The sequence below is a fragment of the Dermochelys coriacea genome, chromosome 18, assembly GCF_009764565.3.
Source record: "Dermochelys coriacea isolate rDerCor1 chromosome 18, rDerCor1.pri.v4, whole genome shotgun sequence".
Lineage (NCBI taxonomy): Eukaryota > Metazoa > Chordata > Testudines > Dermochelyidae > Dermochelys > Dermochelys coriacea.
Genome location: NC_050085.1, coordinates 5,182,704 through 5,254,163, shown reverse-complemented (window position 1 = coordinate 5,254,163; position 71,460 = coordinate 5,182,704). Strand labels below are relative to the sequence as shown.

At 49.0% G+C, this 71,460-nt stretch overlaps 3 protein-coding genes across 3 annotated transcripts in view; 1 reads left to right on the top strand and 2 right to left on the bottom strand.

The window, feature by feature from the left end:
- Positions 1-17,324: 17,324 nt before the first annotated feature.
- Positions 17,325-32,402, bottom strand: LOC122457101 (kelch-like protein 3). Its single transcript, XM_043500197.1, is given in 6 exon segments — positions 17,325-18,347; positions 18,349-18,814; positions 29,462-29,669; positions 29,672-29,688; positions 31,549-31,627; positions 32,339-32,402. Coding segments are annotated over 6 exon segments (1,857 nt in total).
- A 14,435-nt stretch (positions 32,403-46,837) lies between these two features.
- On the bottom strand, positions 46,838-57,386 carry LOC122457100 (kelch repeat and BTB domain-containing protein 8-like). Its single transcript, XM_043500196.1, is given in 8 exon segments — positions 46,838-48,375; positions 48,377-48,938; positions 48,941-49,380; positions 49,510-49,708; positions 49,711-49,736; positions 51,303-51,381; positions 52,000-52,128; positions 57,377-57,386. Coding segments are annotated over 8 exon segments (1,869 nt in total). The 3' UTR covers positions 46,838-47,951.
- A 13,186-nt stretch (positions 57,387-70,572) lies between these two features.
- LOC119845205 (guanylin-like) overlaps positions 70,573-71,460 on the top strand; it is a 5,611-nt gene continuing 4,723 nt past the window's right edge. The window contains exon 1 of the mRNA XM_038377151.2: positions 70,573-70,825. Within this exon, the coding sequence (XP_038233079.1) occupies positions 70,751-70,825 (75 nt within the window). The 5' untranslated portion in view covers positions 70,573-70,750. The remainder of the gene's footprint in view (positions 70,826-71,460) is intronic.

Sequence of the window (71,460 nt, the reverse complement as noted above, 5' to 3'; positions counted from 1 at the left end):
CTATGCAATCTAAATAGGCATGGGTTTAACAGGCCATGAAGACATCCCTGTCATCCCCCAAAATATGATCTAAGTGAAGCAGAGGTTGTGGTGAGAGGAGTTTGTGTGGGGGCCAGCATGGGGTCTTTGCGTACTTGTGCTTTTGAGCTGCCATTCAGGAGCCTTTTGCCTGAAATAAATTCACTAGCTCAGTTACAATTGAATGGCCATAAAAACAAGGCTGCCACCCTAATGTTGGGGTGTCAAACTCAGGAGAAGGTTTTCTCATGTAGTTTGCTTGTAAATTGTGTCTTGTGGTCCCCTATGGTGGCTAGTCTACATAGAAGGTAATACCTATTACTAGTATTGTCAGCTAATATTGTCATGCTCAGGGTCTAACTGGTCACCATATTTGGGGATGGGAAGGAATTTCCACCCAAGTCAGATTGGCAGAGACCCTGGAGGTTTTTTGCCTTCCTCTGCAGCATGGGGCATGGGTCACTTGCAGGTTTAAACTAGTGTGAATGGTGAATTCTCTCTAACTTGAAGTCTTTAAACCATGATTTGAGGATGTCAGCAACTCAGCCAGAGGTTAGGGGACTATTACAGGAGAGGGTGGGTGAGGTTCTGTGGCCTGCAATGTGCAGGAGGTCAGACTAGATGATCATGATGGTCCTTCTGACCTTAAAGTCTATGAGTCTAAGAGCAAGGGTCACCAGGTGGTTCTTATCGCTCCAACCATTCCAGTTCCACATACGGCACAGGGCTGGATGCCACCATGGCAACACTGATGGTCTGTCATGAGCATACTGCCTGGCGTCCCAAGCTGCCCAACTCTATGGTGTTGAGCAGAGGCGGGGATATCTGACGGGACAAGGCCAGATAGCTATGGAAGAGTAGTCTTATTGGGATCCGGGAAGTGGGCGGGCGAAGCCTGTCCACTGCTAAAGGATCCCCCCGAGCCTAAAAGGAGGATCCACAGGACCTAGATACCCAAAAAATTCTGTGGGACAACTAATAAAATAACAGGGACAGGAGTGCGGTCAAAGGGGAAAATGAAGGGAACCGGACGGGGACACCGAGCAGAGAACCCCGGACAGCGCCCACTGCTTCTCAAAGGAGTCAAAGGACGCCGCCCAGAGGAACTCTGCCCGGATACGTGAACGTACCGAGGATCGGAAATAGGCCCCACAGTCACAGGAGACTCCATCGGCCAACCTCCTCACTCTGGTTTTGTAGATGGCCATTTTAGCTAGGGCCAGGAGAAGGTTGACCAGGAGATCCCATGACTTTGTGGGGCCACGGATAGGGAGTGCATAAATGAGAAGGTGAGGGGAGAAGTGCAACCAAAAATGTAATAAAATATTGGTGATGAGCCGGAATAGGGGCTGCAGCCTGGCACACTCCAGGTAGACATGTGCCAGGGTATCCTTCACGCCGCAAAAGGGGCAGGTGTCTGGGATTGTGGTGAACCACGCCAAGTACAGGCCCGTGCTCGCGGCTCCGTGAAGGAGCCGCCAACTGACATCCCCGGCGGGCCTTGGGACTAAGGTGGAATATAGGCTGGCCCACCGGGGCTCCTCACCCTCCAAAGGTGGCAGGAGGTCCCGCCATTTTGTATCGGGGCGGGACACGAGCGTGCGGGCATGAAGGGTGTAGAGCACGAGCGTGTAGAGATGTTTTCTTGGTGCGGTTTGAAAGCAGACCGGCTGCATCTCGTGCAGCAGGCTTCTAGTGAAGGGGTGAAGGGGTAGGATGGGTCCACGGGGCAGGGGTCCAATTAAAAGGTCTGGCGGGCCTGGGGTAACGTGTGGGCGGGGCATGCCCTCGTGCAGGACCCGGTCGAGATGAACCCGAGCAGCGGGCGGCAAAGCGGCCTTCACCTCCTGAAGTATGCGTCGGGGAGTACAAGGTCTGGAGAGCCCCATGCGCTGAGCGAGCGTCAGGGGATCCAGCCAGTCTCCCCGGTCATAGTCCAGGAGGTCTCCGACTCTTGTGACCTCTGCCAGGACCAAACTCTGGCGCACCGAGCGGGACTCCGCCACCTGCACACGGAGCTGGGGGTTGTGTAGCAGGGGCTCCGCGAGGAGATCTGCCCCCTTCGTGGCCGCCACGGACCTGGTCGTTGTAAAGAGTTTCCAGGTCCGGAGGAGGTCCTGGTAGAAGACCGGCAGCCCGGAGAGGTCTCGCGGAAGACCTCTCGGATGGAGATAAAGGAGCTGCCGGTCATATCGGAGCCCTCGGAAGCGGCACAGGAAGGCGTGCACCAGTATGCTCCACGCCGGACTACCTGAACCATAAAGGAGCCTCTGCAGGGCCTGGAGGCGGAAGACATGGACCTGAGTAAGCAGACATTTTAGGCCCTGCCCTCCCTCCTCCAGAAATAGATGAAGAACCCCTGCAGGGACCCAGTGCAGTCCTGACCAAAAGAACTCCAGAATCGATGTCCGGAGGTTGGCCAGGAAACCCGGGGCCGGGACCAGGGTGTTGAACCGGTACCAGAGCATGGACAGGACTAGTTGATTAAGCACCAGCATGTTGCGATGGTAAAGGGTGCCATGAGGAGGGCTGGGGGGGATCCTTGCCGGCAGGGATGCTCGTGGCTCCCGGCGGGCCGCGCAGCAGTCCGTGACCCACCCCGTAGGTGAGTAAGGAGTCACGGAAGTGGCGGACCCGCTGGTAGGCCGCGGCGCCCTGCCTCCCGGTCCTTTTCCCCTTCCCCATGAGGGCCCTTGCGGCCCGGAGGATTTGATTAAAGTCCCCCCATCGCTGGAGGGCAAGCTGGACTTTGTTGCGGGAGCCACGGACGTCTTCTAGGAACTCCCGCAACTCCTCTCGCAGCGCATGGGGGGCTGGGGTTATGGTCTGGTTGCTCCCTGATGGGGCCCTTGGTACAGCCCCCTGGCCCAGCGAGACGGGCAGACAGGGTGCGGACCCCCGACGGGGCTCCTGATGGGTTGACCTGAATGCTGGGGCGATAGGGGGCGGCGGAGGGAGGATAGCAGCCCCTGGTGGGTCGGGACGGGCAAACACAAAGGCCATTCCCAGGGAGTCATCTGTTGGAAAGGGGAAGGAGACAGTCCCAGGGGTGGCAATAATATCTCGGCAGGTGGGCGGGATAAGGGCAGGGGCAGGGGTAGAGGTGAGAGTCTGGGTCGAGAGAGGGCTCTCACTGATGCCGAGCGCAAGCTCTCTGGTGGATTTGGCAGCCACGGCATCAGGAGGTGGACTTTCTTCTGTAGGGTCCTCTCCCGGAAAGGAGGTCGAATGCTCCTCACCAGCGAGAGATGCCCCTGGTGGCTCAGGTTCCAGCCGCGTGGCACTGGCCGTCGCCTCAACTGGCTCGGCGGCTCTCAGCGGGGTGCCCTCTGCAGCCGGGTTGATGGAGGAGTCCAGGGGCTCCTCGGAGGTGGGAGCAGAAGCAACGGTTAGGGGGAGGGAGTATGGGGAAAGGGGGGCTGGAAAGAAGTCGCCCAGATCGAGGCCCGCTGGCATAGGATCGTCCTCCCCCTGGGTGACCGGGGTCAGACCCAGGGCCTCGATCTCCTCATATATAGAGGGGAAATTGTTTTCCGCTACCCCGGGATTCTCCCCGCCGGCACCTGATGCGACTATTACTTCGGGGCACACTGGGGTTTCAGATGGTGCCTCGGGGGTCTTGGAGGGGAGGGACTCTCGTGGAGGGGAGATACCGCCTTCCAGTGCTGCCACGTCTTCCCCAGCCGGCTCTGGTGGGTGGAACACACCCGTGGGTAGAGCGGAAGGCTCGGCATCGGTGCCCCCCTTCCTGGTCTTCCGGGGGGCCTCCGCGTCTGATGGGAGGAGCGGAGCTCGAGCCTTCCGCTTGCCCCGCTTCCCCTGGACTAGGGCCCAGCCCTCCATGGCATCATCCGGGGGCTGGCTAGCAGGGGTTGTGTCAGGGGGCAGAGGCGATGGCTCAGGGACTCGAGGGGGTAACGGTGGGGCAGCACAAGGGAGGGAAGATTCCCCTTGGGGCGGGCCCTCTCCCATGCTTGGTGGTGTCCCTGCCGCACCCTCCTCCACAGGCCCCACCAGATTGCAAACAGCGGGGGCGGGGGTCTCCCGCTCGTTTGGGCATAGTGGGGGAGGTACCCTTGGGCCCGAGCGGGAGCAATGGTGGACTGGGAAGGAGGAGGGGCGGTTTCAGGTGCCGGGCAGCCAGGGGCGTCGGCGATGACGGGGCCGGTGCCCTGCCGGGGCTCGGGGGTCCTGGGTGCCCCTTCTTCCCGGGCCAGGGGGCAGTCCCTCCGGACGTGCCCCATCGCCCGGCAGAGGTAGCACCGGGCCTCCCCCGGTGGAATAATGCACCCTGTAATGGGCCCCCTGGTAGGGGACTAGGAAGGACCCCTCCAGTGCCTCTCCGTCGCGCGCCGCCGGCGGCAGTTGAAGCTGCACTTGCCGGCGGAAGGAGAGGACGTGACGGAGGGCGGGGTCTTTGCAGCCCAACGGGAGAGGGCTGATGACAGAGATGGGCTTTCCCAAGGCAGAAAGGGCGGGTAACAGGGCGGCATTGGGCAGAAAGGGAGGGACGGAGGTCAGGACCAGGCGGACGCCCAGGTCCTCTAGCGGCTCTAAAGGGACGAACACGCCCCCCACCGCCAGGCCCTTCTCCACCGCCTCCTGGGCGGCGGCCTCCGATGCTAGGAAGAAGACGACCTTGCCATACATTTTGGAGGCCGCCACAATGGTCGTGGGCCCCACCACCCTCGCCAACGCCCGCACATAGGTCTCCACGTGGGGTGAGGCGGGCACCAGGAGGCAACGGACGCCGTGCTTCCTGGTCATGGTGGGAAAGGGGCCCCGGCCGCTATAGATGGTAGCGGAGGCGGTGGGCTGGAGAAATGACGTAGCGGCAGGCGGGGGGGCTGCCGCCACCTGGGCGTACGCTCTGGGGGCCGGGGGAGGGTCACCTGCAGAGCTGGTGGAGGGAACAGCGGGGAGGGGCGCCCCAGCTGGAGATGGGGCCGGGGCATTGGGGGCAGCCCCTGCCATGGAGAGCCTGGTCTTTTTAGCGGGGCCCTTCCCCTTCTTCTTCCCCTGGCCCTTTCCGCCGGCTGGGGGGACTCCCCCCAAATCTGAGGGGGTGATAGACGTGGCAGCAGTGGAGGTCACCCCGGTGCCTGTCGCTGCTGGTGTCCCAGCGGGGGCAATGGCAGATGGTTTGGCAGCGGAGGTAGAAGCTTGAGGGGGTGACGGAGGGGTAGGTGGGGGAGGGGGAGCTCGGGCTGCTGGAGAGGTCTCACCCGTCTCATCCCCCGCCATCATGAACACGGAGGAAAGGGGGACACCAAAAGGAGGAGCGGGGAGGGGAAGCAGGTCGACCACTCCTCCCCGCTAGGCTGCAGGCAGGGGAGGAGGGCGCCAAAAGGGGTGGGCTGGACGGGGGGCAATCAGGGGTTAGGGGTCAGTCACCGACACAAGGTGGAAATTCCGTCTCCTCTTGGTGCACTATGGGGGGGGGATTCAACAACATTGAAGGTGCAGTGAAGAGGGTTGCAACTAAAAAGGGGAATTGCACAAGCGCATGGGAGGGGCATGGGCACACGGAGCGAGGGGTTAAGCGGTCTGGGGTAGAACAGGGAAACCAAGGGGCTAGCTTCAGAGGCTGGGGCGGGGCAAACAAACAAAGGCTGCAGAAGGAAATGGGCGGGGCAGGCAAATAAACTGAAGCTAGTAAGGGGGGCTGGAGCAAAAGAGGAGGCAAAGCAAGTGGCAAATGGGGCAGGTGGTAAAGGGCAAAGCTGGGGGGTAGGCAGTCCAGGGGGGGCACATGTGCCCATGTGCACTTGCACAAGTCTTTTTTAGCTGGCTGCTGCTTCTGGCCCAAAGGGTGGAAATAGGGCGTGGCAAGCCAAGCAAGCAGCTGAGTCCAGAGGCAGGAGCTGAGGCAGATGGTATACAGCCAGTGGGGGTGGTGGAGGGGGCAGTGGTGGTGGTAGTAGTGGTGGGGGTTGGGGGGACACACAGATGGATGGGGGGGCAGCTCCACGCCACACTCTGTGTCCCTGTAAACACAGTCAAAACCCCCACCACAAGAGCACAGTTTGAAAATTACTCAGTCTTAGGGCCCCCTCCACGGTGGTCTGCAAAGTCTCTAGGTGCTGCCCCACTGGCAGATGATCCTCTTCTTCTCCTCCTCAGGCTTCAGCAGCTCCAGGCAGCGGCCTCTGCAGCAGCAGCAGCTCCAGGAACTCCAAGTGGTCGTCCAGGCAGGCAGAAAGGACCTCTCTCAGGTGCTGGTGCTGGTGGTGGTATCCACAACAGCAGTTGCTGGGGTCCCTCACTCCTCCTCTCTGGGGAGTGGGCTAGCAGCCCCCTCCCCACCCCAGGGTTGCAGTTGCAGCAGTAGCAGCACCCAAGAGTGGGGGGTCCAGCAGCCAAGTAGCAGAGAATGGGGGGTGTCTGGCCCAGCCAGGGGAGCAGCTGGAGCAGCAGGGAGAGCTTAGGGCCTAGTAGCAGCAGGAGTAGCAGCTTCCCACCTCCCTCCAAGCTAGAAGGCTATGGGAGAGCAGTCTTATTGGGATCCGGGAAGTGGGCGGGCGAAGCCCGTCCACTGCTAAAGGGTCCCCCCCAGCCTAAAAGGGGGATCCACAGGACCTAGATACCCAAAAAATTCCGGGGGACAACTAATAAAATAACAGGGACAGGAGTGCGGTCAAAGGGTCAAAAGAAGGGAACCGGACGGGGCACGGAGCAGAGAACCCCGGACAGCGCCCACTGCTCCTCAAAGGCGTCAAGGGAGTCAGAGGACGCCGCCCAGAGGAACTCTGCCCGGATACGTGAACGGACCGAGGATCGGAAATAGGCCCTACAGTCACAGGAGACTCCATCGGCCAACCTCCTCACTCTGGTTTTGTAGATGGCCATTTTAGCTAGGGCCAGGAGGAGGTTGACCAGGAGATCCCGCGACTTTGTGGGGCCACGGATAGGGAGTGCATAAATGAGAAGGTGAGGGGAGAAGTGCAACCAAAAACGTAATAAGATATTGGTGAGGAGCCGGAATAGGGGCTGCAGCCTGGCACACTCCAAGTAGACATGTGCCAGGGTATCCCTCACGCCGCAAAAGGGGCAGGTGTCTGGGATTGTGGTGAACCGCGCCAAGTACACGCCCGTGCTCACGGCTCCGTGAAGGAGCCGCCAACTGACATCCCTGGCGGGCTTTGGGACTAAGATGGAATATAGGCTGGCCCACCGGGGCTCTTCACCCTCCAAAGGTGGCAGGAGGTCCCGCCATTTTGTATCGGGGCGGGACACGAGGGTGCGGGCGTGAAGGGTGTGAAGCACGAGTGTGTAGAGATGTTTTCTTGGCGCGGTTTGAAAACAGACCGGCTGCATCTCGTGCAGCCGGCTTCTAGTGAAGGGGTGAAGGGATCGGTTGGGTCCACGGGGCAGGGGTCCAATTAAAAGGTCCGGCGGGCCTGGGGTAGTGGGTGGGCGGGGTGTGCCCTCGTGCAGGACCCGGTCGAGATAAACCCGAGCAGCGGGCGGCAAAGCGGCCTTCACCTCCTGAAGTATGCGTCGGGGAGTACAAGGTCTGGAAAGCCCCATGCGCTGAGCAAAGGTTAGGGGATCCAGCCAGTCTCCCCGGTCATAGTCCAGGGTTGAGCATTGGCCTGTTAAACCGAGGGTTGTAAGTTCAATCCTCAAGGGGGCCATTTAGGGATCTGGGCAAAAATTGGGGATTGGCCCTGCTTTGAGCAGGGGGTTGGACTAGATGATCTCCTGAGGTCCCTTCCAACCCTGATATTCTATGATTCTATGATTCTTGTGACCTCTGCCAGCACCAACCTCTGGCGCACCGAGCGGGACTCCGCCACCTGCAAACGGAGCTGGGGGTTGTGTAGCAGGGGCTCCGCGAGGAGATCTGCCCCCTCGGTGGCCGCCACGGACCTGCTCGTTGTAAAGAGTTTCCAGGTCCGGAGGAGGTCCTGGTAGAAGACCGGCAGCCCGGAGAGGTCTCGCGGAAGACCTCTCGGATGGAGATAAAGGAGCTGCCGGTCGTATCGGAGCCCTCGGAAGCGGCGCAGGAAGGCGTGCGCCAGTATGCTCCACGCCGGACTACCTGCACCATAAAGGAGCCTCTGCAGGGTCTGGAGGCGGAAGACATGGACCTGAGTAAGCAGACATTTGAGGCCCTGCCCTCCCTCCTCCACAGGTAGATGGAGAACCCCTGCAGGGACCCAGTGCAGTCCTGACCAAAAGAACTCCAGAATCGATGTCCGCAGGTTGGTCAGGAAAGCCGGGGCCGGGACCAGGGTGTTGAGCCGGTACCAAAGCATGGACAGGACTAGTTGATTAAGCACTAACGCTCTCCCTCGAAGGGAGAGGCACCGGAGTAGTCCTGTCCATTTCCGGAGCCGCTCTATCACCCCGCCCTCTAAATTCTGCCAGTTCTCCGGCGGAGAGGGATGCGTGGCAGAAAGGTAAACGCCCAGATAGAGCAGCGGACCCGTGCTCCAGCGGATGGCTTGAAGCGTGGGTGGGCGGGGGCTCGCCTGCCGCCAGTCCCCTACCACCAAGCCAGAGCTCTTGACCCAGTTGACCCGCGCAGAGGAGGCTGCTGAATAGATGGCCTGGCAAGCCTCCACTCGCACCAAGTCGCCCGGGTCCTGGACCATGAGGAGCACGTCATCAGCGTACGCCGACAGGACCAGCCGTAGCTCCGGCTCCCTCAGCACCAACCCTGTCAACCTCCTTCGGAGGAGACAGAGGAAGGGCTCGATCACCAGAGCGTACAGCTGGCCTGAGAGGGGGCACCCCTGCCGTACTCCTCGCCCGAAGTTGACCGGTTCGGTCAGGGTCCAGTTGAGCCTTACCAGACACTCTGCGGAAGCGTACAGCACCCGGAGAAAGTTCACAAACCTGGGTCCGAAGCCAAACGCCTGCAGAGTGCTCAGGAGATACCCGTGATCCATCCTGTCGAACGCCTTCTCCTGATCTAAGGACAGGAGGGCGAACGACAGACCATCCCTACATCCAAGTTCCAATAGGTCCCGGACCAGATATAGGTTGTCGAAGATGCTGCGGCCCGGGATGGTGTAGGTCTGGTCTGGGTGGACCACGTCCGCCAGCACGGACCCTAGCCTCAGGGAGATGGCTTTTGCCATGATTTTGTAGTCTGTGCTGAGGAGCGAGACGGGACGCCAATTTCGTAAATCGTGGAGGTCCCCCTTCTTCGGCAATAAGGCGAGCACGGCTCGCCTGCACGAAAGAGGGAGGACCCCGCTCTGCAAAGACTCGGCCCAGACGGTGACTAGGTCTGGGCCCAGGACGTCCCAGAACACGCGGTAGAACTCCACGGTCAGCCCGTCCATGCCCGGAGATTTATTGGTGGGCATGCGACGGAGGGCTTCCGAGAACTCGGCCAGAGTGAGAGGCAGCTCTAGCCGGTCTCGGTTGCGCACGCTGACCGTCGGGAGCTCCTCCCACAGCACTCTGCAAGCGTTAGGATCGGTCGGCTCCGGGGAGAAAAGGCTTGCGTAGAAGGCTCTCGCCCTCTCGCACATCTCCACCGGATCCGTGAGGGGGGTGCCATCTTCTGCCAGTAGGCAGATGATATGTTTCTTAGCCCCCCTCTTTTTTCCAGGGCGTAGAAGAAGCGGGAGCCGTAATCCATCTCCCGAAGGAGACGGATGCGGGATCGAACAAAGGCACCCCGGGCCCGATGGTCCTCGAGGCTCCGGAGCTCCTCCCGCTTCTCCCGGCACGCTCCGCAGAGGGGTGGATCCTCGGGGCTGGCGGCCAGACGCCTCTCCAGCTCTAAGACCTCCCGTTCCAACTGCTCTATCGCTGCATCCCTCCGTCGGCTGGTGCCCCGGGTGTAGTCACGGCAGAAGAGCCGGGCGCGCACCTTCCCTACGTCCCACCACCGCCGTGCCGAGGGAAAGGCACGCCGCTGCCCTTGCCAGGCCAGCCAGAACTCCCGGAAGGACGCCACGAAGCCCGCATCCTCCAGCAAGCTGTTGTTAAAATGCCAATAGGTCGGCCCCGGCCTCTCCGCGCAGAGGGAGGCTGTCACGGTGGCTATGTGATGGTCAGAAAATGGGGCCGGCCGGATGCTGGAGGAGTGGGCTCGTGTAAGATGAAAGCGTGATAAATAAATGCGGTCCAACCGGGAGTGGCGCGACCGATGGGCCTCCACCCGGACAAAGGTGAACGTGGAAGTGTCATCCGGGTGGTGGTCGCGCCAGACGTCCACCAGGGAGTGGTGTTCGACTATCTCCTGGAGGACGGCGACGGTGGCCGGGCTCTGCTCGGTTCCCGAGCGGTCCCGTTCCTCAAGGGTGGTATTAAAGTCCCCTCCCAGGACCAGGCACTCCTGAGGATCCAAGGTGCCGAGGAAGGCGGATGCCTGCTGATAGAATTGCAGCCGCTCCGGGCTCGCTGCTGGGGCATAGATGTTGACGAGGTTGACTACGAGCCCCTCCATGTGGACCCGGAGGGGCAGCAGGCGACCCGGCACAGCCTCGGCGACCCCCAGCACCTCGGGCCGTAGTTCGGGGGAGAACAGGGTCGCCACTCCACCCGTATGAACTGTGAGGTGGCTAAAGTAGACCCTGTCCCCCCCAATCCAGCCGCCAGCTGTCTTCGGCGGTCGGATCCGTATGGGTCTCCTGCAGGAAAACCACAGAGTACCTCCCCTCTTGAAGGAAGGAGAGCACCTGGGACCTGCGGAGACCCATCTTACAGCCACGGGTGTTCAATGTTGCGATGGTAAAGGGTGCCATGAGGAGGGCTGGGGGGGATCCTCGCCGGCAGGGATGCTCGTCGCTCCCGGCGGGCCGCATAGCAGTCCGTGACCCACCCCGTAGGTGAGTAAGGAGTCACGGAAGTGGCGGACCCGCTGGTAGGCCGCGGCGCCCTGTCTCCCGGTCCTTTTCCCCTCCCCCATGAGGGCCCTTGCGGCCCGGAGGATTTGATTAAAGTCCCCCCATCGCTGGAGGGCAAGCTGGACTTTGTTGCGGGAGCCACGGACGTCTTCTAGGAACTCCCGCAACTCCTCTCGCAGCGCATGGGGGGCTGGGGTTACGGTCTGGTTACTCCCTGACGGGGCCCTTGGTACAGCCCCGTGGGCCACCGAGACGGGCAGACAGGGTGCGGACCCCTGACGGGGCTCCTGATGGGTTGACCTGAATGCTGGGGCGATAGGGGGCGGCGGAGGGAGAATAGCAGCCCCTGGTGGGTCGGGACGGGCAAACACAAAGGCCATTCCCAGGGAGTCATCTGTTGGAAAGGGGAAGGAGACAGTCCCAGGGGTAGCAATGATATCTCAGGAGGTGGGCGGGATAAGGGCAGGGGCAGGGGTAGAGGTGAGAGTCTGGGTCGAGAGAGGGCTCTCACCGATGCCGGGCGCAAGCTCTCTGGTGGATTTGGCAGCCACGGCATCAGGAGGTGGACTTTCTTCTGTAGGGTCCTCTCCCGGAAAGGAGGTCGAATGCTCCTCACCAGCGAGGGATGCCCCTGGTGGCTCAGGTTCCAGCCGCGTGGCACTGGCCGTCGCCTCAACTGGCTCGGCGGCTCTCAGCGGGGTGCCCTCTGCAGCCGGGTTGATGGAGGAGTCCAGGGGCTCCTCAGAGGTGGGAGCAGAAGCAACGGTTAGGGGGAGGGAGTATGGGGAAAGGGGGGCTGGAATGAAGTCGCCCAGATCGAGGCCCGCTGGCATAGGATCGTCCTCCCCCTGGGTGACCGGGGTCAGACCCAGGGCCTCGATCTCCTCATATATAGAGGGGAAATTATTTTCCGCTACCCCAGGATTCTCCCCGCCGGCACCTGACGCGACGGTTACTTTGGGGCACACTGGGGTTTCAGATGGTGCCTCGGGGGTCTTGGAGGGGAGGGACTCCCGTGGAGGGGAGATACCGCCTTCCAGTGCTGCCACGTCTTCCCCAGCCGGCTCTGGTGTATGGAACACACCCGTGGGTAGAGCGGAAGGCTCGGCATCGGTGCCCCCCTTCCTGGTCTTCCGGGGGGCCTCCGCGTCACATGGGAGGAGCGGAGCTCGAGCCTTCCGCTTGCCCCGCTTCCCCTGGACTAGGGCCCAGCCCTCCATGGCATCATCCGGGGGCTGGCTATTAGGGGTTGTGTCAGGGGGCAGAGGCGATGGCTCAGGGACTCGAGGGGGTAACGGTGGGGCAGCACAAGGGAGGGAAGATTCCCCTTGGGGCGGGCCCTCTCCCATGCTTGGCGGTGTCCCTGCCGCACCCTCCTCCACAGGCCCCGCCAGATTGCAAACAGCGGGGGAGGGGTTCTCCCGCTCGTTTGGGCATAGTGGGGGAGGTGCCCCTTGGGCCCAAGCGGGAGCAATGGTGGACTGGGAAGGAGGAGGGGCGGTTTCGGGTGCCGGGCAGCCAGGGGCGTCGGCGATGACGGGGCCGGTGTCCTGCCGGGGCTCGGGTGTCCTGGATGCCCCTTCTTCCCGGGCCAGGGGGCAGTCCCTCCGGACGTGCCCCATCGCCCGGCAGAGGTAGCACCGGGCCTCCCCCGTGGAATAATGCACCCTGTAATGGGTCCCCTGGTAGGAGACTAGGAAGGACCCCTCCAGTGCCTCTCCGTCGCGCGCCGCCGGCGGCAGTTGAAGCTGCACTTGCCGGCGGAAGGAGAGGACGTGACGGAGGGCGGGGTCTTTGCAGCCCAACGGGAGAGGGCTGATGACAGAGATGGGCTTTCCCAAGGCAGAAAGGGCGGGTAACAGGGCGGCATTGGGCAGAAAGGGAGGGACGGAGGTCAGGACCAGGCGGACGCCCAGGTCCTCTAGCGGCTCTAAAGGGACGAACACGCCCCCACCGCCAGGCCCTTCTCCACCGCCTCCTGGGCGGCGGCCTCCGATGCTAGGAAGAAGACGACCTTGCCATACATTTTGGAGGCCGCCACAATGGCCGTGGGCCCCACCACCCTCGCCAATGCCCGCACATAGGTCTCCACGTGGGGCGAGGCGGGCACCAGGAGGCAACGGACGCCGTGCTTCCTGGTCATGGTGGGAAAGGGGCCCCAGCCTCTATAGATGGTAGCGGAGGTAGTGGGGTGGAGAAATGACGTAGCGGCAGGCGAAGGGGCTGCCGCCACCTGGGCATGTGCTCTGGGGGCCTGGGGAGGGACACCTGCAGAGCTGGTGGAGGGAACAGCGGGGACGGACGCCCCAGCTGGAGATGGGGCTGGGGCATTGGGGGCAGCCCCTGCCATGGAGGGCCTGGTCTTTTTAGCGGGGCCCTTCCCCTTCTTCTTCCCCTGGCCCTTCCCGCCGCCTGGGGGGACTCCCCCCAAATCTGAGGGGGTGAGAGACGTGGCAGCAGTGTGAGGGCTGCTGTGGGGGAAGTAGCCCAGGGAATTGTACATGTCATGTTTCTAAAAGGTCAGCTACCATAGCTGATACTATTAGGGTCCCTGGCTGGAGCCCGGAATAGAGGGTGGGCCCGGGCTCCCCCCCCCCCACCTTTGCCCCCTGATTAATCACTGAGACTGGGAGACAACGGAGACTGTGCAAGGAAGGATAACTTCTCCTCACCTCCCTCGCTGGCTTATGATGAAAATGGCTCAGTAGACTGTGACCCTTGTCTCTAGACCGAGAAGGATTACGTGCAGGGTCAGGCTAGCGAAATCCGCCGGGAAATGCCACGGAGGCAAGGATAGACCTTTGTCACACTACTTACTGAGATAAACACACATTTCTTGGTTTAAGATAGAATACTTGACCAGTTCTACCAAACTGGGGACTATGTGGGTTTGAACATGTGCCACCAACATCATTCAGAGGGAATTTATAATTTTGCTTATAATGTTGCTACCCACATTTTACCATGATATAATTGATCAGTGAGTTGTTAGTTTTCAAATGATATCTCTGTCATGGACCCACAGCTCAGGTGCCCTGAAACAGTCCGTGGGAGAACCCCGTCAGTATGCCAACGCCCATCTAGGGTCTCACTCTTTCCTGAGGGTAAGCCAATTGGCTTCATTGACTCCTTAGATCGAACCTCTGAGCCTTCAGCACCCCTGCTCTACAGTCCACCTGAGCTGGACACTTGAGGGAGACTTGTACACCCAAAGGGCGTGATGCATCCCAACCTTCAGCAACTGCAGTGACTGCAAGCCAGTGTGATACAAGCAGTCGGGTTTATTAGCTGTCTGGAACACAATGCAGGAAATCCTTGGTGAGCATAGAGAACAGAAATGTAACAGAACATAAGAATGGCCAGACTGGGTCAGACCAAAGGTCCATCTAGCCCACTATCATGTCTTCCAACAATGGCCAATGCCAGGTGGCCCAGAGGGAATAAACAGACCAGGTAATCATCAAGTGATCCATACCCCATCACCCCATTCCCAGCTTCAGGCACACAGAGGCTAGGGACACCATCCCTACCCATCCTGGCTAATAGCCATTGATGGACCTATCTGCCATGAATTTATCTAGTTCTTTGTTGAACCCTGTTATAGTCTTGGCTTTCACAACATCTGGCAAAGAGTTCCATAGGTTGACTGTATGTTGTGTGAAAAAATACTTTCTTTTGTTTGTTTTAAACCTGCTGCCTATTGATTTCATTTGATGACCCCTAGTTCTTGTGCTATGAGGAGCAACTAACACTTCCTTATTCACTTTCTCCACACCAGTCAAGATTTTATAGATCTCTATAATATCCCCCCTTAGTTACCTCTTTTCCAAGCAGAAAAGTCCCAGTCTTATTAATCTCTCCTCATATGGCAAGCGTTCCTTACCCCTAATCATTTTTGTTGCCCTTTTCTGAACCTTTTCCAATTCTGACATATCTTTTTTGAGATGTGGCAACCATAACTGCATGCAGTATTCAAGGTGTGGGCGTACCATGGATTTATATAGCGGCAATATGAAATTTTCTGTCTTATTATCTATCCCTTTATTAATGCTGCCCAACATTTTGTTGGCTTTTTTGTTTCTCATTACACTTTGTGTGGATGTTTTCAGAGAAAATTAAGCATGGTCCATCTTGGTCAGTCCCAGAGCCCTCTGATCCTTCTTTTTGTCTCAGGTCAGGAGAGTCTCCAGCTTCCAGTGGCCCACGCTTAACAACTCCTTACCTGGACTCTCCTCAGTCTTTTGTTCTTGTTCCTGGGCAAACACTGCTGGCTTCCTGTGGAGGGGTGAGCCATCCATGGTCGTTAGTTGCTAGGTACCAAACGTCCAGGCAACTGGAATGGCCACTGCCTTCTCAGACTCTCCATGGTCATGGAGGCCAGGCTATTTTCTCTCTTGAGCTTTAGGCCATAAGGCTTATACCATTAAACACAAAAACATTTGTTACAACTAAGTTTACCTTCACAAGGAAAAGCTGCCATGTCTCCCTTCCTGATCTATATGTATATCCTTGGTAGCTATCATGCCCGATATGCTACTCCATCCGTATCCCCATACATCCAGGTCAAAAATGCCCAAGTTTCTCTCCAATAAGGTGAGTTTGGACAGTAGGTGTTTCAGCCAGGCTGACCTGCTGTTGTCTGAGCATCTGGGCACCAATGGACTGCGCAGGAGGAGATCCCCACTGCTGAACTCGTATTTAGGGCTGACTAACAATTTTCCATCAAAACTGTTTTCTAATAGAAAATTGGATTTTTGATTAATTGCAAATTTTTGTGAAAAGTATGTTTTCTATGGAAAATTTAGCCTTTTCATCAAAACAAGCACACAAAACCCAAAAAGTTTTCAGTCAAATGCTGAAAAATTTAGTCTGAAAACTGAAAAATTTTGATTGAGAAATGTTGCCTCAGTGCCATAGTTCGGGGCCTCATGCCTTCTTTCTCCTCTATGGACTGCGTCTCCGATGATACATTGCAGCAGGGGCTCCTGTCAATCTCTGTGGCAGATTAGCAAAAGGAAAGTCCATGGTGCATCATGGGAGATGTAATCTGAACAGGTACCCTAGCCCATAGAGAAGAATGGTGTCACAAGACACCCAAACTACAACTGCCATGGGATATTTTAGAACTGATATTTTCAGTTTTTGATTTTTTTTGCTGAAGTTAAAATTTTCTATGGGAAAAGATGTATTCCAACCAGCTCTACTCCTGTCATGCCTGGGAGCACAGCATGGCCCTTCTCAGGGAGCCACAGCTAGTCCATTAGGCAGAGAAGGCACAGATATGCTAGTGCTGGCTTTTCTTTTTAACTCGTGTGATCAGCGCCAATGCTGCACATGGCTACCCATTGCCTCCTTATGCCCTCCATGTCCTCTGTTGTCTCTCAACTCCACAGCCCCTGCTACCCATGCAAACCTTATACCTTCCCTCCCAGTAAGTGACAGGATCATCTCCGTGAGGATTCTCGGGGTGGAAGAACCAGAGGGCTCCAACAGGGCACTGCAATGACTTCTACACCCCCTCTCTCCCAGTCCTCAGTGCAGCAACACATCAATTGCCACCCAGAATCAGGCCAGTGCTCCATCCAGGCCAGCATGTCGCTACTGAAAGCAGCCAGCGCAAGATGCAAGAAACCTGCAGCAGCAATTACGGGCTAACATGCCCCAAGGAAAGGTTCTTCCTGATCCTCAATAATTAGATGTTGGCTCATGCCCTGAAGCAGGAGGGTTTATCCCCCAACTCACACTTTTGATCATTCTTTTACTATTCATTGCTATAGTAACTGAATACGTACTTATTATCCATTCAAGTGTCTAACCCTTTCCTGAATGCTACTAATCTCTTACCTTCAATGGCAGGGGCCTAATTAGGAGAAAAGGGTTGCAGCCATGGCAGGTACCATTTCCAAAGCTCCTACATGACTTAAGTGCCTAATTCCCAGTGAAAGTCACTTGAAAATGGGACTTGGATTCCTAAGGACGTAGATGCTTTTGAAAATTGTCGCTGATATCTGGACAGCCCTGTCGTCCCCAGAAAGGCCTTAAGTCTTTGGCAGCTGAGGCAACGTAGAACGGCCCAGAAGCTATTGGGGGCAAGTCCCAGAGTTGGGAGTGGCCTAGCAATGGGTTACTGCCATCTCCTCCCCTCTCTCCCACATGGCTGCACTTTCTTGGATGCTACTATGGCCTTTCTTTCCTTTGAGAAACCAAACAGATATTAAAATGATTCTATGGGAGAGCTCTGACTTGGTAGGATTTTATATCCACTTTGCACAAGTGTAAAGGACAGCCCCAACACAAGGCAGTGGTGAATTGGTCCCTCTGTACCAGACCCTTATCTTTACCAACAATCTGCTGGTTTCCAGTGGAATGCCTTGGAGTTCCATATAAACACAGGTAAACACACAGTAAAGGTACAGGCAGGTGATCTTCACAAATGCAGCTTTAGGCACAGGATATACTGACCATGAGGCAATCTGGCAAGTGGATAAAAAGCAGCTAACTCTCTGCTAACTCAACAGCTGTCAGGGCTACAGATGTCTTTTGAAAAAGAGACAGAATAGTTTTTTTGGGTAACTTCAGGGTTGCACACCCAAATCCGCTGATTCCCCAGTTGCTAAAAGGGAGTCTTTCTGGACACTGAGTCCATCTGTGGTCTCCAGGTTCCCAATAGTAAATTGTATTATAATATTCCTCTTCATTTTCATCACTGTGGTTATTATATAAATATGTATTTTCACCACCCAGCACGTAGATCCTCTTCTTCCAGCGCACCACACCAGCACCAGCAATTTCAACTGGCAACTTTTGGATCATGACATCCTTGTCCACTTTTCCATCTTCACCCAGGAAGAAACACTTTCGAGTGTAATGCAGGTTTCCTGAATCAGGCCATTTCTCATTACGATGTCTCACTCTGCTCCTAAAATACCCACCAATAACATATATCCCGTTATTCATGGAGACAGCTCCCAACCAGTAGCACTCTGCATCCAGAAGCACCTGCGTCCACACATTGGAGCTAACCTTGTAGATCAAAACCTTCCTGGAAACATACCAAGAGCGCAGTTTGTCTGTCACACCACCTATCAGGTACAATTTATTTTTAAGCACTATGGTGGCAAAATGGCTCAGAGTATATGGCAGCCAAGAGATAGGAGTCCGGGTCTTCTCCATCAAGTCAAAGCACTCTGTAGAATTGAGATAATCTTCATACCTGCACCAGCCCCCCACAGCATACAGCTTCTGGTTGCAGTTTAGAAACCCATGTGAAGCACGGGGCATGGACATGGAAGGGAGCTGTGTCCACTGGCCTCTGAAAGAGCTGTACTCATGGAGAGTATCTGAATAAGAGTCATCTGTGTTCACACTTCCGGTTACATACAGCTTATTTGCCACTGCCAGGCAGCGAGCACGGTACAGGCATTTCAAAGGCGGCAGCTTTTCCCACTTTTCTGTCTGGGAGTCAAAACAGCCTACCTGAAAAATCCTTCGTTTTCAGCTCTGGGCCCTCCATGTTGAACAGGTCGACGCACACAATACACTTGCTGTACGTGCCTTGTCTAAGACCTTCACACTCCCGCAACCTCTCTTGCCTGTTGAGACACTTCCATCGCAATCGCATGTCCCTACAATGTGCCGATTCTAACTGGACCTCCCGGAGCTCTTCCTGGGTAAGGAGTGGAAGGCGGACATGCTTCATTATCTTACTCAGGAATGGACGGCGGTTGGAGATTTGAAACTTCATCCAGTGTCGCTCGGCCCGGTAGACAACTATTTCAGAAGAGACAACCAGGCTGTCTGACGAGATGATGCTAATCAAAGTGCTGGGTTTCAGATGTAGGAAGCTTTTGTCCTCCAGAGAGAGATGCCTAAAACTCAGGCTGATCTATCTCATGGCTACTTGGAGCAGAGCTTTTTCGCCATGGGCATAACCAAGTTCATAAAACATAAGGCAATTCTCAAGGGAAACTTGTTCCAGAAGAAAGCTGGGAAAGTAATGGGGGTAAATGTTACTGGGGATGTCATAAGTGTCAGACACTTCTCCCTTAGACATTGGAGTAATAGTAACACTAACAATACAGACATTCTAAGGGAGAGGATCAAATTACATGTTTAATGAAGATCTGTAACCCAGTCCACAGATTCCCTGTGAAGCCTTGTTCAAGTCACTTAGTCTCTGTGCCTCAGTTTCCCATCTGTACAATGCAGAGTACAGCACTGCCCTACCTCACAGGTGTGTTGTTCAGATAAATACATTAAAGTGAGGTGCTCGGATACTTTGGTGATGTGGGTCATATACGTGTCTAAGCTAAATACCACCTTCAATTCACACAGCTCTTCCACTGGTAACAATATGAGGTTTGTGCAAAGATCAGGCTTAGAATGTGGCCCTTATATTGTAACTGTCTTCAAGTTAGGAAACTTACTTTTGCATTCAGCATTATTCAATGGCAAAACATGGTTCAGGGCACTTTTAGGACCATAGCTAATTTTGCCTATTTGTTTGTTTGGCCATTCGCACACCCATCTAATTTAATTTAATCTAATCTATCTATCCCCATACAGTCTAATCTAGCTATCTATCTCCATACACCCCATCTGTCTATCTATCCCATATGATCAATTTATCTATCTAACAATCATGTATTGTAATATATTGAAAACTGTCAAAATTGTAGGCCGTCACTTAAAATTTCAGGGGGATTTCCTGGTCCAGCTTGCAGGCAAGGGGGAAGCATGCAATTCGAGCATAGGAGCAGTCAGTCTGCTGACAGCCAGCCAAGATTAAAGTGGAGTGAACTGTGCCTCTCTGTTTTTGGGTGCTTGTGTGTTATTGTTCTGAATTCTAAGAAATAAAGTAGTGTTAATAAGCAGTCATGGGATAAGAAGGAAGGTTCTCTCATGGATCAGTAATTGGTTAAAACACAGAAAGCAAAGGATAGGAATAACTGGTCAGTTTTCCAAATGGAGAGAGGTAAACAGTGGTGTCCCCCAGGGGTCTGTACTGGGCCAAGTGCTGTTCAATATATTCATAAAAGATCTGGGAAAAGCGGTAAACAGTGAAGTGGCAAAATTTGCAGATGATACATAATTACTCAAGAGAGTTAAGTCCAAAGCAGACTTTTAAGATTTACAAAGGGATCTCACAGGAATGGGTGACTGAGTGACAAAATGGCAGATGAAATTCAGTGTTGATAAATGCAAAGTAATGCACATTGAAAAACATCATCCCAACTATACATACAAAATGATGGAGTCTAAATTAGCTGTTACCACTCAAGAAAGAGATCTTGTGGTCACTGATGGTTAGTTCTCTGAAAATATCCGCTCAGTGTGCAGCAGTAGCCAAAAAAGCTAACAATGTTAGGAACCATTCGGAAAAGGATAGGTAATAAGACAGAGAATATCATAATGCTACTATATAAATCCATGGTACACCCATATCTTGAATACTGTGTGCAGTTCTGGTCACCCCATCTCAAAAAAGATATTTTAGAATGGGAAAAGGTACAGAGAAGGGCAAGAAAAATGATTAAGGGTATGGAATAGCTTCTGTAGGAGGCTTGTTGTGTTGTTCCAGCACTAGGTTTGTATGGTTCTAAATAACGCTGAATGGCCCTTGAACTTGGTTTCAAAGCATTAAAAAGATGGGGCAGATTATACAGTGTTTGTTACCTCTAAAAATATGAAATGTTTCCTGTGTGGTGGCCTTGGTCATTGAAGGGGTCCCTGCCCGCACACTGCTGGGTCAGGGGATCCTGGTGAGAATGTGGGACCCCAGGATAGTGAGGAGTAGGCTGGGACATGAAGGGACCAGCAGGACACAGAACCAGCATCTGCACTGCCTGATTCTATCTCCACACCCCGCACTACAGTGTATGTGGTCTGTCATTGTCCAGGGAGCAGCCCCCCCACCCCCACCCCAGAGGAACCCTCTGTTGTGACCCCATCACTTGGACCTAGACAGAAGTGACTCCTTGAGGCTGAGGGGCAGCTCCCTGCAGAGGAACTACAGTGTGCTTCTAGAGATGGGGGTGAAGAACAGCCCAATGGGACCAGTTTATGCAGTTTAAACAAGCTAAGACTTGGGAGGCCCCTGAGCTGCTGGCAGCTGCTGAGGATGGACCTGTGTGCCCTGAGGAGAAGGACAGCGTTGAGATAGGTGGCATGACAGACAAACTGGGCTTTTTTCGTACCATAACATTTTTAGTGTCCTGAAGATTAATAGGGGTCTTCCTGCTGCTTCCCCTTTTGCAGAGGCATGAGTCAGGAGTGTCCTCTGTCTGGGCACTGTACTCCCTTAGTTTGGAGCCATTCCTGCTCCTCCTCAGAGGCCATCTGACTGGCCTGTCTGTGCCAGGGTGCCATACGCCCTCCTGGTTCATCTGTCAGCCTACACTGATAATAGCTCAGTTTTTATTACATCTGACACTGAGGTGCAGGCACTTCACACTTGTTTACAAGTGTATGAACAAGCATCTTGTGCCTGCATTAACTGGGTTAAGAGCGAATTCAAATGTACTGGGCTCTTGGCAGGGTAGTGATCCCTCTTAGTTGCCCCAACAATTGCAATGAGGCATCTCTGGCATTAAGGTATTGGGGGTCTTTTTTGGATCTGAACAATACGTGTTAAAGAACTGGGAGGGGGTTGAGGGGAAGGTGCAAGGCCTCTTTCAGAAATGGTGCTGGCTCCTTTTTGAACTCTCTTTTTGGGAAGGGTTTTGATTTCCAACAACCTTGTGGTCTCAATGTTGTGGCACCGGCTAGTGTGTCTGGACCCTTGCTGGGGGCCTACTGGACAGGATTCAGATGAATATTAACTTTTTTTTTTAATAGCTATCACTGGTTGCACCCTGCTTTGCTGTTCCTGCAATTAGATGCAGGGGGCCAGGAGCTCATTGATTTGGTTGGCAGCGTGGCAGCCTTTTGCCCCCAGTCTGTTCAGCAGTCGCTGTTCTCCGATTCCCGGCTGGCTTGAAAGTCCCTTGTTTTCTCTCTCTTCCGTCCTGCTGTGGGATGGGCTTTGACTATTTTTGTTGGCACCTGGTCGATTACAGAATCTAGATTTGCCTCCATTCTAATGGTCTTTTTAATACCTAGCGACTTCCGCAAAGTGTACGACCGGACCAGGCGTTTTCCATTTTATGGCTCTTGGAAGAGCCACTGTTTAGTAACCCATCTTTTCCTGCTTAAATTCTCTCCTCCATGAGCCTGTTTTCTGCCTCTATTTAGACTGTGTTGATGAAGCTCTCACCTGATTGTTCCTTGTTGGTCAAGCCGGAAGTCTTGCTGTTCAGACTTGAATCTGGTCTGTGCATTTGTTGGATTAGGTCCTCTATGAATTCCAGGAGGTGCTCCTTCATCTGGCTGCTCAGTATCTGCAGGAGGTTTTTGCTGGGCTTGTTCTTCTAAGAGGGAAGCCTGTGTTTGTCTCACTAGCTGTCTCTCCTTCTGTGCATGAGATCGTTGCGCAACCAAGCAGATTTTTGTCCGGTAAGAGTTTGGTGAATGTTCCTTTTGCAGCCATGACCAAGAAGCAGCTCTGTGATACTTGTGTCAAGGAGTAGCATTATGCTGCCCTCTCTAATCTCCATGATACAGCCCGGAGGATGCCTTTGTCCCTGGGTGTGTCTATGCCCTCGGCTTGGAGGATGTTATACAAACGTCCTCTTCCTAAAGGTTCCTGCATAGCATCGTAGCAACCAATCATTTTGCACATCATATTATCCATGAGATGTCCGTGCAATGCCTCTTTTGTTTGTCTTCAGACACAGACTACTTACATCAGGATAAGTTATGTCGCTTGGGGTGTGAATAAGCCACCCCTGAGCAACATAAGTTACGCCAACCTAAGCGTTGGGATGGACAGTGCTGTGTCTTCTCCCACCGACATAGCTACCAGTGCTTGCAGGGGCTGGTGTCATTAAGTCTACAGGAGAGCTCTTCCCATTGGCTTAGAGCGTCTGCACTAGCAGCGGTAGAGTGGTGCAGCTGCATCAGTGTAAGTGCTGTAGTGTAAACATAGCCACAGCTTTTCAGTTTTTCCTACGTTGCCCCCATTTGATTCTTTTTTTTGTTTTTTTTCCAGCAGATTTTCAGCAGTTTGGGCCAGTTTCCATGCCAGAGTAAGATATTGTGCTTGCATTCTGCTGGTTTCTTGCCTGGCTAACTTTTTCCTGGGTCAGGCAAAACCATTTTGAAATCTCTCCAGAACAGAAAGGCCAGGTTACAACGGTGTGATGTGCTTGGGCTGGTCCGGGCACAGTTGTGCAGTTTGATCACACTTTTTAGAAACTGACTTACAACCTGCATACTGTTCCATTGACTTGGTATGTTAACTATATTTTGAGTAAACTTAGTGATGACGATACTTTAGTGATCCATGTTCTTAATGTTCTCTTAAGGCATGTTTTGATTGATGTCTTTTTGTGTATATATTGTAATTTTATAACATTTTAAAATACTTTAATGTGATTTTATGTGAATAAAGGTGTTTTTCTTGTCTTCTCTCTTAACCGCCCCCCCCCACATACATACACACACACACACACACACACAGAGCTGCTTTGTGTGAACTCACCTGTGGGGCTTGACCAAGTAGGCGGCCTCTGAACATGCTGACCAGATTGGGCCCCTTACATGACTTAGGTAGCTTAACAACTACCTTCCCCTGGTTTGTGAATTGCTCTGGGCCTTAGGTGGGAGATGGGCCCCCAGACGCCCGCAGCAAGGCAGCCGTGTACATGTCCAGAATCAGAAACCTAGATGCCTAGGGAACTTTTACTGGAAAAATTTGGGCGCCATGTGAATTTAGGCACCTGCAGTATTCAGTGGGAGTGCATTGCAAGTGGTACCAAAACCACGATTTAGACACCTTAAATAGGAATTTATATGCCTAATTCCTTTTGTGCATTCAGGTCTAAGTGCCTAAGGGCTTGTCTACATTTAAAACACTACAGCGGTACCGCTGCGCTGCTGTAGTGTGTCAGCATAGACACTACCTACATTGATGGGAAGAATTCTCCCATTGGTGTAGGTAACCCACCTCCCCGAGAGATGGTAACTAGGTTGATGGATGAATTCTTTCAGCGACCTAGGGCTGTGTACACACGGACTTAGGTTGGCTTAACAGCGCTGCTCAGGGGTGTGGATTGTCACACCGTTGGCCAATATAGTTAAATGAACTTAATTGTCTTGTGTAGACCAGGCCTAAGTCTCTTTTGAAAATGAGACTTAGAGTCCTAACTCAGTGAGATACTTTGAATATTTTATCCTATATCTATTTGAAACCAATTTTTGGTAGAACTAGTTTGTAAAGCACATTTAGGTCCTCAGATAAAAGGAGTTTTATAAATACGAAGTCAAGGGTGCCAAACACCCAGCCTATGGGTCAGACCTGGTCCCTGTGAGAGATTCAGACTCTACATAGGAGCACCACTGGCCTTACTGGAATTACACTGATTTATGCCAGCTGGGAATCTGGTTCAAGATTTTGAAATAATGTAGGTGGTGGTATATTAATTTAGATGGAAAGGTAAAGTAGTAAGTCGGGCTTTCATTGTAACAACAGCCCTTGTTCCCTTTCCCTTTACCTGGAGAGGGTTTTTAGAAGGAAACCACCCCTTGTTTGACAGTCTCTTAGATGGTCTCAAAGACAGGGATAACTGTCCTTGGGGAGAAGAGAAGAAGTTAGCTGAGATGAGCTGGGGCAAGTTAGATCCTGTTTCATCCCAGGTGGTAGTTGGATTCAGCTCGAGCCAATAGAGGTGCTGATGTCACGTGAGGCACTTTCTCTGGCCTAGTCCAGTCAGGACATCTCTCAGGAGTAGGATGATGAATGCCTGGAGTCTCAGGGGACAGTGGGGATGGCAGCCAGGCTGGTGAAGCTTGCTCTAGTAGTCCATCTGTTCTTCTCGTTTTCCCCCCAAAGTATCTTTCTTTAAAGACCCAAAAATGAAGTGCTGGATGGAATAGCCCAAATTACAAAGGCATGTAAGGACAAAATTAGAAAGGCCAAGGCACAGAATGAGATTAAATTAGCTAGAGACATAAAGGGCAACAAGAAAACATTCTACAAATACATTAAAAGCAAGAAGAAGACCAGGTCAGAGTAGGTCCATTGCTCAATGAGGGTGGAAAAACAATAACAGAAAATGTGGAAATGGCCGATGTGCTAAATGACTTTTTTGTTTCAGTTTTCACCAAAAAATTTAATAGCGATTGGGTGTCTAACATAGTGAACGCCAGTGAAAACAAGGTAGGATCAGAGGCTAAAATAGGAAAAGAACCAGTTAAAAATTACTTAGACTAGTTAGATGTCTTCAAGTCACCAGGGCCTGATGAAATACATCCTAGAATACTGAAGGGGAGCCGACTGAGGAGATATCTGAGCCATTAGCGATTATTTTCAAAAAGTCATGGAAGATGGGAGAGATTCCAGAGGACTGGAAAAGGGCAAATACAGTGCCAATATATAAAAAGGGGAATAAGGACAACCCAAGGAATTACAGACCAGTCACCTTAACTTAAGTACCCAGAAAGATAATGGAGCAAATAATTAAGTAAACAACTTGCAAACACCTAGAAGATAATAAGGTGATAAGTAACAGTCAGCATGGATTTGTCAAGAACAAATAGTGTCAACCCAAACTAACAGCTTTCTTTGACAGGGTAACAAGCCTTGTGGATGGGGGGAAGTGGTAGATCTGGTACATCTTTCGATGCTGTCCCACATTACCATCTCATAAACAAACGGCAAATATAACCTAGATGGAACTACTATAAGGTGGGTGCATAACTGCTTAGAAAACCTTTCCCAGAGAGTAGTTATTAGTGGTTCACAGTCAAGCTGGAAGGGCATATTGAATGGGGTCCTGCAGAGATCAGTTCTGGGTCTGTTTCTGTTCAATATCTTCATCAATGATTTAAATAATGGCATAGAGAGTACACTTATAAAGTTTGTGGACAATACCAAGCTAGCAGGGGTTGCAAGTCCTTTGGAGGATAGGATTAAAATTCAAAATGATCTGGACAATCTGGAGAAATGGTTTGAAGTAAATAGGATGAAATTCAATAAGGATAAATGCAAAGTACTCCACGTCGGACAGAACAATCAATTGCACACATACAAAATGGGAAATGACTGTCTAAGAAAGAGTACTGAGGAAAGGGATCTGGGGATCATAATGGATCACAAGCTAAATATGAGTCAACAGTGTAACACTATTGCAAAAAAAAGCCAGCATCATTCTGGGATGTATTAGCAGGAGTACTCTAAGCAAGACACAAGAAGTAGTCCTTCCGCTTTACTCTGCACTGATTAGGACTCAACTAATCATTAACTAATGGAGTATTGGTCCAGTTCTGGGTGCCACATTTCAGGAAAGATGTGGACAAATTGGAGAAAGTCCAGAGAGGAGCAAAGAAGATGATTAAAGGTCTAGAAAACATGACCTCTGAGGGAAGATTGAAAAAACTAGGCTTGTTTAGTCTGGAGAAGACAAGATGGAGAGGGGACATGATAATAGTTTTCAAGCACATAAAAGGTTGTTACAAGGAGGAGGGAGAAAAATTGTTCTCATTAACCTCTGAGGCCAGGACAAGAAGCAATGGGCTTAAAGTGCAACAAGGGTGATTTAGGTTGGACGTTAGGAAAAACTTCCTAACTGTCAGGGTGGTTAACACTGGAATAAATTGTCCAGGGAGGTTGTGGAAACTCCATCATTGGAGATTTTAAAGAGTAGGTTGGACAGACGCCTCTCAGGGATGGTCTAGATCATGCTTTGTCCTGCCTTGAGTGTGGGGGATGGGACTACAAGACCTCTCAATGTCCCTTCTAGTCCTACGATTCTATGATTGGCTAGCTGAGACAGCTACATGCCTAGCATGCTAGCTTTAAGAAAAGGAGTACTTGTGGCACCTTAGAGACTAATAAATTTATTGTGAATTGCAGTCTAAGGCACCTATCTCTGCCCATTTATTGTAGAGGATCTCTCTAAGGCTTTGTGTAGCACAGTGATTTTTCCAGGTGCCTAACTCCTTTAGTGCATCCTGGCCGTAAGAGCCAAAATCTCACTGAAAGTCTATGGGACTTAGGCTCCTAAGGCACTTATGTGCTTTTGAAAATTTTACCCATATAGACAAATTCCAGGCAAAATTCTGCTGTTCACATAAGGACATGTGATTTCCCTGTACAACCATAAAAATCCAGATAGCTGTGAAGGGTTGCTGTTTCCTGTCCTAGGTTTCCTGGGTTTGCTCTGTGTCCTGTCAGTTCTGCTTTCCTCTTTGCCAAAGGCCTTTATTTCTCCTTCCTCACAGATTCCCAGGCATACAAACCTTACTGTCCTTTCTAAACCTTTGACTCTTTCCTGAAGTCTCCATCCCACCTCCTCTCAATATATAGCTGGCTTCTGCTAAGGAAACATTGGCACCATCCATCAAAAACTCTCCTCCTCCTGTTCTTTATCCCCTTCCCAGAATCATCCCTTCTCAGACCTCTTCCCCTCTTTGGATCAGAAATGTATAGCCTTTTGCCTTCCTCCAATCCCACAATTTGTGCCAGGCCCTCTCAGCTCTTCATCTCCCTTGCACCCTCTCCTACTCCTTCTCTGGCCCTTAACTTTAACCATCCTCTCCCAGAGCTGGGAGGAAAACAGTTTGCCTGTCCTGCAACTATTTTTGAGCTTGGGAATTCTTTTTTTCCTTTCGGCGTTGGGTCAAATCTGAGAGTTTCCAAAGTTTGCCAGTGGAAAAACCAGAGAAAAAGAAATGCTGACTCTGTAATCCAGTGGTCAGGATGCTCAGCTGGGATGTAGGAGTGTCACATTCAAGTTCCTGGTCCAATTAATATTTATTTAGACAAAGTAGAACAGTTCCAATAGGAGAAATTGAAAGCAGACTACCCTGGAAAAGTTGCCTTAGGTTAGGGTGCTCCCTGAGTGATTGGAGGCCAGGGTTCAAATTCCTGCTCCAAAGCAGGCATGGAGCCCAGGTCCCTCACATCTCAGGTGAGTACTCTAACCACTGGGCTACTCTGAGGTGTTGGTGGGTCTTCCTATGGCTTTGACCAGAAATTCCACTGTGGACTCAAGTAATCCTTCCCAAGGAAACTTTCATCAAACCTGCCAAGGTCCTGCGAAAAGTTGCAGTGTCAACAAATTGCTGTTCGCCAAAAGAAAAAAAAAAACCTGTTTCACTGAAAAATTCCTGACCAGCTCTGATCTCTCACTCTGGCTTCTCCCCCTCTCTCTTTCAAACACACCTTTGTGCACTCCTGAGCATCCCCTCTCTCTATCCCATTGTTCTCGCTAGTCCATTTCTGTCCACCCCTTGGCCTCAAAAACAATGTGAGCAATGGTTTATTCCAGCACCTTTAAATTCCTGTCTCCCAGTTTCACACCACCAGAATCATTCTCACAGTCAGTCTCCTGCTAGATGAGACTAATGGCCTCTTCACTTCACTCACCCTTCCCATGTGCTTTGCACAGACACATTTCACTTGGGGCTCCCATAGCTCATTGATCTCCCAGTTCTGCACTCACTTGACTGCTCTCTCTCTCTCTCTCTCTCTCTCTCTCTCTCAGAGACTCCAGTTGTTCCTCTTTCCCGCTCCGTGAACCCCTGAACACTCACTCTAGGTCCCCACTGCTTCTCATTCTCCCCTCCCTATGACTGATCTCATTCATTTCTATGGATTCAACTCTGAGTTCTGCACTGACGACTCTCAAACCTACCTCTCTAACCCAGGTGCTCACATCTGTCAGTCATATTCTCTGCCTGGCTTGGCTACCTTTCCTTCTGGATGTGGTGCCACTAATTCAAATTGGACCTGTCCAGAGGAGAGCCTTTTATCTTTCCTCTCCTCTGCCCCCTTTCTCTGCTTTCTTTAGAAATACCACAAGCTTTCTTTGCCATTGGGCTTGTAGCCGTACAGCCATCTTCAGTTCTTCTCTTTCCTTCTCTACTCCCATTTAGACTTCCAGTGAATCCTCTGTTTCTTCCTCACAGTCTCTGTAAGGCTCATCCCAAACTTTAGTTCATTCCCTCATTATCGCCTGCTGTGACCAATGCTGCTCCTTGCTCTGCAGCTTACAGCCCTCCCATCAATCCACACTCAAATCTGCCCAAAGCAATGCAGCCAAAATAATTCATCTCCCCACTTTTTGAATCTGCTTCAACCCTGATCTTCTCTGTTTTGCATCCAATGCTGGACTGTATCCCCACCTCCATTTTGTTCTATGGTTTCCTATATTAACCACCTCCCACTTCCGTACTCATCTTTGGCTTTTATCTCTGCTATTCCCTTTGTTTCTGCCTGCTCCCAGCTTCCTATCTACATCCATAATCACCGTCACACCTGGAAGACCTTCCCAGCCAGCACACAGAAAACTTTCTCCTTAGAAAGAGCCCTTAGACCCCAGTTACCCAAGGTGCATGTGAGTTTTAATGAAAATATTTGGCAGTTTTTGTCCTTTATGCTCTTCTACTACACACCTGTACAGAACAGAATGATCCACAGAACACAAGCCCCTGTGGGTAGGGAACATGTGACCTGTTTGGCAGGATTCTTCATACAGCCAGCACTGTGCACATTTACAGCGTAATCACAGTTGTTTCCATGTCAGCCTTACCTGGAGCAGATCTCCAGCAGAGGGAAGATCTGAAGCCTGCTGGCTGCTATGAACACAGCCTGGGCTGTCTCTGAAGTAACCGATATCTTCTCCGTGTACAGATAGTGTAGGATGGTTTGCACAGTGGAAGGGGCCATGTCCTGCATCAGAACTTCTCCATCCTGGGATTCTTTGAAGGAGCTGACAAACATGGCTCGAAAGTAGGGATGACTGCAGCCAGTAGCATCCTGTGCAGAGAGAGAGAGGAAACATGGTCAATGGAGCATATTCACGGCTCTGGAAAAGGAGCTCCATTGCTTCTGCACTGATCCAGCTGGCCAGCGAGAACATGTTCCATACCTGCCCCTTTGCTTTCTGATAAACCTTCCAACTAGAGGCCAGTTATAATCAGTATTCCCAATGTGGTTTTGTGCCCTTGTTTGATTATTTTCTTCCTTCTGGAATTCTCTGAAGCTGGACAGAGACCGGGGATGGGCGTGCAGGGCGTCCTTGCTCCTCAGTAAATCCCTGGTTCCCGCCTCTGGCCTTGAGACCTTCTGTCCAACAACAACCTTTCGACTGATGAAGAGGCAACTCTTATGAGGGCTACTTAATGTAGTTCCTCCTCCAATGGCAGAAGGAGTTATGGCTTTCCCTTCTCCAGGAGTGGAGATTGGCCAGATCCCCCTCCCCTACCACTAGCCCTTGGATGGATGAGTCCCCCCACTTTGAATAGAGATGGGGAGGAATGGATCAGAGGGACTGATCAAATGTGTCTCTTGGAAATGGGAGAGCAAAGGCCCTGCCTTCGGGAAAGGGGAGTATCAGAACACAAGTGATATTAGCCATCCCTCCACCCCTTCTTTGTTCTCTCCTGGAGGGCTGGGACCTCAGATACACAGGTCAAAATCCTGACCCTACTGAAGTCAATGGCCACTGGCTTCAGTGCAGTAAGGATTTCACCCCTAGATCTGAAGGAGGGAAGGGATCACTTTGGCTATCTAGTCTGACCGCCTGCTTCATAAAGGACAGAGAATTTCACTGCAGCCAGATCCCCCATCACCTTCTGTAATGTCCTACATATTGGATAGTCCTGCCCCTCCATTCCACAAATTACTGTTGGTCTTTGTTATTTTGCGGTGCTAGATGCTGCCCTCTCCAGTCTCCAGGCTTGCTGAAGAGGACTCGTTCTACTACTTCATGCCCCTGGCTGTTCAGCAATCTGTCTCCTCTGGCTGGCAAGAAGAAAAATTAGTCTCTCTCTCTGAGAGCCTCACCTGGGTTCAAGGATTACTCAGTTAGGAGGAGCAGGGCTAAATGGGGCCCTAAATGTCTTTCCCAATTAAAAAAATATATATGGCTATCTATGGCCCTTGCTTTTCTGAAAAGTTATGGTTGGGGAAGTGAGGCAAACCCCTGTTAACAGATCACTGAAAATACTCCTACCTGAAATCATCTAAGCATCACTGACTGAGTCAGAAAAAGAGACCAAGAAATGAAATAATTCAAACAAGATTTTGACTGCAATTCACCTGCACCCCCTGCCATGCTGGGTCTTGGTCCTCTTCTCACACCAGCTTTACTCTGGTATAGCTCCAATGACCTCATTGGAGTTACTCCTGACTTGCACCGGTGTGAGTGAGAGTAGACTCAGGTAGGTGCATGGTATGGGTGAAACAGTCTGTTCAGAATAAGGAAATTACTAAATTTAAACTGGTACCAAGACAGGTAACACAAAGGGAAGGGTGGGTGGGGACTGCAGAACAAGAAGTGTGGAGAAGAGTAACTAGAACATTTATTTGATTTCAAGAGGCTGCCTAATTTTGAAATCAACTAGAAGTAAAACAGAAATGTCTAGATGCTGAATGGCTGCAGCATGTATAGTCAGATATTCCTCTTTGCTCAGAGGCACATAAAAGACACTTTTACAAGGAAATCTCCAAGGAAGTCAGAGACAAATAAAGCTACTCAGAAAGTTGACTGGAGATAAATGAGATTTTTAAATTATGTGATTAAGAAAAATCAGTTTATCATGTTATGTTTACGTGATGAGCTTCCATTTAAACAAAACCAGAAATTAAGATGTGCATAAGCAGAACCGTTCTAACCTGTGACATGGGAACCTCTTTCCTTCAGCCATTATGGTGGCATCACAGAGTTGGTGGTCCTGGTACAGCTGCTTCAAACCTGCAGGAAGGGGAAGACAAAGCCAAGGCTGCGTCAGAACAGACACTGCAACAGAAACATCAGCGGACAAGAGAAGAAATAACTTGGTCTAAAGAAATTTTTAAATGGCATCAAATCTCAGGTCAGTTTTACTGAGGATGGAGTGACTGTCCCAGGCAAGCAAAAGGTGTTCTCATACGATGGCTCTTTGGTGACCTATGTGAAATGAGCAGGGAGAGGGGTGTGTGTGTGTGTGTGTCTCAGACTAGCACCTATTTCACATAATGAAAGGGATCCACTTTCACAGCTGGCCCCGCTTGTTGGTAGTCTCAGCCAAGAGGCTAAGGACTGAACATGCCATGGGGACTGAACGGGAGTCCTATACTCCTATACAGGGTCCTTCCAAATCTGGACTGGGGCAACACAGATCAGGCAGCGTGAGGGAACTTTTCACCGCCTCCTGAAGCTGTGTCATTCTGAGGATAAATAGCAAACTTCAGTTTCCAGGGCTGCCACATCAGCATCTCTCACCTGCACCAAATTTACTTAGAAAAGATAAAAGGTATGAACAACACTTGCAAGTAGTTTGCAGCTCAGCATTGTTCTTTGGTGATGGCTGTGCACAGGACCATTCATCTTCCATGGTAGATCCCATGCAACATCACCAGAATGCTACACAGAAGGGAGCCATTCTGTGGGATGTGACCCAAATGTGAAGAGCATCACACCTACCCTCTCGAATATAGTGTCCCAGTGGTTTAGGTGCCTCTTCTGTGTCATCCTTCTCCATAACCATTTGGGAATTTATCAGCTCGGTTCTGAGATGTGCCTGGAATCTCTGATAAGTGCGGCTGGATCTCAGGGTCTATCGCAGGCGGGCCCAGCTAGAGGAACATGAAATGAAGCTGGTCACACTGATCATCATCAAAGAGATGCAGCTTTTTTAACGTCCTTTCTCTGCAGTCCTATCTCAGCAGAGATATCTCGTGACAACCCCCAATATCTCCCAGTCAATCAAGAGCATCCTTTAGATCACTATTTTCCAGCCGCCTGTCTGAGGTAGCTGAGTGGGAAACACACCCTTATGTCCTGAGGTAGTGACCACCTCATTGTCCTCTTTCATTGTCCCCCACTCCCCTTTCAGCTAAGAGATGTCTGCTGCTCTTTTACCTTAATAAGCAAATGATCCAGCCTCTCTGATGCTCTTGGTTCTTCCTCTAGGTGCGGCTGTGTGGTAGCCACTAGGAGCCATTGCCTCAGAGCTACAGCAGGGAGAGTCCCTGGGTTTCCAAATTACTGGCTCTCACATTCTGCTCCCTGAATGGTCCGTGGTGTGATGAGCAGAAGAAAATACTCACAGAAATCCCCCAGTGTGACATTACGCTTGTGACAGAACCACAAAAGCCAAGACAGTCTAACTGAAGATAAAAAGAAAAGGAGTACTTGTGGCACCTTAGAGACTAACAAATTTATTAGAGCATAAGCTTTCGTGAGCTACAGCTCACTTCATCGGATGCATTTGGTGGAAAAAACAGAGGAGAGATTTATATACACACACACACAGAGAACATGAAACAATGGGTTTATCATACACACTGTAAGGAGAGTGATCACTTAAGATAAGCCATCACCAACAGCGGGGGGGGGGGGGGGGGGGGGGGGGAAGGAGGAAAACCTTTCATGGTGACAAGCAGGTAGGCTAATTCCAGCAGTTAACAAGGAATATCAGAGGAACAGTGGGGGATGGGTGGGAGGGAGAAATACATGGGGAAATAGTTTTACTTTGTGTAATGACTCATCCATTCCAGTCTCTATTCAAGCCTAAGTTAATTGTATCCAGTTTGCAAATTAATTCCAATTCAGCAGTTTCTCGTTGGAGTCTGTTTTTGAAGCTTTTTCCCCATGGTATTTCTCCCTCCCACTCCACCCCCCACTGTTCCTCTGATATTCTTGTTAACTGCTGGAATTAGCCTACCTGCTTGTCACCATGAAAGGTTTTCCTCCTCCCCCCCCCCCCCCCCCCCCCCCCCCCCCCCCCCCCCCCCCGCTGTTGGTGATGGCTTATCTTAAGTGATCACTCTCTTACAGTGGTGTATGATAAACCCATTGTTTCATGTTCTCTGTGTGTGTGTCTATAAAATCTCTCCTCTGTTTTTCCACCAAATGCATCCGATGAAGTGAGCTGTAGCTCACGAAAGCTTATGCTCTAATAAATTTGTTAGTCTCTAAGGTGCCACAAGTACTCCTTTTCTTTTTGCGAATACAGACTAACACGGCTGCTACTCTGATAACTGAAGATAGGAATCGTGTATTTAGGTCACCCCTCCACCTGCACCCCACTTATCTCGCAGTGTGGATAGCAGGTAAAATGCCACACTGATCAGACATCTCTGCCATACTCAGCTAGGCTTAGCAGAGAAGTTCATAAATGGAATCAGAACTGGGCCTCTGAATTTCTTGGGGGGGAAGAGGGAAAGAACTCGTGAATTCCTGAGATTTCCCCATTTTCATCCCTTATTACTGCTGCCTGCAAAACTCTCCTAGACCCTTCCCTCTTGGTGAGTAGAGAGGATACAGTGCCTAGGGATGGTTACAGTTAACTACCCCTGGATCTGTAGCCTAGTTTATCAAGGTCTGTCCTCTATGTCATAAGTATTCTCAGGGGATGTGAGTTTGTGCTGCACTTGTGAGTAAATTTATTTTAACAACTAAACATTTTGTAGTCGCATGACTGTTCACTTCTGAGAGTGAGTCAAATCTCCTCCATTTACAATTTCTCTGAAAGGGTTGCTCAAAAGCTTGCTGTCAGAAGGTCCTTCTCAAAGATATCGATGGACAGTCATTCATGGAGAAATGAGGATCTAAAGGACAGGTTTTCAGAAGTGCTGAACAGCCACAACACGGATCAGATTGCTAGAAGATCGTATCTCCCATTTAGGCACCCAAGCGAAGTAGCTAGATTTTCAGAAGTGCTCAATTCCCAGCAGATCCCATTGTTCTCAATAGGAACTGCTGTCTGGGCACTTTTGAAAATGTGGTCCTAAAGGAAGAATGGGTTGTGCAGGTGACCATGTGAACAGGAATCTGTTTTCCCCATTCTGGTCCGGTTTTGGAAGGTGGGTAGGCTGGTATCTCAGTTACAAAACACTAGACTTTGGGGAGAAGACATAGGTGTTCCCCTTTAAGAAAAGAAATAGCTCTTATTACACACTGACCTGGGATCTTGAGTGACTCCAAAGATTCTTCTTTGCAAAGTGGACTCATCAATCCAGATCATCCTGGGAAACACTTTCCCCCCATTTGTAACCCAGTCCCTTATGTACAATCATACCTCGTTCTTTCACCCACATTCCGTGTGGTCTCACCTACCTGCTCCTCCTCCTGCTATTGCCTGTGTGGTTTTGCAGCCTTTACAATCCGCAACAATGGGGACAGCCGGGTTACAACAGCCAAGGGGTGAAGATGTTGCTGTTTCCACTGGATCTGCATACTGCTTCCCAATTGGTCAGATTGGGAGATGAGTCACAGTCTATTTTGCATACCATGTTGTGATGCATGAGACTGCCTAGGGAGAGGGCAGGCAGGTGAGAGGGATGCAAGGGAGATTTATGGCTTGGAAGGGAGGGCAGCTGAAAAGAGAACCCCACTTGTGAAAGGTTTAGTTTCTTTCCCCTCCACACTTAGGAAGTGCAAGGGCTGCCCGTCCATTTGGACTTTCATGGAGGTCCTTGAAAATCAGTCCTGGCTGGGATTCAGGTTTGCAATGTCCTGCCTAAATCTCTTCAGTCCAGTTCAGTACCCAGCTAGATGGCCCTGCTTGCTGGAAATGGTCTGAGTCCTCCCATCTTGCTTCAGAGACCTGTACTCAAGACGTCACCTGAGAGATAGAAACCTCTTTTGCAATTCACCCAGATGTTTAGCTCAGACACTAAGCACAAGAGAGTCCTCAGGAATGGGCTGTGCACTGGAACAGATGGCCAGGCACCAGCTGGTGCAAAATGTCAGCCTGAGTGTGGTGAACCTTAATGAGTCACAGATCTGTAGCAAAACCCCAAACCATCAACTTTCTGTGGCTTCCTTTACAACATGTTCCAGTTCTGAGCCCCGTAAATGAAACATTGCAAAGCCCCCTCTTATAATCTCCGGTGGCAGAGCAGGGCCTTTTGCAGCAGCTATAACATCCACTGACATAAGCAGCGGAAAGATAATGTCTGTGCTCCAGCACTGGAAAGAAGCCAGTGTCACCAATACAGGCAGAAAGCATTTGACTTGCACAAGGCCTGTATAAGGAAACTAAGGGCTTTTCTACACAGCATGTTAATGCACCGCATGCCAGGGTGTCAAAACATTTAGGGTATGTCTACACTCCAGCTGAGACTGACCCTCCTAGTCTGGGTAGACAGACTTGCTGGGCTGGAGCTAGCGAGCTAAAAATAGCATTGTGAAAGCTGCAGCTTAAGTGGCATCTCAGGCTCTCAAGCCCACCTGGGTCTGAGCTTGGGTGGCTAGCCCAAGCCTCCCCCACAGCTGCAACGTCCACACTGCTATTTCTAGTCAGGCTCCCTCTCAGTTGCAGTGTGTACACTGCAGTGCATTAAGTACATTCAGTGCACTGGCCACCTGGGATGTGACTGCATGTTAAGCCAATGCACTGTAGATTCACACCCGAGCTTGCTGTATAGTAATGTCCCATGTAGACAAACCGCAAGAAAATTCTTTAAGACAGCAAAGATTAGACACAAATAGCCATAACTTCAAAGTATTAGTTGAGTACTGAGCTATAAAAATAACATTTGAAAATGAAGAACTTCATAGTTTAAGGTGCTAAAAAGCTCCTTAACTCTGTCCCTTCAGCGTTATCCATCCAAAGGACATATTATAGGTACAGTTTTTGAATACACTTTTGAATTCACCGACTTCCAATGCAAATGTCACACACTACAGAGAGGTTCTGTGTTAAACTATAGCGTCCCTAACCCTGAAGAGTGAGCTTGGCTTCTATGGTGCTATAATTTCCAGATCAGTAGGGTGAAAGTTACCCTTTATGATTCTCTTAGATTGGGAGATTCTTAGGAGCACACGAAGAATGAATACAGTGACCACAAACACAGTTACAAATAAAATATTGGTTGTTTTGTCATAAGTAAAGGGTACAATTCCATCATGGAAGTCACGGATTCCATGACTTTAAGAGTCCTCCATGACTTCTTCAGCTTCAGCCGGGTGCCCTGGGGTTGTCAGCCCCCCCACCACACCAGCAGTGGGGCTCAGGCTGTCACCCACCCCAGACTGGTGGTGGGGCTCGGGCTTCTGTGAATTAGTGTTTATTGCCCATGACCTGTCCATGACTATTACTAAAAATAACTGACAAAATCTTGACCTTAGTCATAAGTTACACTCCTATTCCCATCTACAGAACCTGAGAGAGCCCAAGCAACAACCAATTCCATATTCATACTCACATATCCAAAGACACTGTAGTATCTGGGGGAATCTCTCAACAGGCGGTCAGTGACAGAGGGATGGTTCCTGCTGGGGTCTTCCCAGTGAGGTCTTCCTACTGTTGCCCAATCAGGGAACCTCTTTTATCTTATTGTTCTGACCGCACCTAACACCTTACACATATGCATGAGAGTTCCAACTGTCCTTTTCCTTATCTGTGCTTCCACACCCCATCAACGTCGAGGTGCTAAAGGAGCACTCAAGGATGATAAGGCCATTGCAGAGAAACTAAATTAATTCTTTGCATCAGTCTTCACGACTGAGAATGTGAGGGAGATTCCCAAACCTGAGCCATTCTTTTTAGGTGACAGATCTGAGGAACTGTCCCAGATTGAGGTGTAATTAGAGGAGGTTTGGGAACAAATTGATAAATTAAACAGCAATAAGTCACCAGGACCAGATAGTATTCACTCAAGAGTTCTGAAGGAACTCAAATGTGAAGTTGCAGAACTACTAACTGTAGTTTGTAAGCTATCATTTAAATCAGCTTCTGTACCAGATGACTGGAGGATAGCTAATGTGATGCCAATTTTTAAAAAGGGCTCCAGAGGTGATCCCGGCAATTACAGGCCTGTAAGCCTGACTTCAGTACAGGGCAAACTGGTTGAAATTATAATGAAGAACAATATTGTCAGACATATAGAACATAATTTGTTGAGGAAGATCAACATGGTTTTAGTAAAGGGAAATCATGCCTCACCAATCTACTAGAATTCTTTGAGGGGGTCAACAAGCATGTGGACCAAGGGGATCCAGTGGATATAGCGTACTTAGATTTTCAGAAAACCTTTGACAAGGTCCCTCACCAAAGGCTCTTACGGGATAAGAGGGAAGGTGCTTTCATGCATTGGTAACTGATTAAAAGATAGGAAACAAAGGATAGTTATTAATGGCCAATTTTCAGAGTGTAGAGAGGTAAATAGTGTTGTCCCCAAGGAGTCTGTTCTGGGACAAGTCCTATTCAACATATTCATAAATGATCTGGAAAAAGGGGTAAACAGTGAGGTGGCAAAATTTGCAGATGATACAAAATTACTAAAGATAGTTAAGACCCAGGCAGACTGCAAAGAGCTACAAAAGGATCTCTCAAAACTGGGTGACTGGACAACAAAATGGCAGATGAAATTTAATGTTGATAAATGCAAAGTAATGCACATTGGAAAGCATCATCCCAACTATACACACAAAATGATGGGGTCTAAATTAGCTGTTACCACTCAAGAAAGAGATCTTGGCGTCATGGTGGATAGTTCTCTGAAAACATACGCTTAATGTGCAGCAGCAGTCAAAAAAGTGAACAGAATGTTGGGAATAATTAAGAAAGGGATAGATAATAGGACAGAAAATATCATGTTGCCTCTATATAAATCCATGGTACGCCCACATGTTGAATACTGTGTGCAGATGTGGTTTCCCCATCTGAAAAAAGATATATTGGAATTGGAAAAGGTTCAGAAAAGGGCAACAAAAATGATTAGCGTTATGGAACGGCTTCCTTATGAGGAGAAATTAATAAAACTGGGACTTTTCAGCTTGGAAAAGAGACGGCTAAGCTTGAGATACGATTGAGGTCTATAAAATCATGACTGGTATAGAGAAAGTAGATAAGGAAGTGTTGTTTACTACTTCTCATAACACAAGAACTAGGGGTCACCAAATGAAATTAAGAGGCAGCAGGTTTAAAACAAATAAAAGGAAGTATTGCTTCACACAACGCATAGTCAACCTGTGGAACTCCTTGCCAGAGGATGTTGTGAAGGCGAAGACCATACAGGGTTAAAAAAAGAACTAGATAAATTCATGGAGGATAGGTCCATCAATGGCTATTAGCCAGGATGGGCAGGGATGGTGTCCCTAGCCTCTGTTTGCCAGAAGCTGGGAATGAGCAACAGGGCTTAGATCACTTGATGATAATCTGTTCTGTTCATTCCCTCTGGGGAACCTGGCACTGGCCACTGTTGGAAGACAGGATACTGGGCTAGATGGACCCTTGGTCTGACCCAGTAGGGCCATTCTTAGGTTCTTAATGTCGGGATGCCCCATTTTTCATAGGTTTTTCTGTTAGCTCCCCTTATTCTCACTAGCATTTTGTTGCATCTGATGAAGTGGGTCTTCACCCATGAAAGCTCATGCTCCAATATGTCTGTTAGTCTATAAGGTGCCACAGGACTTTTTGCCGCTTTTACAGATCCAGATGAACACAGCTACCCCTCTGATACTTAGCATTTTATTAACATTTACATCCATCTGTTCCCAGGGTAACCTGTGGTGAAAGCAGAATTTATGATGTTACAATCAGGTGTCTTGCAGTCTAGAACAGTACATTGTGGTCTATTTTCCAGAACATCACTTATTGGCACATTCTTTCCAGTACCTTTGTAACTTTACTGGCCTCAGGTTATTCTTAGCTCACCCCATTACGTCAAGGGTCTTTATCCTGAGGGCTAGAATGGCTATGGTGAAATCCTACAGGCCTCAGCCTGTAGGCCTTGCATTATAGCCACACTTTACTTATATACCTATGCACACTAAATACTCGTCAATCTTATACTTCTATTTTACTTCTACCTATCTTACATCTATTTAGCACCCACTGATTACAGATAACCATAACAACAGATGACACAATGATAAAATGAACCAATTGGCTAGAATAGACGTGAAAAATCCACTCACTTACATACATTTTGTGAGTGAAAACTCAAGGATGGTTTATATTCTGGAGGAGTTTTTCAGGCACTGTAGGAACACAGACCTCTTGGCAAGAAAAGCACGTAGGTTATGAGCAGTATTCCTGGGAACCTCATGAAAAACGTTATTGGGAAGAAAATCAAATATAAAAGTGATAAAAAAATTACAAAGGGACATATTTAACTGAGTGTCAGAGACTGGGACATGGGCAGTCATGCCTAGTGGATGGTGCTGGAATCAGTCCCAGTGGTTAGAGCCAGGAATCAGAGCTGAGGCTCTCAACTGCAGTCAGAGGCCACATACCAGAACTGAAGGTCAGAGCCAGAGTCAGGAATCGGAGTCAAGGGTCAGCCCCAGGTTACCTGGAGGGAGATGAGGCAAGGCAGAGGCAAGGCAGGAGCAGGGCTGGAGCAAGGAGGTGCAGGAGCTATTGCTGCGATGGACATTTGAGCAGCCACCTAACTGTTACTGCTGCTGGGCTTAAGAACTGGTCTGCTGACTCTTCTCACCAATCAGGTGACGTCAATCAGGCCAGCTGCACTTGTTAGATTGCCTGGGGACTGGCTCTTCTGCAGACCCTGATTCCTGACAGTATCCTCCCACCATTGAGGGTGCCTCCTAGGAGTTTTGGGGCCTGGTTTCTTGGGGTACTTCTGATGGAACTCTCGCAATGGGTCTGGGGCATGGATGTTCTCTACCAGGTCCCAAGATTGCTTGTCTGGCCCATACTCTTCCCAGTCCACTAGGTGCTGGAGCCTTTGCCTAACTCCCTGAGAGTTGAGGATTTGGTAGACCAAATGCTCCTCATGTCAACGGACTGTTATGGGTGGCAGTGGCAGATGGGAGAAGTTTGGGTTTGGGTTCTTGGTGCAGGGCTTTAAAAGCAAGATGTGAAAGACGGGGGGATCTTTCACCTCAAGGCCACTGGGTTCACCCATTCTATAATCTTGAAGGGCCCAGGTATTGGTTGTCTAGTGTGGCAGATGGGTGGCTAAATTTAAGGTTCTGGGCTAAGAGCCGTGCTTTTCCCTCTAGGGTCAGATTTGGGGCCGGTCTTGGTCTGTTTGGTATTTATAGGCTTGTTTGGTGGACTGCAAATGTTCCTGGCCCTCCTGGTGTAGGTGGGAGGCTAAATCTGTGGTGGCCAGTACTAGGGAACTTATGGGTAAGTCTGGGTGGAAGCAGGGATGAAAGCCAGAGTTTTCAAAGAACAGGTATGTGGGGTTGGAATTATTAATAATATTTGAAATTATTAATATGAATCTGGGAAATCACTAAACACTGATTGAACCATAAATTCCTTTATTATATCCAAAGGCCAAATAGTACTTATACAATTGCTCTAAACATGCCTAAAAAGCCTAAATTATAAGCAATTTACTACATCCAAACAGTAATAAAACATTTATAAGCATTTGATCAAGATACTTACAAGTGGGCCAAACCCAGGGATGCTTAAAGCCTGTTGTTAGGATGTTGGCTCCAGTGTGGTCAGGCAGGATTAGCAATGAACCCTGCAAGAGTTCACTTGTTATACCCTTTAACAAACAAGTGATGTCATTGCTAATTCCTGGCTTCAGCTAAAAGCCAATTTGAGACAGTTCACCCTTATTTCCAGTCTTAATCCAGATAAGATTTACAACCTTCTTTGTCCCCAAGGCCTTTCCTCCTTATCTCTTCCACTCCTTCCTGTTGAACAACTGTGTTTTAGTTGCACCTGGGTTCACATGGGAGATAACACTGGTATGTGGGGTGGGAAGGTCCATGTTGACCCTTTTCAGAGAGATTCTTTAGTCTTATTGAAAACTATATGCAGGTCACACCTATCGGCCAGAGGCCTTCTTTTTGGAAACTTTCCCTAATTTCATTGGTTATTCTTTGAACCAGACATCCTCCCCACTTCATTTCTTTAGGCCTTACAACTCATTATTTTCAAGGCCTTCCTTCTACTTGCTAGTCAGGGCCTTTCTTTACTGCAGATCTGTATTTTCTTAACCAAACTTAAGCTAACTTTAATTCTTGAATGTTACACTTATCCTACATTTGGATCACATTGGTATACGTGACTTCAATGTAAAACTTCAGGGGGAAAGGGTGAACCAGTTATCCTGGTGGCAACACAGGAATCAGTGAAAATACTGCTCCAAGATTTGATTGCCTCTCTCTGTTCACCCATTAGTTTGCAGGTGATAGACGGATGAGGGGAGGGACTCGATGCCACGAAGGTGTCTGAGAAATTCCCACCAGAATCAGGAGATGAACAGAGTCCCCAGTCCAATGCAATGCCCTCAGTAACCTGGGTTAATGGAAGACATTTTGCAGGATGAGTCGAGCCATCTCCCACGCAGTAGGAACAGTACAGTACAGGAACAGTAGGACGTGTGCCATCTTTGTTAGGAGGTTGACTACAACCAGGATTACTGATTGTTCTGGAAACATGGCAGTTCTACACTGAAGTCCACTGATATAGCAGACCAAGTGTAACATGCTCCTGGGATGCCTAGAACTGGGAGCCACTGTGTTACCTCTTCTTAAGCAAGAGTGAGCTTGGCTGGGGGTTAGACTGTGCGTCAGCTTCCTGCCACACCAGTCTGTCCTCCTCACCAACAAACTCCTCAAGGCTCTCCCAGGCCAGACCTTGCCTAGCAGGTAACAATCAGTGAACTCCAGCTCCTGAGCACCTCTGTTTCTTTGCAATGCACAGCACCTACCACTGTACATTCACAGAAAATATTACATTTACTGTTCTTTAAAGAAATCAGAACCTTACAGCTTATTAATTTACTGGGGCAAACACATCCTTCCCTTCAAAGACAGCACTGGGTTGGTTTATAGTAAAAATAAAACAAGTTTATTAAAAAAGAAAATAGGTTAAGTCATGGTTCTCAACCTTTCCAGACTACTACACCCCTTTCAGAAGTCCAGATCAGACACAAAATGTCTCAACACACTATTACTGAAAAATTGCTTCCTTTCTCATTTTTACCATATAATTATAAAATAAATCGATTGGAAAATAAATACTGTACTTACATTTCAGTCTGATACTTGAGCCTGTTTTTCACTTGTGAGCCTTGTCTGAAGCCGGAGCCCTGGGTGGCAAGGCTGAAACCCAAGCCCCACCACCCAGTGCTGAAGCATGTAACTTAGCTTCATGGGGCCCTACTTGCCACCCCCTAATACCGGCCCTACACTTGCAACTCACCTAAACCTGTCCTGCGACCCCCCCTGGGGGGTCACAACCCACAGGTTGAAAAACACTGATCTAGAAGAGTTGATTGCTCCCTGGAAGACCTCTGCATACAGAGGTTGAGAACTACTGGGTTAAGTGACACCAAGTAAAAGGAATAAAGGTAGAAAGGGTTGCAGACAAAGTAAAAATACTCTAAGGCTAAGACCTAACTTAACAAGCTAAAGTCTTTGTTAAAGGCAGTTTCCACTCCTCTAACGCTCCCTTGATAGTGTTTTTTTCTGCCAGGGTTAGCTTCCAAGAACGAGAAGGTGGGTGCGGTAATATCTTTTATTGGACCAGTTTCTGACGTTGAGAGAGACAAGCTTTTGAGCCACACAGATCTCTTCTTCAGGCCTGGGAAAGGTACTCCAAATGTCACAGCAAAATGCAAAGTGTAACAGATTATTTAGCATAAATAGTTGGCACCTATTCTAAGGGACCACTCAAGGTAGGGTGTCCCGTTAACAACTCTGCAGTCAGAGGACAAAAAAAGGGCGGGGATTAGAGGGGCAAGGATTGTGGTAATAAGCCATAAATAGCGCTTCTGTTCAGACCATGATGATTCCTGTCTAGCAGAGTTATGAATTTAAGCTCTCAGGCTCATCTTTTGAAAGGTTTCCTTTGAGGATGAGGATTGATGGGCTCAAAAGCTTGTCTTTCTCACCAACAGACATTGATCCAATAAAAGATATCACCTCATCCAGCTGCTTCATAGCAAAGAAGTTAGAAGTCCCAGCTGACCATTCAGAGGGGTCAGTTCCTGGATATTATTCACTGAAAAAAAGTTAGGAGTTACTGCTGACCTTTCAGGGCTGGTCAGCTCATGCAAATACCTCATTGCAAACAAGTTAGGAATGACCTTTGCCCATTCAAGGCTAATTGGTTTGCAGAAATTGTTCATGGCAAACAACATAGGAGTCCCTGCTGACCATTCAGGGTTGATCAGTTTGTGCAAATTCATCATTGCAATAATTTATTGCTTTGTTGCTTTTCAGTAAGGGCTTAAAGTGCTTGCAGGTTGCTGATATCAAGTGTATCAGGTGTGACTGCTGACCATGCAGCGGTGATCAATTTGCGGAGATTCTTCATGACAAACAAGTGAGGAGTCACTTCTGACCATTCTTGGCTTCTCAGTTAGCAGAGATTCATCACTGCTAGCTAGTTAGGAGTTACTGCTGATCATTCAGGATTTACAGATCCCAGAGTCTGCTCCTGTCCCTGTTGACCATTTGGGGCTTATTGGTTCCCATGATTGTTCATTGCCAATAAGTTAGGAATCACAAAAAAAAAGAAAAGGAGGACTTGTGGCACCTTAGAGACTAACAAATTTATTTGAGCATAAGCTTTCGTGAGCTACAGCTCACTTCATCGGACTGCTGATCATTCCGGCTTCATCAGTTCCATGAGTTTGTTCATGGTAAACAAGAAAGGAGTCACTGCTAATCTTTCAGGGCTGATCAATTTGTGCAGATTCTTCTTCCCAAACAAGTTGGGAATACCTGCTTTTCATTCAGGGCTTACAGTTCCTGGAGACTGCCGGTATCTGGGAAATTTGGAGCGACTGATGACCTTTCAGGGCTGATCAGTTTGCAGAGATTGTTGGTTACAACCCATTAAGAATGACTGTTGTGCGCTCAGGGCTGATCAATTCATGGAGATTTTTCATTGCAAATAAATTAGGATTTGCCTATTTGGTCCCCATGAACCTGATGAATCCCTATGGGGATCCATCTAGCATACTAAAGGGCCTGTCTTTCTTTAGAAGGGGCACAACAGTGAAAACACAAGGATCAGCTGATTCCAGGGCCAACAAACGAAAAAAGAGGAGTGGGACTGAAAGCCATAGGTTTAGAATCAGGCTTCCCAAAGGGGATACCAAGCAGAGAACCCCGGACGGCACCCCCTGCTCCTCAAAAAGAGTGCTAGGAGCTAGTGGATGCTGACCAGAGGAACTCTGCCTGGAGACTTGAAGAGGCAAGTGCACAAAATTCAGCCCCACAGCCTTGGTTGCTGGGAAGCCTCCTGTCCAATCCCCTCCTTCTTGATTTATAGATGGCCAACTTGGCCAGTGCCAGGAGGTGGTTGACAAGGAGGTCCCATGACTTTGTGGGTGGGGCTGAAAACAAAATACTCTGGGGATTTTGTAGTTAGCAAATATTCAAACCTGTGCAGGCAGATGCCAAGGGATTCCAAAGCCCTCAGTTTAACCACTCCACCAGGACAAGCTCATGTGTATCTCTAACTTATGGTTGTATTCTCCGTGGAAAGGCATTTTGAGGAATTATTTCCACCTGTATGTTTGGACCAGCTTCTCCCAGCACACTCATTATTGTCCAATATTTAACCTGTGTCCATGGCTGAAGAGCATGTGTGGCAATTGCCCTTATCTTCAGAGCATGAGGGGCAATTGCCCTTATCTTCAGAACATGATTAGCATGTGCTTGCTGTTAACGCCATTACTGTAGATTGTTGCTCATGCCCCGCCTCGCCTAGTCAGACAATCCCTTTGCCATTCAAATCTCCTGCACATCAGTGATTCCAGTAGCAGGGACAGGTTTTCCCTGGGGCACTGGGATTTTCAGGAGGATGGTGGCTCTTTTCTTTCCTCAGCCTGGACTTAACTCAGCCTTTTATTCCCTCCCAGACCTTCCATGAAGTAACAACAATAAGACAAAGGAAGAGGGGTGTGACTATCCCACTGACAGAGTGGCAGGTAGGCACGTCCCCTCTTTTTGTCTGTTATTTCCTTTGAAAGAGAGAAAGTTTCAATGGCGTTTAATGCCCCAGCTTGACAAGAGACAAACGTTACAGTTCATGGATCTGTGCAAAGGAAATTGTGTTTCTGTGTAAACTCCATGAGGGAAATGAAATAGCCACTGGGGGGCATGATAACCTAAGGAATGAGAGTGAAGACCAAGCCCTGCATTCAGGCTAAGAACTGATTGAACTCCACTCAGTTGGGATTAAGGAGATATTTGTTTCTTCCAAGGAGACACTGTGAAACCATGACATTAACTCAGACTTGCTGGGCTCCAGCTTCTTCAACTCTCTGTAAAGATTTGACCTTAATTCCCAGGCAGGGAGAGAGGAAAAGCCTGGAAGTGCCTTTAGCCCAGACTGGGGTCTCTTGGGCAGTGGGACATGTACCTTGTTTGCTGCTGCCAAGGGGAGCACAGGACTAATAGGTAGGCGGAGATGTCCCTGGGCTGGGACATAAGGGGGATATTGGATGGAATTTATCACACATGCCTGCCCTGCTCCCCAGAGCCCCATGGGGAGACTCAACATACACATTGGCCTTTAGGTTCATATTTGTCCTGGGGGTCTCAGCCCAGGGCTCATTTTGCCCTCTTTGCTAATGGATATTTGGGAGAGGCCGAGAAATCCCCTAAATCCCATTAGCCAAGACTGTCAGGGACACAACTCTATAGAATCATAGAATATCAGGGTTGGAAGGGACCTCAGGAGGACCTCAAAGCAGGACCAATCCCCAACTAAATCATTCCAGCCAGGGCTTTGTCAAGCCTGACCTTAAAAACTTCTAAGGAAGGAGATTTCACCACCTCCCTAGGTAACGCATTCCAGTGTTTCACCACCTTCCTAGTGAAAAAGTTTTTCCTAATATCCAACCTAAACCTCCCCCACTGCAACTTGAGCCCATTACTCCTTGTTCTGTCATCTGCTACCACTGAGAACAGTCTAGATCCATCCTCTTTGGAACCCCCTTTCAGGTAGTTGAAAGCAGCTATCAAATCCCCCCTCATTCTTCTCTTCCGCAGACTAAACAATCCCAGTTCCCTCAGAACTTAAACATTTCTGCTCACTAGGGCTGCAACAGAATTACAGAAGTATTTGTTGAGGTGGGGGACAAAACATCCTTTGAGATCACACCTGCTAGTCAGACATTGGATCTTTAGTGTTGAGTCCTTGAAATGGAAGAGGAATTTCAATAGTTTCTTGCTAGAGCTGTTCTGGTGACAGTTTAGAGCTTCGGGCAGCTCAGTTTACTTATGGAACAGGTACAGCCCAGGTAGTGGCAGGGGAGCGTCCCTTTAACATTTTACACCAGATAAATGACATCTGGTCCCCAGTTTTAGGAGTGAGAAGCACGTCTGCCAGGTGACTACATACCTAAATTTAGAAACAAAACAAAAACACAAACCCGTGTTTGGAGAGACTTTCAGGGATTAAAGAGTTCATTGACAGCTCTAAAGAAGTCTGAACATTTCTGTGCATTTACTTGTATTTTAAATCAGTGTGGACAGTCAACAAGTACCAAAAGCAAAGATGGTTAAGTTACCATCACATCTAAGGAGAAGGCTATTGACTGGCTGTGCCCCCCAACCGTACCACAAGACCCTGTAACAATCCAATGAAAAGATGAACTGAAAATTCTAGCATCACCTTGAGTGTCAAAGATAAAACAACAAAAAGCACACACAAAAAATCCCCACTTACCCAGACATCAAGAAATAGGCAATTAAAAACATGTTTAAGTAGTAAGTGTGGAAGGAAGGGAATCTTCCTTCACACAATACTTAAAATATTAGCTCCAGGTAGTTTGAGTCATCATATACTCCAGCAGTGACCATCCCCAGCTACCAAGACTCCATAGCAAAGAAAAGGGAGGCTGCTCAACTTTTGGGAATAAAATAGGTAAGCATGAAGTCAAGGCATGTAAAGATAGTTATTGGGTTTCAATCTCACATACTATTGGTTGAATCAAGTGTCTTAATTTCAAATGCCGTCCCTTGGATTTCTGTTAAAAAAAAATCTATGGTTAGGCTAAGACAAGGCATCTGGGGGCAGATATTCTTGTGACTTTTCCCCTGCAGACAACCCTGAGAGGTGTAGGCTTTAGAAAACATTAACAGCAGCTATACATGTACCTGCTGAATAGCCACACTCCTACTGTCCCCTTTAGGGCAAGAGGGAGAGAATGTGTTTTTTTGGTATCTTCATCATCACACACCCAAACCCACTTACCCCATCATCAACAATAGGGAGGTTTTCTGGGCATTCAGTCCAGGTGAGGTCACTGGGTTCCCAAAAGTAAATGGTGTCATATGTGCCTGGACTTTCATTATGTACATTGGGGTTAGTATATACCCAGCAATTCTCCCCTCCCAACACATAGATTCTCCTCTCCCACTGCACCACACCAGCACCAGCAATTCCTCTTGGCAATTGTGGAACAAAAACATCCTCGTCCATTCTGCCGTCCTCACTGATGAAGAAACACAGAGCGGAGCCACAAATAATTCCTGGAAAAGGGGACCTAACAGGAAGGCGTCTCATTCTTTCCTTGGAATAGCCACCAAGGACATCGATCCCATTATTCAAAGCAGCACTCTACCGCCAGAGGAGCCCGTGTCCATGTGCCAGAGTTAACGTCATAGATCAGAACTCCCCTATACATCTCTGGGAGCAAGTTGTTTTTTCTCTCTCCACCTATTAAGTAAAGTTTGTCCTTGAGCACAGCAGAGGCAGAACAGCTCAGAGCAAATGGCAGCCTAGAGATGGGACTCGAGATCTTCTCCATCAAGTCAAAGCACTCTGTAGAATCAAAGTAATTTTCAAGCCTGCAACAGCCTCCCAAAGCATAAAGCTTCTGGTTACAAGCTAAAAACCTATGAGAAGCACGAGGTACCGACATGGCAGGCAGATGTATCCACTGGCCTTTAAGGAAGTCATATTTGTGAAGGGCATCCGAGTGAGATTTGTCCCCAAGGGTGCCTCCGGATACATACAGCTTGTCACCCACTGCCACACAGGCTGGAGAGTACAGGGAATTCAAAGCCGGCAGCTTTTCCCAGTTCTCTTTTCGAGGGTCAAAATAGCACACATGAAACTCCTCATTTTCCATCCATTTGCTTATCCACCTGGACAGACCCACACAATATACTCATTATACATTCCCTGCCTGAGTGCTCTAGAATCAAATGGTCCATCTTTACTGTCCAGCTTCTTCTGCCAAATCTGAACATCCAGACAGTGTTCCCAGTATGACTGGACCTCCCGGACCTCATCCTGGCTAAGGAGCGGGAAGCAGATGTGCTTCATCAGCTCACCAATGAGAAGGCTATGCTCAGTTGTTTGAAACCTCATCCAGCATTTCACAGCCTGGTAGATAACCAGCTCAGAAGCGACCATGAGGCCATCCAGAGAGATTATGCTGACCAGAGTGCTGAGGTCCAGATGTAAGAAGTCATCCTCCTCTTTGGAGAGGTGCCCAAAGTTTGTGGTAATGAGTTTCATGGCGACACCAAGCAGAGCTTCATTGTTGTGTGCATAAGCCAGCGCATAATACACAAGGCAGTTCTCAATGGAGACATTCTCCACAAGGAACCTGGTCGGAATAGCCAGAGATTGGAATGTTACTGGGTAGATCGTAAGTGTGAGAGACATTTTTACACATGCATTAGCCTCCCTCTGCCCCCAAGACCAAACCTAAGGGTAGCCGGTTCTGTTGTATTACCTGGTGCAGATCTCCAGCAGGGGGAGAACCTGAAGCCTGCTGGCTGCTACAAAGAGCCCCTGGGCAGACTCTTTAGTAAGAGAGATCTCCCCTGTGTACAAATAGTTCAGTATGGTATGCACAATGGAAGAGGCCATGTCCTGAAGCACAACTTCTCCATCCTGGGATTCCTTGAAGGAGCTGGTAAAGATACCCTTGAGTAAGGGCTGACAGCTGCCACCAGCAACCTATGGGGATAGGGGAATAGGATTAATGGAACACACACCAGCTACAGTTCTGCCTCCCTCAAGGGGCTCCGACCTCCTTAGCTCTCTGGCAGAGCAGAGCAAGACCTGATCAGATTTTGGAAAGGAGACATCCAAGGAAAGGCCAGCAGGCTGCAGGAAGTGGTATTATTGGCTCAGTAAGAGGCACCCTCTCCTTCGACTAGTATTGCAACATGGTGTTAAAGGGTACTTTTAACTGTTGCTGAAGGTGGAGACAAACATTGAGATAATGATAACACTTTGATTACCTAATAGAGTCCCTCATATGAGGCGAGAGCAAGTAATATAGATCAAACAGTTTCATTTTTGTAAGAGGTTAACATTGGATTCCCAAAATAAATGAAGATACTAGAACTGGGTTGTTTAATGTATTAGCAATCTAGAAGAAATAATGAACAGCAAAGGTAACAATTTACATTAGTCAAAGCTGAAGATGAATGGGGAACTTTAGAGGGACCTAACAAAACTACATGAATGGGCAACAACAGCAGATTCTTCAGTGTTGATAAATGCAAGGTAATACCCATTGGAAGGTATATAAAGGCTGCTGGGTCAGATGCCAACCTCGGAGGGAAAAAAGTTACCCCATCAATAGAGTATTCCAAGACAAAAACAAAGCAAAACCACTTACATATTTTCCTCTGAAGTATTCACTGTTGGCAACTGCAAGAACAGGGGACTGGACTACTACACTGACCACTGGTCTGATCCAGCCTGACAATTCCTACGCTAACCCAGCTTCACTGGCAAAGTTTAAAGTTCTGCTGTTATATGCGGCCCTCATAATTCTGTTTCAGCAGGTTGTCCTGCTTGCCTTTGCTAAGAACGGGCACAGTGTTCTGCATCAGAGTCTGGATTGCATTGGTGGGCAATGCAATTCCTGTATTCCACGATTGTCTAAAAGTATGCCTCGGTGAGAGTTGTATGCAGTGTTGTTGTAGCAAGGTCAGTGGAGAGGGTCGGTAAATTGAACTCGGGTCAGGAAATGCAGAATTAAGATCTTTGTTGACCAATGACAGCCAACTGTGAGTGGGATGCAGTGGAGGGAGAGGAGAATGATGTGCTAATGCTTGAGTCCCTTTTGATAAGGGTTCTTTTGTTACACACAGACTCAGTGCTTGCCAGTGGGGAAATACTGCCACGTAGTGGGGCCTAGTTTTCCCAGATTACTGGGTGGAAGCTCAAGCCAGTTCCATGTTGTAGTGTAAGAGGAATCCCTAGAAATTGAATGTGGCCTTCATTGCTGCAGACTTCACCTGGCAGAAGAGTTACAAGTATTAGGTAGCATAGGGCCAAGAACCAATCTGTGCAGGACCCCACCAGAAATTCACCTAAGTGAGGATTCCCCATTTACAGTTAGACCTGATCATTTGCCATTTTTAATCAATTTAATGTGTGCAGTGTTAAATTTTATATTTTTAAAATCAAGACATCATGCAATACTGAGTCCAATGACCTACAGAATATAAGTATATTACCTTTATCAATCAAACTTGTAATTTCATAAAAAAATACTGAAATCTTTACCTGTGACATGGGAATCTCTTTCCTTCAGCAACTATGGTGGCATCACAGAGCAGCTGGTCCTGGTATAGCTGCTTTAAAGCTGTAGGAATGGGGAAGCCAAGACAAGGCTGCTGTTAGACACTGCACAGAAACATCCAGGGGAGAGAGTTCTGTCTGAAGGGCCATAACACCTGCTGTAATACCTTGTGGTAGCTACACAGACGGGTGGAAAGAGCCTGCTTCATGGGTGCCACTCTCAGCTGGTTAGTGGATTTTGAGAAGTAGTTCAGATGACTAATGCAAGACCCTAACGGCCTGGGGTCCACCACAACAAATCCACCACCACTGGCATCAACTCTCTCCCTTGCTGTCCGACTCAGAATGACAGTGGCTGACTGGGCAATGGGGAGTGGGCTGCTGGTGCACTAGGTCATGAGGCACTGGGGTGTAGGGAGCTTGCCTAGCTGTCACCTCTGCTGTTCCTGCTCTAGATGGGCACAGAGGCCTTTGGTCTCCAGGGCTCTAAAGTTATCATCTTTTGCCAGCACTTAAAGAGCTTTTGCCAGCACTTAAAGAGGTATTTGCCTTCATGGCAGTTGATGGGGGAATGTTTACAGACCTGACAGTTCATCTTTCATGGAGCATCCCACAGAACGTTGCCCAAATGTCAGCCAGAACCTGTTCTACATTGGGTCAAATTGGAAAGCCATAAACTTACCTTCTCTCATGAAGTATTCTAGTAGTTTAGGTGTATTTACCATGTTTTCCTCCCTGCCTTCCCATGCTGGTGCACAATCTATGTTCCAAGCCACTTTAAAAAAAAAATCAGATTCAGTAATCAGGGTGGCTTGGTGTCACTAGCCAGTCCTTCCATTTAAGAAAGGATAAGACGTTGGTAACTAATTGCCAGAGAAAATTGATTTCACAGCCTTTTCCAGGTCTCCCTTGGAAGTGAAATTTTCTTAGACAGTGGAGCTGACCTCAGCCAACATTCTCAGTAGGACCCCCTGGTTTTGTCCAATCTTGGATTCAGAGATTCCAAGGCCAGAAGGGACATCTCCAGAAGTGCAGAGTTCCCCCAGCACCAAGTGCCGTCAATAGAAACTCCAGGGCATAGCAGTTCTGGAAGTCAAGCCTAAGCTGTTTCAGCACTGGCAAGCCAAAAATATACACGAGTCAAGGTAGTCAAGACCAGTGGTTGTTTTGGCCTTTGTTTCTACACCAATTACAATGCTAGGACAGGTTTCAGAGTAGCAGCCGTGTTAGTCTGTATTCGCAAAAAGAAAAGGAGTACTTGTGGCACCTTAGAGACTAACAAATTTATTAGAGCATAAGCTTTCGTGAGCTACAGCTCACTTCATCGGATGCATCCGATGAAGTGAGCTGTAGCTCACGAAAGCTTATGCTCTAATAAATTTGTTAGTCTCTAAGGTGCCACAAATGCTAGGACAGTAACAAGAACCCAGAGCAAACTCCTCTGCCAAAACCAACATGTCAGAGCCCAAAACACTGCTACAGAGGCTTGTCTGTAACTGGATCAGTAACAGATAATAACTGCAGCCTTGCATACAACCACAAATACCAGCAACACTAGAAGTGTTCATGCCACTGCACACAGAGGTATTTTCTGTAACTGGGACAAGGAATTTCCTGGTTTGCTGGGGATGAAGTGTGCTCATCCAGCAGCAGCGTGGTTTGCTCACCTCTATCTAATTAGCTCCTTACTGCACTGTATGAGCACTTCAATCCTTAATGGTTTTTATTCTCACAGCAACCCTAGGGGGATTATCCCCATCCTACAGAAGGGGAAAGGAGGCACTGAGAATGGAAGTGATTTGCCTAATACCACATAGGACATATGTGGCAGAGGCAAGAATCAAACCCATATTTTGGAAGATCCAGGCTAATACCCTCCCCACAACAGCATCCTGCAGTGAGAGGAGAGAAGGTTTTTAGTCTGAGGGTATTACAGAGAGCAGCTATTTTTCTCCTGATACCCCAAAGCAGCAGACTGGCTCACTTCCTAAAGCTGTGTCTCTACCTGAAGCCACCCATCCTTCCTCACCATTCAAGATAGCATGGCCTCTTCAAAGAAGGAAAAGGGGCATACTCTTCTATAGTATCAGCACCTTGACAGGAGGAAAGGTAAAGTAGAGGTCCCAGCACAACCCCCTCTGCTAGCTGGGCTCAAGCAGATCCTGAGTCTTTCTTTCAGGGGCCAGCAAGAACTATTGCTCCTGCACAGTCTCTATCTCTTTGCAACTCAGTGAGTTGTGTAAAGCATGGAGTGAGGACCCAGGTCTCCTCCCATAGGAAAGCCAGCTAGACTTTGCTGCCTCCTTTTAAAATTCCTTCTCCCTAACAAGCCCCGGCTGGCAGGGCCTCCCTCCAGGATTAGCAGCACTGGTATTTTCAGTCAGCAAAAAGCCTCTTTCCTTTCTCAGGCTTTCACCCTTCCTTGGCCAGCTGGGTGTGGAGTTGGTGCCCCCCATCGCAGGAGACTCAAGGGAGCTCCCTAGCACCCAGTCTCTCTTTAGAGACCCCCTCTGTTAACACACCATACTGACCCTCTCTCTAGCCACATGAACAGGAGTCAGAGGACAGCTAGGCAGGGAAATAAAGCTACCACTGCACTGAGGACACACTTCTCCAGACTTGTGTGCATGCAAGACAGAGGCCAAGGAAGAACTTCCCTCTGCCCTGCCCACAGGTCTAACTTTCCCCATGCTGTAGATTCAAGCAAAGGAGGCCAACTACAAAAATGTTTCATGTGGTTAATCTAATCTTGCACAGGGACCAGCTTGGAAGAATCAAGCTGGTTTGTTGTGAGAGACGAGGGGGATGTTCTGGGCTAAAGAACTACATCTCTTGAGTCTTTAGGATGGAGGAGGCCATTCAAAACCCCACCTGTGCCACTGTGCAGTGGGCGTGGCAGAGAAAGCAGTGGACTCTTTAACCATCGCCAAGAGGTTGGGACTTCATCCTTAAGAGCCACCCAGGAGATAGCATCTCCAGCACAGAGGGCGAGTCAGTGCTGACTCACAGCGGGCAGTGCCACCCTGCTTCCTGGAGCGCCAAGCTGTTCAACAGAGGTCTCTCCTCCAAGCACAGATCAGACTTACCCTGGCTTAGAAGGGAGATCTGTTGAGATGAGAAGCTCAGGCTGTACAATTGCAGATGGGAAGTAAGATTAGTAAGGTGATGAGGAAACAAGGAATTACAGTCTATCTATCTATCTATCTATCTAACCCCACACACACCCTCCAGGCCTCATTACCAATCACCTACCTGGGCCACCAGCAGCCACTAACCATCACAGCTTCTCAGGAGCCATGCAGATGTAACTCATGTTCTGTACATATTAGGCTAGGCCCTGCCCCTCCCTATGCAGAAACCAGTCAGAACCGTGGCTGTGCTGATAGCTCCACCTCACAAGGGTTACACCAGCTGCGCTCACAATGCTTTGCCTTCTGAGTTCTGACTGGCCAGGAAGAGGCATCTTGGTTGGAAGCAGGGAATGCTGCTGCCTGGAACTGCAGCCCCAGAGTTTGCAGGTCTCAGCCTGGGTCCATCTCCAGACAGCAGGCGTGTCAGCCCTCAGAGAGATGGGAGCAGGTGCCTGAGTGGATGGGGAGGGCAGTGGCAAAAGCCTTTGGGGAAAAAAAGGAGTCACCGGGCAAATGAAATGTAGTCTCCTATTGAAGGGAGATTCCAGGAGGGGATGGGAGGTCCCTGAGTTGAGGAAAGAGGAAACAGTGAGGAGGGAGCAGTGAGCCTTTCTGTGCCCCAACGGAGCTGAGTAAAACCCGCATCCTCCCTGTGCGTTTAGGCCCTTGCCTGACCTCAGAGAACCCCCTTAAATAAGGCGGGTGAACACCAAGGAGGGAGAAGCTAAAGGACAATGTCAACATGTGAGGAAATGTGGATAAACTGGCCCTGGATACATTTATTCTGGGAACTAGAAGAATTAAAGGAGGGAAGTTCTGGAACAGCTTCACAATAGGAACAGTGGGGACGAAACCCACTAGTTTAAAGGTGGCTCTTGATGAGTAGCTCTGGGCAGATCATGGATTTTGCTGAACAAAACATTTCATTCAACCCGAAACAAAACTTGTGTTTCTATTTTGGGCATTTTAACACAAGCAAAGGAGATCTAGATTCACAAAACAGTCAGGGGTGGGGAAGATGGTGACCTCCTTGTAACTTTTATGCTAATGGTTAGAGCACTTCCTCAGGATGCAGGAGACCTGGGTTCAGCATGGGGCATGGGTCACTTGAGGGAGGATTCTCTGCTCTTTGAAGTCTTTAAACCACGATTTGAGGACTTCAATAGCTCAGACATAGGTGAGGTTTTTCGTAGGAGGGGGTGGGTGAGATTCTGTGGCCTGCGTTGTGCAGGAGGTCAGACTAGATGATCAGAATGGTCCCTTCTGACCTTAGTATCTATGAATCTATGAAATCCTGCCTCTCTCTGATGTGGTGCATGTACTAGAACACATATTTCTTACGTTAGCCAGGAAGCACTCTAATCACTGGGTTATGGATACTCTGGCCAGGGTTTTCTCCGTCTCTCCTATTGAAGTAGGTCCACTGTACACATAAATAAATATTCAGTGGGCCACTAGTAGAGACTTACACTGTATTCGTGTGGTTATGATACTTCCTGGGAAAATAGGACACCCAGGTTCTGTTCCAGCTTATATATAATTATTTATACATAGATGAACCACATCAACAAGAGAGACTGCGAGAGATTTGCTATAGAATATCTTTGTATCCCCTCCAAACTTTTCATATTTTCTTACTTTCCATCACTGTAACTGGATGTTCTTCTATGCATCCAATCCTTTTTTGAATCCATCATACACTTGTCCTCATATCTTGTGGCAATGAGTTCCACAGGCTAACTGCATTGTGTTAAAATGTAACCCGGGTCTCTGGTGCTAGTTCAGTTACTTGAAGACAGATATAGCACCTAGCATTGCTTTTAGTTGGGCACTCTGATCACAGCAAAGTGTTGGCTAGCTTAGTCAGGGCACACAGGTGAGTGGTGAGAGAACCAATTTCATGTCTATGCCACAGCAGGGGGAGGAAGAATTTAAACCCAGGTTTCTTACATTCTAGGAGAGTGCTCTAACCACTGGGCTAAAGGTTATAAGCCAGGTACCACCTCCTCCTGGCCAGCTTTTGTGTGGGTTTAGATGGGCTCTGAGCACATCTACCAGATCAGGGCCTAAAGGCAAGATAGGTAGGTGAGTGCCTAGTTTGTGAATTCCACTGGAACTTAGGTACAAGTTAAGCTCTGAGTTGCTGGGTGGTGTCAGGTTTATATGGCTAAACGCCTGCCCAGCTGCTGAAATTTAGACACCTTGGAGACTTTAAGGGTGGAAACTTTAGGCACCTAGGTACTTTAGGAGCCTTCAGGATTAGGCAGAAGCTGGGTGGTGGCACCAAAATGCTGGATTTAGGTGCCTAAAGTGGCCCCCTTTTGAACCTTGCCCAGTATCCAAAGAATGTGTAAGATGTCAGAACTGGCTCTTTAATCTATACACTTGTAATGTAAAATCATTGCTGATGGGAAGTACAGAATGGAGATTTGGGACTAGTGAAGGAACTTGAGCTCCCAAGGTGACGCTGTGGCCTAAAGAGCTTATGTGATCCTGAGATGCTTAAAAAGAGGAATCTCCAGTAGGTGTGGAAAGGTTATTTTACCTCCACATTTGACACTGGTGCAACTGCTGCTGGAATATTATGTCCACTTTTGGTGTCCATAATTCAAGAAGGATGTTGATAAACTGGAGTGGGTTCAGAGAAGAGCCCCAAGAATGATTAAAGGATTAGAAAACCTGCCTTACAGTGACAGACTCAAAAATCTCAGTCTATTTAGCTTAACAAACAGTAGGTTAAGGGGTGACTTGATCACAGTCTATAAGTATCTACCTGGGGAACAAATATTTAATAACAAGCTCTTCAATCTAGCAGAGAAAGGCATAACATGATCCAATGGCTGGAAGTTGAAGCCAGACAAATTCAGGCTGTAGATATAAGGTGTAGATTTTTGACAGTGAGGCTAATTAATTATTGAAACAATTTACCAGGGGTCATGGTGGATTCTCCATAATTGACCATTTTAAAATCAAGATTGGATGTTTTTCTAAAAGATGTGCTACAAAGGAGGTCAGACTAGATGATCACTAAGTTCCTCTGGGTATAAATTCAGATGATTGAAAATAAGAGAAATGTAAAAAAAAAATTATCATGTTTTCCAATCAATACAATTATCATGTTTATCAGCTGTTTAAGGGGGCATCCCACTGGACCAGAGACACCAGAATATATCAGTGCACAGTGAAGAAAACCCCAGGTGTCAGAGGAAAAAAGATAAAGTGTTTTATAAATAACAGATTGGTCAACTATGCTTCTGTTACCCCCTGATGCACCCCAGAATAGCAATCCAGAACACATATACACACATGCACCCTGAAGCAAGACATGCAGGTAGGTTGTCAATCAAAACATGTAATAACCATGAACTGATTAAGTCAGTAATAGTTTAAAAAACCACGATAAAAGTCTGAACAGCAGATGTGTAGTAGCGTCCCTGAGTAGCTACACACACACACACACACACACACAGAGCCTGAAACGGGAAAAAGAAGACTGAGTTCAGGGAGCAGAAACCAGGAAATAGAACAGGAAGCAGGAAGCCAGCACACAAATCAATCATTACAATTTCCTTCCCTTCTCCCCAAAAGTTCAGTAGTGGCTGGCCAAGGCTCCAGGTGATCCTGGGACCATAGGTTACACCTTTGATTCAGCTCAAAGCATGGATGCTGTTGCTGTGGCACAACTTCCCCAGTTGGCCACATGACAGCATCACGCACAGAAAGGGCATCCTTTCCCCTCTCTATAGAGTAAGCAGTGTATCCTGGTGGTTAACAACACATTCCTCACATGGTAAATGCACTCGGCACACTCCATACCCTGCAGCCCGCAAGATCACTCCACAAGAAGCATTTTCTGAATCCCGTTGAGCCGCAGGTAGCTGGGAGAGTGTTGGAGCATGCCCAAATCTTTTCCGGTGCAGTGGAGGAGCTGTGCTCAGTTGCTCATCAGAATAACTGAGGGGTTAAGGTAGTAAATTTAGATTCTAAGGGGTGTGAGTTTGACTCCCATCTCTGGTAAGGCTGTGATGACTGCTGTGTCCTTCTGACCAACTGGTGCAAAGATTCAGGTTGCTGCTTCTCTTTAACATAGCCTCTTGCATGCTGTACCCCTGCCCCCAATAAAGGCAGCCATTTTATTGTTAAGCTAGAAACTGCCAAGGCCTCAGTGAGATTTGAACTCACAAGCACTGGTTTACAAGACCAGTGCTCTAACCCCTGAGCTGTGGTGCCAGATGCTAGACTGCTCTCCTTCTTCTCACACATCCACATAAATGATGCTGTGCCTGCCTGGGCCACTTCCTACCACCCCGCTGTTGTCTGTGACAAGGAAGTGTGAAGAGTCTTCTCACCACCAGGCACTTTTGTGTGGCCTGGCAGCTCTCTTTCAGGCTATCGATGCATTAGAGAGTTTACAGTGGCCCAGCTGCGCAGCTGCAAGCTCTCTAGTGTAGCCGCTCTAAGCCGACGGGAGAATCTCCCTCTGACTTAATTAATCCACCCCCAATGAGTGGCGCTAGCTATGGCGGTGGGAGAAGCTATCCTGCCGACATAGCGCTACCCATACTGGTGCTTAGGTCGGTGGAATTTATGTTGCTTAGGAGGGTGGCTTATTCACATCCCTGTGGTAGTGCTGACAAAGCCTTAGGGTGGCAGCTGCCTCCTCCTGTGGGTGGGTGCTCTGGCCAGGTCAGTTCCCTGTCTGACCCCTGTCCGGGTAGTCCAAAAACAACCCAAGGGGAATTAAGACAAACAACCTGAGTTCCATGACAGAGAGAAGGAAATCTCTCTCTCTGAGGGTGTGTCCAAAACAGCTGTTAGGAGAGATCCTGCCTTCTGTCAGCCCTTTCCTCAGGTGCTGCATGTCTGCTCTGCTCCCTTTTAACTCCTGATCCAGTGTGTGCCTCGTTTGCAGGTTCAGTGGGGCAGGGCTGGCCGAGCCCAGAGCAGCACCTGAGACCTTCCTTGCACTGTGTGGGGTTTGTAGACTTCATCACAGTATCTCACCTAGCTATCATTGCCTGTGGGCCACAAGATCTACCCATGCACATGGCCTCATTGATGGAGGAACAGTGCACAGAACACAAAGCTGGGTCTATTTCATTGTTCACTGTGCTACCCTATGGGAACGACAGCTGATGAGTTAATCAATATTCACCCGGAGCCTTCCCCCGAGCCCTGGGGGAAACTGCAAGTTCTGAATAGGTAACTGATTGAATTGTTCTGCTGCTCTATTCTCATTGCATTCCTGGGTAATCTGTTTCTTTACATTATGATTTATTCCCACCAAGGACTTCAAATTTTTAGACATGACTCCTTGTTCCCGCACAGAGGATCCTAAACCTGCGGTAAATCCATCCCACAAATATGCCCCATCTACTTTGTTAGAGTAACCCAAAGAAGCACCCTTAATACCTCCATCTTAACTGGGGATGGTGCCCTGATCCAACCCTTTGCATTCAGCTCGCTTCCCACACCTCCTGTGTTTTGTCCCCCATGCCCTGCTCCTGCCCCCATGGGCGGCACCTGACCTATCCCCATCCTGTTCTCCCACTGCAATCTTCCCCTACTGCTCTTGCAAGAATGGGCGTTATGGGCCCCAAGGCACATTTTGCCAGCGTGCCTGAAATCGCAGATGCTATGAAAACAACCACGTTCATTGAATCCCCAGCAAATGGCGTTACGCGCGTGAGACCTCTGCTGGGCTTGCAGCAGAATTAACCGGCCAATGTCTCTGTGTACTCCAGGTCCCCGTGGTGTCATCCAATCCAACCACAGCGTATGATGCAGTATCTCCCACTGGATCCCCGTTTGTGTTGCTGCCCTCAATCTAAACTGTTCATCACAAATAAACAAAGCATGCCTCCAAATGTATTCTCTGCCCACCCGATTATACCCTGATTATTACTGTGTCTGGGTAAGGCTTGGAAATAACGCCCGCCTGGATCAGGAAACAGCCTCCAAATTTCCCCATATTCTAGCTACCCTGGGCTGGTTGGGCATGTCATTGCCCTGCTTGCTCGGACTTAGCTCACTATCTGTCAGCATCTCCCTGTGCAGCAATGATAATACGTCTACATATTCACCTTCCAAGACTTTATCCTGAGTAGTACTGAGGTGAACTTCCATTGGTTTGTCTACCCCAGCATAATGATATTCGAGACTGACTGTTGGGGCACTTTCAGTGCCTGGGTGCCCAGCAGCTACTCCTGGGCAGCAATTCGGTGCTGTGAATTTACAGTCCCTGTCAATGGGTGACTTGAAAGGTGCTCAGAAATCCGCCCCCGATAAAGGATTCCCTTTCCCTGGCAAGAGGTCTCTACACCTGACTATCTTCCACACTTGGGCCCATGCCTGGGCTTCTATTACTACCCTTCTGGACCCCCCACCCAGGGGTGCTCCCAGTTGCTACAATAACTGCAGATGAGCTTAGCTCAGGAGGTGTTGGAACAACCTGATCAAATGAGAGCCAGAATCAGGGTGCAATGCTCCACACAGGGTGGGAATCACTTACTTCGATCGGCACATATACATCCCACCAGGGTGCCCCCAGCTAGAAGTGCTTCTCCTCTGCCATGACACTCTGTTGGTGGGCCATTATGGCCACCTGAAGATTTTATGCCTGGCTTCCTGGTGCGTCTGGTGGCCTGTACATGAGCCAAAGTCCAGGACTACATTAAATCTTGTGACCTACTATGTTCACACACCAAAATGTCCTGTGCTAAGCCCCTTGGCACTCTAGTACTCCTGGAGACCCCACCTAGACCCTGGGCCTCAATCACCAGGGATATCTTCAGCCCCTGATTCTGAAGACCACACTGTGGTCTTGACAGTTGTGTGCTGGGGGTGAGGGGGCTAGCGCCTCCCTATCCTTCCTCTGGGTGGTGGTATTGCACTCGGGTTCTGCCTGCTACCCACCTGGTCCGTCCAGGTACTGACTACATAGAACTCCAGTAAGTATTTAACACATTCTTTATTAAAGATGTGAGGCAACAGTCACTGGAGCTTGGCTGACCAGGCAGAATCATGGTTGGGGTAACCTGGCCTGCAGATAGTGCCAAAGAACTGATAATAACACACAGGATATATATTAACAAACCAACCAATCAATGCAGAGTCACACCTTGTTAGGTAAATACAGAGCCTGAGCTGTTGTGGGTAAACAGGTGCCTTTCACTTGAAGCATTAGCATTAGCAAGATTCTGAGGCCTGCGTACCTTTGGCCAGGAATCCCCTCTGTGCTTGTGCAGACCTACAAAGATCACACAACAGACACCTTGATTGACAGCCCTAAGCTCCACTTACTCTGCTGGGCATAGCCTGGTAGCACAGCCCACCCTGTAGACCAACTGACTAATATAGTGCACTTCAGCCCCAGTGACCATCTGCCCTCTGTTGAAACAATGGCTCAGCTCCTGCTGGTGCATGTTATCTATCTTCATGGGCTTCCAGACCGTATCACCCAAGCCCACTGCAGCTCCACACCAGGCATCCAGATGCTTAAGCCCCAGAGCGATGCATGAACTGGGCGAACTTAGGCATTTGTCGGCTTAACTTGCCAGCAGGTCCTCATCCAGTGAGCGTGGTCAGAGCTTGCCTATCGGATGGGACCCCTATAGACAAGCTTACACAAAATGACGGGGGAGGCAAAAATGACAACTTCCTTCCTAATTTAAAAAAAGTAATTGGAGTGCGGGGATTGGAGCCTAGATCTCACCTCCCAGGCCAGCATGCTCCCTACCAAGCTACAAAGTCATTCTCCTGCTCCCTTACTTGCGTGCTCTCTCGCTGTCCGTCGGGTCTTTCCTTATTTAGCAACAGGGGCACAGTTTCAACAGGAGCGACTGAGAAACGCCCACCCTAAAATATCCCAGAGTGCACTGGTTAGAGAACTCACCCACTGGTTAGAGAATCTTGTCCACTTTTGCACATAGGTATTACAAGTGGATTGCTTCCTACTATGTAACAGCACTCTCTTTACTTCCTCAGAACAGGTTGTTTCTAACCCTGTGAACCATCTATCAGCCATGCTGTGAGTTGAAGAGCCTCAAGGATGGGATGGAGGATTTGACCAGCATCCTGAGAGAGAAGATGGGGATGGTCTGGAGGGTGATTGGTTGACGAACAGTGAGCTGGGTGAGGTAAGGGAACCATGTTTTTCTTGGCCATGTCAGAACTACTAGAATAACCCTAGCCTTGTCTTTCCTTATCTCAACTAGCACCTTGCAGTTGGGGGAAATGCCTGAACCCCAGCAAAGATGAAAGGCACCCTCAGGGAGTGGTGTCCTAGCCCACCTCCGGGGCAGAACTGAGAACACTTCTTGTTCTTGGCTGGGGTGAGCAGGGCTATAAGCAGGATTCCCCAACATTGAAATGTGCGGTGGAGTGTAATGGAATCTGTCTCCCTAAATGACAGGTTTCAGAGTAGCAGCTGTGTTAGTCTGTATTCGCAAAAAGAAAAGGAGTACTTGTGGCACCTTAGAGACTAACAAATTTATTTGAGCATAAGCTTTCGTGAGCTTCATGGATCCGATGAAGTGAGCTGTAGCTCACAAAAGCTTATGCTCAAATAAATTTGTTAGTCTCTAAGGTGCCACAAGTACTCCTTTTCTTTTTGTCTCTCTTAAATAATCAATATAAATAATCAATATGAGTGAATCACCAGCTAGTGATGCAGATTATGGGAAGGTGGGGGCTTCAGTGGACATCATGACATGCATGGATCCTTCTCACTCTATCTCTAGGGTGAGGTGATCAGTGAGCATTGCGATATGATAGTCTCTTGTGCAGACCTGTATTGTGTGTTGGAGAACACAGGGTAGCTCTAAAGAGCTTCTCCACCTCTAGCTCAGTAAAAGAAAGGGAATTCAATTTGAAGGTCTGTTTTGAAGACAGCTGCTTCACAGGGAGTCACGTCGGAGAGAGTCCACGTTGTATAGATTCCCCCTTTAAAGAACCTGCTCATGAGTCAGGCATTTCCTTACACGCACCATCATGAGTCAGTCTGAATTAACTAAAAAGAAAAGGAGTACTTGTGGCACCTTAGAGACTAACAAATTTATTAGAGCATAAGCTTTCGTGAGCTACAGCTCACTTCATCGGATGCATTTGGTGGAAAAAACAGAGGAGAGATTTATATACACACACACAGAGAACATGAAACAATGGGTTTATCATACACACTGTAAGGAGAGTGATCACTTAAGATAAGCCATCATCAGCAGCAGGGGGGGGAAGGAGGAAAACCTTTCATGGTGACAAGCAGGTAGGCTAATTCCAGCAGTTAACAAGAATATCAGAGGAACAGTGGGGGGTGGGGTGGGAGGGAGAAATACCATGGGGAAATAGTTTTACTTTGTGTAATGACTCATCCATTCCCAGTCTCTATTCAAGCCTAAGTTAATTGTATCCAGTTTGCAAATTAATTCCAATTCAGCAGTCTCTTGTTGGAGTCTGTTTTTGAAGCTTTTTTGTTGAAGTATAGCCACTCTTAGGTCTGTGATCGAGTGACCAGAGAGATTGAAGTGTTCTCCAACTGGTTTTTGAATGTTCTAATTCTTGACGTCTGATTTGTGTCCATTCATTCTTTTACGTAGAGACTGTCCAGTTTGGCCAATGTACATGGCAGAGGGGCATTGCTGGCACATGATGGCATATATCACATTGGTAGATGCGCAGGTGAACGAGCCTCTGATAGTGTGGCTGATGTGATTAGGCCCTATGATGGTATCCCCTGAATAGATATGTGGACAGAGTTGGCAACGGGCTTTGTTGCAAGGATAGGTTCCTGGGTTCGTGGTTCTTTTGTGTGGTGTGTGGTTGCTGGTGAGTATTTGCTTCAGATTGGGGGGCTGTCTGTAAGCAAGGACTGGTCTGTCTCCCAAGATCTGAGAGAGCGATGGCTCGTCCTTCAGGATAGGTTGTAGATCCTTGATGATGCGTTGGAGAGGTTTTAGTTGGGGGCTGAAGGTGATGGCTAATGGCGTTCTGTTGTTTTCTTTGTTGGGCCTGTCCTGTAGTAGGTGACTTCTGGGTACTCTTCTGGAGAGAGTTACCAAAAGAAACTACAGCATTTGCTCAAGAAACTCCCTGAAAAAGCACAAGAACAAATCCGCACAGACACACCCCTGGAGCCCCGACCTGGGGTATTCTATCTGCTACCCAAGATCCATAAACCTGGAAATCCTGGACGCCCCATCATCTCAGGCATTGGCACCCTGACAGCAGGATTGTCTGGCTATGTAGACTCCCTCCTCAGGCCCTTCGTTACCAGCACTCCCAGCTATCTTCGAGACACCACCGATTTCCTGAGGAAACTACAGTCCATTGGTGATCTTCCTAAAAACACCATCCTAGCCACTATGGATGTAGAAGCCCTCTACACCGACATTCCACACAAAGATGGACTACAAGCCGTCAGGAACAGTATCCCCGATACTGTCACGGCTAACCTGGTGGCAGAACTTTGTGACTTTGTCCTGACCCATAACTATTTCACATTTGGTGACAATGTATACCTTCAAATCAGCGGCACTGCGATGGGTACCCGCATGGCCCCACAGTATGCCAACATTTTTATGGCTGACTTAGAACAACGCTTCCTCAGCTCTCGTCCCCTAATGCCCCTACTCTACTTGCGCTACATTGATGACATCTTCATCATCTGGACCCATGGAAAAGAAGCTCTTGAGGAATTCCACCATGATTTCAACAATTTCCATCCCACCATCAACCTCAGCCTGGACCAGTCCACACAAGAGATCCACTTCCTGGACACTACGGTGCTAATAAGCGATGGTCACATAAACACCACCCTATATCGGAAACCTACTGACCGCTATTCCTACCTACATGCCTCTAGCTTTCATCCAGATCATAGCACTCGATTCATTGTCTACAGCCAAGCGCTACGATATAACCGCATTTGCTCCAACGCCTCAGACAGAGACAAACACCTACAAGATCTCTATCATGCATTCCTACAACTACAATACCCACCTGCTGAAGTGAAGAAACAGATTGACAGAGCCAGAAGAGTACCCAGAAGTCACCTACTACAGGACAGGCCCAACAAAGAAAACAACAGAACGCCACTAGCCATCACCTTCAGCCCCCAACTAAAACCTCTCCAACGCATCATCAAGGATCTACAACCTATCCTGAAGGACGAGCCATCGCTCTCTCAGATCTTGGGAGACAGACCAGTCCTTGCTTACAGACAGCCCCCCAATCTGAAGCAAATACTCACCAGCAACCACACACCACACAACAGAACCAATAACCCAGGAACCTATCCTTGCAACAAAGCCCGTTGCCAACTCTGTCCACATATCTATTCAGGGGATACCATCATAGGGCCTAATCACATCAGCCACACTATCAGAGGCTTGTTCACCTGCGCATCTACCAATGTGATATATGCCATCATGTGCCAGCAATGCCCCTCTGCCATGTACATTGGCCAAACTGGACAGTCTCTACGTAAAAGAATGAATGGACACAAATCAGACGTCAAGAATTAGAACATTCAAAAACCAGTTGGAGAACACTTCAGTCTCTCTGGTCACTCGATCACAGACCTAAGAGTGGCTATACTTCAACAAAAAAGCTTCAAAAACAGACTCCAACGAGAGACTGCTGAATTGGAATTAATTTGCAAAATGGATACAATTAACTTAGGCTTGAATAGAGACTGGGAATGGATGAGTCATTACACAAAGTAAAACTATTTCCCCATGGTATTTCTCCCTCCCACCCCACCCCCCACTGTTCCTCTGATATTCTTGTTAACTGCTGGAATTAGCCTACCTGCTTGTCACCATGAAAGGTTTTCCTCCTTCCCCCCCCTGCTGTTGGTGATGGCTTATCTTAAGTGATCACTCTCCTTACAGTGTGTATGATAAACCCATTGTTTCATGTTCTCTGTGTGTGTGTATATAAATCTCTCCTCTGTTTTTTCCACCAAATGCATCCGATGAAGTGAGCTGTAGCTCACGAAAGCTTATGCTCTAATAAATTTGTTAGTCTCTAAGGTGCCACAAGTACTCCTTTTCTTTTTGCGAATACAGACTAACACGGCTGCTACTCTGAAATCTGAATTAACTGGGGCTCCGGTACCTTGCAGGACTTTCCTCTGTCCAGCAGGGAGCAGCCTTGCAGCTTTGAAAAAACTTGAGCCAGTCTTACCCATCCTGCTTTAAAAAGCACAAGGTGGGTGAGATAGTTTCTTTTATTACACTAACTTATGCTGGTGAGAGAGTCAAACTTTCCAACTGCACAGAGCTCTTCTTCAGGTCTTCAGCTCTGTGGAAGCTCGAAAGCTCTCCTCAGTGGACCTCACTGTCATTCTCAGTGCACATTACTCTGCCTTCACCTTCCCCGGGAAGTGCCAGAATTAACCCTTCGCTTCTCCTCCCAAAATCATGCTGTGTGCTGTGGCAGTGCTTTGTTCGACTGTGCTCCACCCCACAGATGGCAGGAGTGGGTGATGTGGCTCCAAATGATGTCAGAAGGGGTTGCCTGTGTGTAAGTGAGAGCAGCGTTCAGCCCAATGACTGGGCAGCACTTGAGGATTCCCCTTTAACCATTATTAGTGATGGCCCAGAGTGGTGAAGTTTGGATCCAGATTTAGCCGTGGTAGGCAAAGCAGGGTCTGGTTCAGACCAATATAGTTTGAGCAAACTGGCTCCATGATGAGAGCCAGGAACCTCCTCAGGCTGTTGCCTGGGATGAGTAATGGGATGCATCCTCCTCGAAGAGCCATGGATGGACTGTTGCCTGTATGATTCCACATGAGAATCCGTGTCTCTTGGCCAGACCCAGGAATGACTGACCAGGGAAGAGACCCAGGGATTAGTAACATCAGGATTGAAATGGAGAGTCTTGCAGAGAATACTGGGTCCAAAACTAAGCCACAGTCAGTTTTATGGGATTTTTCAGAGCAATTAAATCCGCAGGGCGTGCGCTGGTGCAGCAAACCATTGCATGGTCAATTCAATGCAGACAGCCCATCTGACTCACCATCTCCTAGAGCAGCTCTGAATTGGGCTCTAAGGCACACAGCCACCCCAGGCTTCTCAACAGAAAGCTGCAAGGAGAATCCAGATTCCCGGCCCCACCTGCTGTTTCTGGGACCTGAGAGCATCTCTATCCCAGCTCCATACAAAGGGAAGTTGGGACAAGAGGCCTGAAAAGTGCCTGATATTCCTTCTCGCATCACAGGCAGCTGCATGTGCACTAGAGAAGTACTAAGTGTTAATTACCATTGATGATGTTACTGTCTGTTGTTGGTCAGAGTTTGTGACTCTCATGAAGCCCCTGAAGGGAAGGCCTCAAGAAAATGCTCCATCTCTTGCTATATCTCCATGTCATGTAACGCTGACGTCTTGATCTGAGCTTTGGAGATGCACGTGAGAGGGACAAAGAGAGGAAAGATGGGTGTGGCCTGTAAGTCTGGGTCTTAGCTACAGAGCAACGTGCAGGGGGAGAGGAGCAAGGGTGGGAACTTTTCCAATGTGGCATGGGGGGGGTCAGCTGGAGAATAGAAGTACGCCTTGAGCAAATTCGGCGCTGATGTGGGATAGGAAGCAGAGAAGGGGGGCTGGAAAGTGGAGATGGTTCTCTAGTGCTGCAGTGCAGCTGATCTAAGGGACACAGCACAAGGGGGAATGAGAGCCAGGACACACTGGGAATGACTCGAGTCAGTCAGTTGACCCAGCCTCTGAGACAATTACCCTTTGTTTCATTTTTGGTCAACTGGTTGTGTGAATCTTGAGCTGCAATGTCAGATTCCTTCTGAATTGAAATGAATGGGGGTGAGGGAGAAGGTTCCCCTTGTTTGCTCAGCTCGCATTTTGGATCTACACTTCATGTGTCTTCTGCATCTTTAGGCACCTAAATACGTTTGAAACGCTGCCTCCCAAAGTGCCTAAGTCACTTCTGAAAATGAAACCTATGCTCCTAAATCACTTGGGTGCCACTGCAGTGTTACCCTGGGTATTTGTGGACTACCTGGATACAGACTGGGCCCTTTCAAAGCAATCCTCCCCTTTCCCTTGTGTCTGTGCCCCCCGTCCCTCCTCAATTCCCATGGCAGCCTTGTAAAAACCAACAGCAAAGGGCAGCTGGCGTGGTCTGTTCATGTGGCAAGGTATTAGCATTAGCATCCCTTTCTCCTTGTAGCTGGCTAAGGAGAAGGACAGCCAGAAAGAAACACCCGTCTCCATTCTTTGCCAAGCCCCACTGCACCTTGCACAGATGTTGGTGGTTCCCAAAGGCAGGTGAGACTGGACTGTGGGTGTGTTCAGCTGCGCCCTGAAGTTCAGGGGAGACCTGAGAATGAGGGGCTGTGGGGAGTCCAGGAGTCAGTCCAAGGGCTCAGCATACACCCCGACAACTTGTTGGATCCCTTCAGAATATTCCAAAGCAGGGACTGCTGGGGGCAGAGTAGAGGGTCTGGGGGAATGGGACAGGAAGCCCTGGGAAGGGGGAGGAGGGTCTGGGGGAGTGGGGCAGGGAGCCCTGGGGAGGGGAAGGAGGGTATGGGGGAGTGGGGCAGGGAGCGCTGGGAAGGGGGAGGAGGGTCTGGGGAGTGGCGCAGGGAGTATTGAGGGGAGGTTGCTGGTAGGAGAGGACAACGGGGTTATTTTACGGTAAGGGAGATAGTTTCAGGAGCTCAGAGAAGAAAAGAAGCCCCTTGCCCATACTTTATGGATGTAGGCAGTGGCATGGTGTGGGTTGGGGCTGAGGTGAGGGGTTGATTAGATGTGGGAAGGGCTGAGGCTTGGGGGTGGGGAATAAGACCTAATTCTGAGCCAGCTCCCCTGCCAATTCCCGCCCTACTTGTCATCTCTCTTTCAGTGTCACAAGGCCACCTCCTGCCAACGACTGGCCCATGATACCAGCCTGCATCGCCCACTTGTTACATCTTCAAACAAACTTCTTTGTGCCTTCTCCCAGGCTGCCCCTCACATGTGGGGGGTGCTCCCCACGAGTACCCGCCAAACGAGCTCATCGGCTTCCTTCAGAGCCCTCCAAAAAAGGCTCCTGTTCCCTGAAGCCTACACAAAAGCTCAGCAGTGGCTAGGCTGCTAATGTGCTGGGACCTCTGGCCACCATGCCGACCATCACTGTCTCCTTGTCCTTCCCCCGTCAATCTGGCTGTGTCCACCTGTTGTCTCTTGTCTTATACTCAGATGGTCGGCTCCTTGGGGCAAGGTCTGTCCCTTTGGGCTGTGCTTGCACAGTGCCCATGGGGGCCTGGGGGCCATAGCAATACTGTGTGATTGATGTTGGCTGGCTATCTTGATGTAGCCATTCAGGGGACTTTACCTTTCATTTCAGAAAGGGTCCATGGTGATCTTGCTCCCAATAGAAACCGGGTGCAGGTCCCTGATGGGGATGCTCGCTTTGTGGGGATTGTGTGGTTTGTCGGTCTGCAGCTGGAGAGCCTGCTGGCTGGCCACAGGGTGGAAAGAGTCTTGCCAGGACCGTGTCATTGTTAAGCACCATGAGAAATTCTTGCACAATCCCTTTGCATTCCTTGTGTACTGTTTCTTTCGCACTGGCTGGGAGCTGCTCTGGGGCTAGGCTGCACCATGCATATGGGAGCACCCTAATAAGATGCTTCAAAGAGCAGCAGGGAGAGAAACTCACTGATCCACCCACTGCAGGTACCTCGGGTCCTGAGCACATTCAAATCCCCCAGATCCCTCACTGCATTCCTTACTCATTGGAGTTCCAGGACGGAGCCAAGTGACCAGAAGTTGCTTCAAGTGGCCAAATGCCTCTTAGCTCTTTCCAATCCTCTTTCATTCTCATAACACTGTGGACACATGAGCTGGCCAGGAAATTAAGGACACACCACATGGGGGGACGTGGTTCAGACAGTACATTGGGATTAGGCACGTAAGAGCTGGAATTTTGTGGTTCCTTGTGCTATAGCCACTTTCCCAGGCCTGAAGACACTCATAAATATTGGGACCGGTATGGATGGGGCTGGCCTGCTTTGTTGATAAGTAGTTAACCATTAGTCTTTTCAGTGTTAATTATCTGGCAATAAATTTGTCAGTCAGTGGTTGGATTAATGATTGACTAAGTCAATGGTGTGTGAAGCCTTTATAAAGCTTCCCTTCCATTTGGGAAGAAACAGGCCTGCCTGCTAGAGGAACTGAGTATTCAGAATCCAAAGGAGCAGAGAGGAGAGAGAAAAGGAGCCAGAGAGACACTGGAAAAGGAGAACGAAGCACTCAAATCAAGACAAAAGTCGTAGCCTGAGAAGAAAAGGGAGTAGAACCTGCAGGTGCCATGAAAGGTGTCACTTTCCCAGTAACTGTTATGCTTCTGATACTGGTGCCCAGCTCCCAGCCTGTCTATGTCCAGGTGAGATCATGGGCGCTCAGACCTCTGTTCTTTAATTATTACAGATTCATCAACTGTGATGCAAGGGAGCATGGTTAGAAGAGGGGATTATAAAATAGACTCATGGGTTCTAATCCTCCCTTCATTTCTCTGTGCCTCCATTTATCTGTACAATGGGGTTTGTATTTATTTAGGTTTGTGAGACTTGATTGTTTGCACAAATGCTTTGGACTCCTCCAATGAGAGATGTTCTGGACTATAAGTGTCAAGTGTATGCCCGATGGTGCCCTGGCATGTGCCTGCTGCCAGGCACTTCCAGGCATAGTGATTAGGGACATCTTCTATTTCACAGTAGGGGCTAAATTATTTCTGGCCCACCTGGCTAATCTGCTTCTGGGCAGAAGTTCCTCCTGCAAATAATCAGCTAACTTATGTGATGGCGCCTGCACAAATGTCACATAGAGAATAAAAAATGGACCTAAACGCTATTAAATCAAAAAGGTGTGGTAAATAAGGCCAGATTATCAAAAGTGCTCATCATGCACTCTTGGGGCCTTTGGGAATAACGGAAAGCTGTTGGGTGCTGTGTTATTTTGCAAATGTGACCCAAAGGGGGCGGGTGTGTGCGTGCGAGAGAGACAGAAAACGAGAGAGAA